Source organism: Protopterus annectens, chromosome 4.part1 (assembly GCF_019279795.1).
Source record: "Protopterus annectens isolate FY-2018-M chromosome 4.part1, PAN1.0, whole genome shotgun sequence".
Lineage (NCBI taxonomy): Eukaryota > Metazoa > Chordata > Ceratodontiformes > Protopteridae > Protopterus > Protopterus annectens.
Genome location: NC_056734.1, coordinates 475,430,497 through 475,502,585, shown reverse-complemented (window position 1 = coordinate 475,502,585; position 72,089 = coordinate 475,430,497). Strand labels below are relative to the sequence as shown.

Genomic DNA, 72,089 nt, shown 5'->3' with positions numbered 1-72,089 from the left:
TGCCAGTCATTACAAGCAGTGTCTGATGGGCTGTAACTCTACAACGATGCCTGAGGATATTCAATTGTACTTAACCTAAGAATCAAACCCCACTATATATATATATATATATATATCATGTTTTTGTACTTACATTAGAGTGTGCCAGTGATGATTTAATACTCTTTTGTATTATTTGTGTGTGGTGGACTTCTGCATATAGAACTGGTTTAGCAAATTATTTGCTGGTGAGTGTGGGAGGTGCTGCTATTGTTCTGGTTGGAATTTGCTACTGTTTGCAAGGACAGTGTGTTGTTTGATTGGCTTGTGTATTTTGGCTTGTTCTTTAAACTCAGGCTGTCTGAGGATGTCATCACTCTACTCTGCAGGGCTACAACTACATGAGATACCTGTGGATACCTAACTGGACTTGAACTAATAACCAAACCCCACTACATCTGGGAAATGCTGCCTGTTCCCCAACTGGGCTGCTCACTGCTGAGAACTATTTGCAGCAGTAGTCACATCATCTGGTTCTGCAAAAAAAAAAAAAAAAAACTATGAAGTTCTGTCACCTTTGACTTAGGAGCTTTCATTGACAATGAACTTTTCTTTGATCTCCGTATCCACTCAACATCAGCCTCCTTTTTCCCATTTTCTTCATGAGGATGCAGTGTTGTATGAACTGTTGCCATTTCTCTCTATTCAGTGCCTCTCTCCCGCATTCTTCGACACTCATGCCTGACTGTTGCAGGTCTTCTCTCACTTTGCTGGATGTCCTCATTTCCTCTTACCGTCTTCCTGTCTGTCCCAAATCTTCTTCACCAGATTGTCTTCTGCTTCTCTGCACATGTGCACAAACCACCATAATCTGTTCTGTTTGACCTTTTCTGCAATTGCAGCTACTCTCGCTTCTGCTCTTATGTCCTCATTTGTTCATCTGTTCCACGGAGTGCATCCTACCACTCATCTGAGGCACTTCATCTCCATCACCTCTAGCTTCCTCATCTGCTCTGCCTTTACTTCCCAGGTTTCTGTACCATACAGTAGTACTGGTTGCACCACTGTTTTGTGCACCTTACTTTTCAGCTTCTTTGGCATTCTTCTGTCATATATTACACTTGACGCTCTGTGCCAATTGGCTGCAGCATCTCTGATTCTAGCTTTGACCTGCTCATTCAGACATCCCTTCGCCTCAACACCCTCTCAGATAGATGAAGCTGTTATCTTGTTCCACTATTTTCCCTACTATCTTAGTTCTTAGCTTCTTCTGAACTCCACCATTTGCTGCCATTGCAGCTGTCTTATCTGTACTTCATTTCATCCTGCGTGCCTTCAGCTTTGCCTTCCTTTTTCCTATCCTTGCTGAAGTTCTTGCTCTGAGAATGCTGTAATGCCACATTGTCTGCATACAGCATCTTTATTGATCTGTTTATTCTAACTGTTTCCTAATGTAGTCCATAACCCGTATGAACAGCAGTGAGGTCAGAGATGAACCCTGGTACACTCCCACCCTCACTGGGAACCCATTTGTGAGACCGAACACTGTTCTTACTTGAGTCATTGGGCCCATGTATGTAGCTTGCTCTAATTCTACCAATGTTTCTGGGACTTTGAATCACTGCAGGACTGCCCAGATCAGCTTTCTTGGGACCTTGTCATATGATTTCTACAAGTCTAGTAATGCCCAGTTGGACTCTTTCCTGATCCGCACTGTTGTTAGGAAATCCTACTACTTAGCTAAACTAATCACACGTGGTATTTCTTCTGGATATAAGGAGGTGATTATCATAGATTTATAGGTGCATTGATAAGTAGTAGGCTAGCTGCCCCTTTGGGGCATTTTAAGCCTAGTCAATTTCCTTTTTTATGCTCAAATTAACCTATCCCATTTTGTTAGAGATTGGTCTTATCCATCTCATACTTGATAATTATATATTACCCCTAATGAGAATAACTGGTATCATACCATAGATAATTGGAACCCAAGCATGGGATAAAGCATTTAGTTGCTACCTCTGTCCATTAGTAATACTGGGGGCAGTTCTGGGGTAACTCTTCTGTTTCTCATCCATAGATCCAAACTTTGCTTGAATATGTACAGGGATGAACTTTGTTTTATGTGAATGAGGAGTCTCTTCCAGAGCTGTTGTATTCTCTGTGAGATGTAACTGTCTCTCCAAATCATTCTGTTGTTGTTGTTGCAGAAGGGGTTTAGATCCCTAGACTGAGTATTTCTGATGGCATTTGACTTGCTGATGCGCAATAAATATATCAGTATTGGGTCAAAGGATGCCTTACATGCCAGACACAGGCCAACTCTTAGCAGTCTGTAGGATACTGTGTATAATAACAGGTCTTTGAGTCATTCATGTAGGACATGTTGTATAGGCCTTGTATCATTTTAGCAATATATCTCTGTGGGTGTTTTATTTGTTGCATGTGTCTGGACAGACACATGCCAAAGGGGACATTATATTCAATGATTGGCCTAATGAGTGCTGAGTAAAGGGGGATAATAACATCCCTAAATCTAGACACAATCTCTTTGTTTATAAGTTGTGCAATATAGAAAGACTTTCTTACAACAATGGAAACATGTTGTTGACTGCCTACATAGGTTCCCAAACCCAAGACAAATGGCTTATTGGGGCATATTGTTAATGTGGCAGTTCCCTGGAAGAGATGACTTCCCAAAGGATGCAATAATGCATTTTTGACATTTAGTTTCAATCCATGATTTTGGCACCAGTTATTTATTTGGATAAAACCTTCCTGCAGGTTATTCCTTTCATTTCCTCAGTCATCAGGCCCATAGTAGGGTATAATGACCCCTTTGGTATATACTTGTCCAGTGTATGACCCAGCTTGAGAGACTGCAGTGTTTCCTCAATACGATAATCAAGTGTATGTCTTCCTTGAGCTACCCAGACTGCCTTAAATCTCTCTCTTTCTTTTCTGTTTCCTACAGACTCTTGAGAGGTGACCTCTGTCTAGCCTAGAGAACCTTAAAGGATCCAGACCCATGTCACCTCCTGCATATCTGCAAAACTAATAACACCCTAAATACCCACTCAGCAGATCTTAATTTTCACATAAACATCATGGAACCTGCTGGAAAGATGGTTATATATCTCAGAAAGTCCCTCTTTTATGAAATAGACTTCATCCAGATATAAAGTAAAGTAGCTCCCTGAACATCTTTAAAAATAACCCAGATGACTGGTTGGGCAGTTGTAAATAGATTTGGGATCTGGCCCCTCAAGCCATTGTTGAAATTAGTCTAAACTAGGTATAGTTTAGTCATGCCAATGACTAGTTACAATTTGGGATATTGCGGCTAAGCTACTAATGGTTCTCTGAATCAGCAGCCTAGTATTAACCTAAGAACCTTTGACCCTATTAGAGTTTCATAGTTTATACTGTTCAGAAAATGTATATCCATCCAACACCTTATTATACATTTAACTTTTTAAGTGAATTTGAGCTGTGTGGCACATACAGTTGATGATAACAAATTGCTTCTTGTGTATACAAGTACAGAGTTTGAATCCTTCACCTCCATTTGCCTACTGTGTGACTTTGAGCAAATTACTTATCAAAATGGTCATTATACTCTACTGTGAGCCTGATGAGTGAGGAGATAATATGGGTAAACTGCAGGAATGTTAGACCTAAATAAATAACTGGTGTTCCCAGGTTGCCTCTAAAAAGGGACACTTTGCATAATGTGTCTAACTGGTTAACAAATACATACCATAAAATAATATTTACAATTTGTCACTTTTTGGGTATGCTCAATTATCCTTCATTGTCATCTAATATTTGTGATCTGTTTCTCATACATTTTTGGCTTCCTGGTAAAGTAGGTGGACTGCAGCTAGTAAATAATGACAAACACGAGTTTTAGACTTCATTCCATTCAGTAAATGCTTGCTAATATAAAAACCTGCTATGCTAGCAACTTTCTAACTATTCAAGACCTAAATTTAAAATATGTTCCTGATTTTGGCTGTTTGTCTCTGATTCTTGAGCTAAGAGGTTGGGTAGGCATGTGGGTGCAATGGGTTGCACTGTATGGTTCTCTCAGCAGCGAGTGGAAATACATTTCTAGGTCATTACATATGTATTTGTTCATTCATCTGATCGCAAGCAAACATCTGATATGTATGCAATCATTCAATAGGCTGTAATTGATGATGTCATTACTATGCATGCAGATATGTGTGTTTGCGTGTGTGTGTAAGTACCTTGATTCCTGCATCCCAAAGTAGTTTTGGTGCAAAGGAAGGGGCTGATTGTAATAAGCAGAAACATCATCATATGAGCCATGTTCTTTGGGTATCTAGCCTTAGATTGCATGTTATGTTGACTCTCAACAGAGTTTTTATTTGTTGGCTGTGAATAAACTGGACAGCATGAAGTCTATGAGTTTAATGTTAATATTTTCACTATGGATACGTATCATTTTATTTATTTATTTTTTTTTTCAGGCATGCTGGCATGGAATTCATTGAGTTAGGGCTGTAACAGTTTATCTGCCACTTAGTGTAGGTGAGTAAGACTATAAGCTGTTAATGAGCTGTTTTCTGGAGTGAAGGTTTGACTCTCTCAGTCTCCATCTGTCTTCTGCGTGATTCAAGTTATTTCAACAGACAGTATTCCTGGGCTTCTCCTGAAAAGGGACACTTGCATCCAGTGGACTGTCACAGACTATTAGCAAATGCATTACACATTTGTTTGTTGAATTTCTGCACCTTTGACATAACTGCTATTTAGTGCTTCACTTTATGATATTTGATTACAAATCCCAGCACATCTCTTGCAGTTTAGTGGGTTGCCAGATGCATTTTATATAAATGCTAAGGTTAAGCGAAGAGAAGATGTCCTGACTGAAATAACTTTTGCAGTATTCCCAATAAATGGATTATCACTTCTGACATCCAGACAGGGTACAAAAGGTTTAGCTTCCTCAGGTCATATGACTGATGTGTAACCTCAGCTCATATGCGTTGACGTATAAACATGGATGCATGAGCACAGATCGTCAGACTATCTCACTGCCTGCCCAAATGTGGGGCTCACATCCTTTGGACTGTTTGATGTTTTGTCGTTGGTTCCTTTGCTTCAGTTCCTTCATCCAGATAAGTGCCCTACTGGGGAACCTTCCTTTTTACTGCACAGTTTTTTGTTTGAAAGTTGTAGATATGATCTAGGAGGGGAAAGTGTGAAAGTGGTAGCCAGATTCTATACAAGGCTGGGCATACTAAGTGTCTTTTTTGCCTAGGACCAGAACACGATCACAAATCCTGCTCTATTTGTCAATCATTCATTCTAAAAACCCTTAGGTATTGGCTCTTTACTTTCAACACTCTCCTCAAGACACAGTGTCTTAAGTGCCTGCCTCAGATCAAGATGGCTGAATCTGCATCCTTGGACATCACTCTTCCACCAAAGAAAAAGCTAAAGAGGCCTCGAATGGATCAGCAATCTATTTCTGACTCCTATGTACCTGCTGAGGTTGCAAAGTTACAGAACCCACGATATGTCAGACTTCTGCTCAGTTGCCAACTACTAAGACCCCATCAGAGGCTGGTATGGCTCCTGAGGCCTTACAGACAATACATCCAAGAAACCCTGTCTAATCATTTCAGAAGGACCACCTGGCATTCCAAAAAATTTTAGTTAGGGAAGCGATCCCATGTTCTCTAATAGAGGTCAGAAAGGGATCTGAACTTCTGCACTTTACCAAGGCAGATGTTATACCTAAAAAAGAAAAAAAACAGAAGACTAAACATGTGGCCTCTTCCTCAGGAGATAGGGAGAAAGAGTGGATGGACTTTTCACAGAGGCTGTTCAAAGCAATTACATCCTTGAAAAATTCCTCCTTCAGTTCTCCCCAAGCACAGGCTACTCCCTTAAAAACCACCCTGGTTTCCTCTTCTCCTGATGAGGATCAGGATGATGACTCAGACCATTTTCTAGACCATTCATCTCAGATGCACTCCTCAGGACAAGTCCCTTCTTCTAATGAAGGGGATGACCTCTCATCTCATTCACCTATTAAGGATGCTTCCTTTGTTGAGACTATACAGAATGATGAAACACTTTGATTGGCAGTCTACTCAGATCTCTGATGTCCTGAAGATGTATTACTCCCTCTTGGAGATGGGTACCCATGCCCCTTCTCCAGTCACTCCTGTCCTTGAGGTTTTCCAGGACACTTTTTAGTCCACCTATTCTGTGACTAGCTCTCAAGAGACAAGGCAGTTTTACAAGGTCTCTGATGACCTAAAATATCTATGTAAGAATCCAGTGGCAGACCCTTTTGCAGTTTCTCGCTCTTCAGATAAGCCCTCTAGGCTGTTTCCCAGTGCTAATGTCCTAACTGCTGACAAAGATAGTAAAGCTAAGGATAGATGGGGAAAGAAGGTTTATACCTCTGCTACCCTTGCTTTTAGGACAATTAATTACCAGACTCAAATGACTTAGTATTTGATCTCTGTTCTGGCCAACTTAAACAATGTTATCTTTGATCCTCCAATGGCAGACTCTAAGCAGCAAATACAGGCCCTACTTTTGCAGACCACTCAGATTGCCAGACACAGCAAGTGCAGTTATGATGCTGTAGATGCTTCCTCTAGGGCAGCTGCCACTGGACCTGATATCAATAGATAGGTGTGGCTTCACAGTCAACCTATGCCTGAGAATTTAAAATTTAAAATTCTGGATTCACCTTTGGGCAAAGACTTAACTGTTTGGCTCTCAGGCAGCCAATCTTTTCAAGACTCTCCAAAATCAAGATGAAACCATGAAAGACTGCAGGCAGATCCTAGTCTATTATTTCTCTAGATACCATAGGAACTACCTAATCAAGTCAACATCCTTCATTATAAGGGACCCTTGGGTAGTTCAGAAACAAAGGAAATCCCCCAGGAAAAGATACTGTGAAAACCCACAAAGGGAAACTCCAATTGGGAGGTCACCCTTTGGGGAAAAAGTCTGTGACTTCCTCTGCAGCACCATTACCCATACCTCCAGCCCCACTACCCCTCTTTCTGAAAGATTGTCAGTCTCTTTGGCCAGGTGGGAAAATATTACCACAGACAAATGAGTCCTCTCCATCATCAGGGACAGCTATGCCATGTTTTGGGAAATCATCCCCCCTCTTAAAGGCATAAATACACCTCCTCAAAACAAAATTTCCTTTCTGTTCCCCATTATTCAAGATCTTTTGAACCAAGGCACCACCTAGCAAGTTCCAAAAGAATTGATAGGAAAGGTGTTTTGTTCCAGGATTTTTCTAGTCCCAAGAAAAGAAAGGCAATGGAGACCCATCCTGGACCTGCCAACCCTGGACACTTACCTGAAGATACCTTCTTTCAAAATGCTCTCCCTTCAGACCTTGCTTCCTTTTGAACTACTAAAGGCTTTCTTAATGACATTAGATCTGAAGGACACCTACATACACAACACTATGCATACTTCCTGCAGCAGAGTCCTCAGGTTTTTCTCTGACTCCTCATATTTTCAGTTTACTGCTCTGCCTTTTGATTTTTTACACTACCCCAAGAATGTTCAGAAAGTGCCTAATGCCTGTAGTAGCTTTCTGTCACATTCTAGAAATTTACATGTTCCCATACTTGGATAAGCTTCTGATCCATGCTCTCTCTCCCCAACATTCTTCTCCAGCGTCTTCAATTCACCCTTCAACTTCTGAAAGATCTGGGTTTCATCATAAACTACAAAAAGTCACACATGGTCTGTACACAGGGCCTGGTTTTTCTGGGATGCAGGCTGTTCACAAACAAAATGTATGCCTTCCTTGCTAAGGAAAAGCTTCTAAGTCTGTCTATTTACTTCCAAAACCTCTCTTCCTCAACCCATTGCATGACAAGGGAGATTGTGAGGACCTTTGGATTCATGGCAGCCAATATTCCTATGCTACTCCTGGCCAGGCTTCACATGAGGAAAATCCAGCGGTATCTGAAATCTATTTGGTCCCAGCATTGCCACCCCTTGGACACTGTGATCCTCTCCTCTCTTGTCTCAAGAAAGTGTTAACTTGGTGGAAGGGACAGGTCATCTTCAACCCAGGATTACTTTTTTCATCTTTGTTTTCTCTTCCACAAATTCACAAGCATGCCTCAGATGAGGCAATGGAGGTATGGACAGGATCCCACTGAATGCAGGGGAAATGCATTTGGTACTTTTGAACTTGTTAACTTTGTTGATATTAGCGTTGTAATAATTGTATATGGAGCTTTTCTCCCCAGGCCTCCATTGAAAACAGGTTCATTTTGGCCCAATGGACTTTCCCAGTTAACAAACTGCAAATAAATAAATAAATGGCCAGCCCATGGACAAGATCCCACTAAATGCATGGAGAAATGGTAAACCCACTTCCTGAAGGAACACATCAACCTAAAAGAAATGAGGGCTCTTCTGCAAGCTCTCCAGATGTTTGCCCATGTTTGGAAATTGGGACCACTCTAAGTGTTCACAGACAAAATCACAATCATGTGGTACATAAACAAGCCAGGAGGCACCAGGTCTTACCAACTATGCAGGTTGACATAGGAGGCATAGAATTTGGCAGCACAAATGAACATTTCACTTATAGCCACATGCGTTCCTTCTCAGGACAGTATTCCATACCACCATCCATCCACTCTGTTCTATTTCACTCCCATCTCCAGTTCTCACTTTCCTTTGTGGCTATATCCTTTGCTCTGTTACAGGGGTATGGGAAAGCTTTTTTACCAATTCGAGCTACACCCCTCCTAGGTGACCAGTCTCCCTCACTCAGTAGTCTTTAGGCTACTGGCTTGAAGATTGTCTGAGGATCCATGCTTGTATGTCTGTCTTTATGCCCCAATGCACATGAGCTGAGGTAGTCTGTCAGATGTATAACCTAGGGAAGTAAAACTTTGTTACCCCAGCTGGACATCAGCGGTGATAACCCATCTGTCAGGAATACACCAACAGTGATCGGTAGGACATCTACTGTTGTGGTAAGTTCTTACACAGCTGTACTTTTGATGCTGCTCATGCTAAATCTGTTTTCAATGTGAGAGTGGTCTGCTTTGTTTTGCAAATGGCTGTCAGTATTTTTGCTGTAAAATATGAAATAAAAGTTTTTAATTAAATACAAATCTTTGTGGTCACAGTAAAAGTAATGAAGAAAGTAATGTGCACACTGACAGGATTGCACCATGCTTGTATTTGGGGAGAGAGAGAGATAAGCAATGGGGTACTCATTTGGCTGGGAACCCAGGTCCGTAACCTTGTGCTTTTACATTAAGAAATTCCAGAATAAGCTCAAAGTGTGGTTGTTTATTGGCTAGAGGGCATAGGAGTTAGTTTTCAAGCTTTTTTTCTCTACAAGTTTGCAAGGCTCTTTGTTCACTTACAGAGAACTCTGCAATGCTTTTCAAGTGTTTCAACTGTATCCAGAGCTATCAAAGCTAAGAATATTTTTTTTTGATTTACTGCACTCGTAGTTGCTTTACACAGTGATCAGTACTGTTTTTGAGCACTTTATAGCATTTTCTTAATTTTGTAGCAAAGTGGTAATTTCTCTATTTGTTGGCTAAACTAGTTGTGTGTGCTTCCAAATCACATTGCAGAAGGGTGACTTAACCAGGGACGTAATTGTTTTGTAGTTGTTTATTGTTTAATCTGCATTTGAGAGCTGCTTTTGCTGTGCTTTTACATTAAGAAATTCCAGATCATCCATCTTGTAGCAGAAGGTATTTACTTTGTCACTGAATTGAGAAGCACTCCAAGAAGCCCAAAGTGTGGTTGTTTATTGGCTAAAGGGTAGGACAGTCAGTTTCCAAGTTTTTTTTTTCTCTGATATAAACCAGACAGGTTTGTGTGGAGCTGCCTACCTACCAGATGCAGTTAGCAGTGCCCTGTAGAAGTAACAAACACCTAGAAAGTAAAATTTCCTTATAAAGTAAGGATTAGGTTTGAAACATGTCAAACAGTGTGTCATTTTGTGGAAATAAGCTTAGACCAGCTATCTTGTGCATTAGATAGCACTACTATAGCCTAACATTATAAAACATGTTGCCCTTAACTCCAAAAACTAGTTTGTGTATTGAATAGCACTACCATATCCAAGCACTGCATAACATCTTGCCCTTAGCCCCAGATCATGGGTATGCAATTTCCAAATGTCTCTGTGGCCAGATTGGTAGATTTGGGCATCCTAAACCATGTAGCAATTGTCTCCTGTTCTCAGATAACCAATTAATCATTAAAAAAATGAACACAGTATGTGAGAGATGTAAATACATCACTTCCTTGGAGGCAAAAATCTCACATACAAATGATGTTGTGAGGAATACCCACACTACATCTATCACACACACACCCACCACGCACACAAATTGTCTTATACTGAGACACTTAAAAGCAATGTTCCCAATCTCAAAAAAAAAACAAAGCCACCTAACGGCAGCACTGCTTCTCACCAATCACTTCAGTACTCACCAAAACAACACCAAACATCTTGCATAAGCCTACACCCAATAGTAGTAAAGCCCATTAGGCAAGCAAATTCTTTACCTAATAGTCTTGTCATTGGGGACTCCATTCTGAGATACACAGATACCCCTCTCACCAGGTTAGACAAGGAGAAGGTAATAGTTTCCTATCTGGAGCCAGGATCCACAATATCATTGCAACCCAGTTACCAATATGATTCTAACATAATCCATATGGGAGTAAGTGACCTGAGACATACTGTACTGGACTATGTGAAAACAGACATAAATGATCTCTAGGAATATGTGTCACAGATAGGTATGAGCCTTGCACTGAGCAGCATTCTACCTTCACCAAGGATAATGTCACAGTAAGAACATAAAATTATTGATTTTAATAATTGGCTTAGTTTCTGGTGTCGCTCCAGAGAAAGACAATATCTGTCAGCATGAGAGGACATGATCAAAAGACCATGTTGCTTTGCCAAGAATGGGCTGCAGCTGTCCCCTCCCCAGGCTTTCAGATATTGGATAAAAGTTTATCTACCCCCTTAGAGCCTTTTTTATGCAATACCAAAAAGGCAAAACTACCAACATAGTGAAATAATCTACAAACAACCTTAACTCATTCACTCCAATGGAGCTCAGGAAGTTTGCACTGTAACTTCCAATGGGGGAGCCTAAAGCTTTTGACAGAATCAAATTATGTCCTCACATTTCAAACAAACGCTCATATCTCTGGAACCATAGGGGTTATGATGAAAGAAGTATAAATGGCAAACCTTTCAGCACAAACTATTTTTATAGTGGTAGTATCCTTTAAGTTCTAGGTCTTAAAATTAAAGTAAATACTGTGGGAAGAAATAGCCAGGGAATCATTATGGCAAGGCTTGTATAGGCCCTAGGGCTGATAGCCTAGTACCAGCCTATGAACCTATGAACCTATTATAATTCACAGTAAATAGAATAACTATTATGTTTGTAATATTTTGTAAACAACTTACAATAGCTCAGCAACCACTCAAGTTCCATACATACTGTCAGCAGCATTTTATTCTTGGAGCTGAGAGCTTTCATATGAGGCTAAAGAGTTTTGACTGTGTTAAATGTGAAAATGATATCTATATAAACTAATATCATATTTTATATCTCTTTATCTGCAATAGACAGAGGTCAAATATTAATGCAATTGAGATTGCCATTGTGCAAGTTTTAAGATGAAATCTTTTGAAACCTTGTACATAGCATGGTTTTGGAATTGTTGATGCAAATATGAACAAGCAATATTTGACACCTAGAGGTGTCCGTAGGATTTAACTGCAGATGCACCTGGAGGCATCACTTGGATGTAATGAGTTAATGTGTTACTGCTCAATGGTCAGAGCCTAAAAAAAAATCCACACCTTTCAAGCCCTCCTTACTCTAAGAATGTAGACATACATCTGTGGTATGACTGAGACTTGGTTTAATGCCACAGAGAGTACTGTGGCAGTGGAAGGCTACATTGCCTTCCACACATTTAGAGCAATAACAGCACAGACTGGGGCCAAAGAGGGAGGTATCTTGATACATTAGCAACAAACATACCTCCAGGTTCATTAAACAGGATGATACCATGGAGCTCATTCACATGCAAGTCACCATAGATAAGGTCCCTCACCATATCATGGCTAGCTACAGGTCAACATCTATGCCCCTAGAGTCTCATGACTCTTACCTAAACCTACTAGAAATGCTCACCATCTACAAGACACCATATTCATGAATGGCTTTAACTACCCCTTTATAGACTGGGAAACATGCACTGCCTCAAACTCACAGGCACAACACTAACTGGACTTTATTAACACAAACGCCTTGGAACTGATAGTGCATGCTCCAACCAGAGGATCAAACATACTAGATACGTTACTCACCAACACAGCAGAGCACTGCAGACCCCAGTGTCACATCCTTACTAATGAGGTCAGATCATAAAGCTGTCTCATTTGAAGTGAAAATCAACCTGAAAAATCCATCTAAACCAGTAACAGTTAGGAACCATTCAAAAGCAAACTACATACAGGCTCCCCCTAACCCTGAGACCACAGCTACCTATGTGGAATTATTTACAGAGTCTCTATACAAACATGTGAATGGCTGCATAGAGGCTGCCACACCTACCAGAAATAAACTCAAAACAAACAGTAAAAACAAACCCCACTGGTAGAATCTTCACATAAACAGGATATATAATAAAAGAAGAAAACTCATGATCAAAATTAGGAAGAGAAACTCCCTTAAAGACAAGTGCTTTCATATACAACTAAACAAGAAACTAAGAGGACTAATTAAGCCCATCAAGGCCAACTATGAGGTCAGAATAGCCTTGCAGGCTAAGGACAATCACAAGGCCTTCTTTAGTTATGTCTGGAACCTTAGACGTAACACACAGCAGTGTGTTTGTGTGGCAGTGAAAAGTATCACCTTCACTGATCAGGGTGACATAGCAAATCTACTGGCTGATAAATTCATCTCAGACTTCACTCCCACTCCCCTCTTAGCTCCTCCTGGTGAAATCCCCTCCAACATACTTCCCCTAGCTGTCAGCAGAGGTCAGGTGCTGATAACACTCACTAAAGCCAAGAACATCACTTCCATGGGTCCCAACAGCCTCTCTGGTTGCCTCCTGAATGGTCTAAAACATGAGCTATCAGAATCACTTGAGGAGCTACTGTCTTGAAACAGACTATGTTCCAAGTGAATGGAGGACTGCAACAGTCATTTCCCTCCACAAGGGTGGACCATCAACCAACCCAGGGAGCTACAGACCCATCAGTCTAACAAGCCTAATATTCAAAGCCATAGAATGAATTATCATGGAAATAATAAACAAGGACACTGAAAGCCTATAGTTACTGGACTCATACCAACTTAGCTTTGTTAAGGAAAGATTATGCCTACTTATCCTGTTAGACTTTTTTATGAGGTCAGCAAGGCAATGGATGAGGGTAAGACAGTGTGTACTGCGTATCTTGACCTGGCTAAGGCATTCAGTACAATATCCCACTCAGGCATTGTTGACAGGCTCTCCAAGCTGGATTACAGGCTGGCTCACAGACAGGACCCAAGAAGCCAGGATCCAAGAGACCACCTCCACCAAGAGATCAGTCACCAGTGGAATACCCCAGGGCTCTGTGCTTGGCTTGCTCCTATTTTGCATCTATTTCTTAGAATTCAAGGCTAACGTTCAAGACCTCTGGCTCACCAAGTTTGCAGATGACTGTAAAATGGGAGCTATTATAGATTCCCCAAAGACACTGACATCTTGCAAATGGGTGTAGCACAGGCAAGTGACTGGTGCCAAAGCTGTGGCCTAAAACTTGATGCCAAAAATGGTTTATAATGCCCTTTGGAAACTGTCAACCCAAGTTAATTACTCCATTGATAAAACTCCCCTAAGATTTAACTCAGTAGTAAGGGATCTGGGAATATATAGATATGCAGTAATCTGGCTTTTGACCAACACATAGCTAAGGTAATAAGAAAATCATTCTATGTCATCCAACTTTTAGGTAAGGGTATGACATCCATATCCAAGGAATTATAGTACCACTCTACTTGGTCCTTATCAGAGCTATCATTGAATACAATGCTCCCTTTGGCATGTATCTAACCAGACACTTGCAACAGCTGGAATGTCCACAAAGGTTTCTCACTAGGAGAATTCAGGGCATGGATACCCTGTCCTACACTGATTGCCTAAAGGCTGTGTCTCTGTAGTCAGTCTCCTACAGGCTGCTGTGAGGGGATCCTTGCTTAGATTACAAGACTCCTTCAGACCCAGCCCTGATGGATCAGTTACACATGTGCAAAGCAAACAGCACCAGAAACACTAAATCCAGGGATCTGAACTTTGATTGTGACATAAACAGAACATGCTGGGGAGATAGATGTCTGTCCCAAAGGATCCCTTGCACTAGTGAATAGGATTCCCATCCACATAAAACCAAACTCATCCCTGACAGTATTCAAATGAAACCTTGAAAACTGGATGGTAAATTGTCATCAATAAGAAAAGTATCTTAACTAACACCCCCACACAAATCCTTAGTTACCTCCCTACTAACATGCCCTCCTCCTGTATAAATAAATATCCATGACACTTGGGACCCAGGCTAGGTTTGGATGGGTCCTACTAGTCTTTAGCCTAGTAACAACCTATTAATCTGTTACCCTGCCTATGGCCCAATTTGACCATGATTTGACTCTGCCACTAACACAAATTTACATTGATCTCCCATCTTGAATCCCTATGTTTCAATATGACTATATGGGCTGTAATCTCTTGTCAGAGCATGTGAATTATGAAGTGTGTAGTCTGTTCTTCACCATGAATTTAAAAGACTGTAAGGAAAGTGCGCACCTACAGAGTTTGTTGTTCCCATTCTGTTTCCTGTTCAGCCATAGCAGTGGGATAAAATATTTTGATAGTACCCAGTTAACATCCAAAAATGCCCTCAGTTGCTAATTGATGCCAAGAATATTCTAGTTTCTCACAGGTTCCAATTCTTCTCTTTGGGGGCTTAACAATCCCCCTACCAATGACATAACCTAAGTATTTAACCTCTATCATGCCTAACTTACTATTGGGAGGATTGACAGTTAACCTGTTTGGCTTGGAGAGTCTAATGTAGCTTGCATCTTAGCTAGACCTGAGTCCATATTCTCTGAGCATATTTTTACATCCTCTAAGTACTCAGCAACATATTTTAGTTGGGGTTTTAGGACTCTCTTCATTAATCTCTGAAAAAAAGTCAGGGTAACATATTACTCCAAAAGAAAGACAGCATGTTGGAATGCATCCTCTGATGTTGAACAGGTTTCCTTTTCTTTGTCTTCAGGCCTTAGAGGGGCCTGTCTTTATTTCTTCTTTCATCTACTATGGATGAGAATCTTGCCTTCCCCACCCATTCTGTTAGTTCATCAACCATAGGCATTGAAATCTTGTTCAGCTTTGTGACATCATAACAGAAACTGATTGTTCCATGAGGCTTTGGGGCTAACATGATTGGAATACTCCATTCACTCTTGACTCCTTTGTCATTTCCATCTTATGTTTTGTGCTTCCTATTGCACTTTTATCTTTGACTGGCATTCTTTAAACTTTTAAGTTAAATTTTTCCCCTGGAGTGGTCTCAGTCTGATATTGAATCAGATGTATTCTGCCAAGAACTTCTGAAAACATGCCTTTGTTTCTTAACAGAAAATCCTTTTGTTTCTTGTTTCTCTGCTGAGGTGGTGTGTTTATTTCTTTAAAGGATCTTTTAATCTTTACTGTAATACTGACTACAGAGATTTTTTACTTTCCATGGTTTCAGTACATTAATATTGTGTATTTTGTTCTTTCTCTTCTCAGCTGTTTAACCTTGTAGTTTGCATCCTTTAGTTTTATTACCATTTCAAATGGACCCTGACACTTAGACAAAAACTGGGGAAGTTAATGCATTATTCTTGACATAAATTCACCTGGTGGTGACTGTCACCTTAGGTATCCTTACTCTGAAAAATAATAAAACTAACTCCCTAGCTGTAGACTTAGCATTAACCTTAAATAGGGAAGAGTCTTAGGGCACCTAATCACATAGTCCAAAATTATCAAAATTTATAGAAACTCGTTGCAGGGTTTTAATGATGGCCCCAAAATATCCATAGCAATACATTGACATGGCAGTTCTATAATGAGCATTGGAATCAAAGAGTCTTTAAAGTCTCAGCAGGGAGCTGTCTTACAGCACTCTGGGCACCCAGCACAGAAATTCTCGGTTTCATTCATTATTCATGTCTAATAAAGCGTTACTAGGGTCTATGCATTAGTATTGTCTATTTCTAGATGTCTAACTAGTGCTTGACTATGTGCTAACCTCATCACTTGGTTAACAAAATGTTTAGGCAGTGATAGTTGATGTACTACTTCCTCTCTGTCCTTACTTCTTACTATATTATAAATCATTTTGTAACTCAAGGTATGGCTAGTAGGTAGGAAAATATTGTTTTACTTCTTCCTCTACCACTCTTCTTATACTTTTCTTTTCTCTGCTCAGTTTCATCTTGCCATTAGGCCTTTTTAAAGTTTATAAATCTTATTTTGATGTCAGCCAGCTACAGGGTTTCCTCAGGGTCTTTCTGACATGAGGTAGGATACTCTTCCTCCTTTCTTATCAACACTGGCATTGTGGTCTCAGCGTCTGACTCTTTTGCCAAAAAAGGCAGCTCATACCAGTATTTTTTTAATTTGGCTTTTGTTTCTACCTAAAATATTTTCCTTTATAAACCCTTGAATTATCTTTCTACTTTTAGTATTCTTGTGTTTTTGGGGCCATCTTGTGTTTTGGTTCAACAAGAATATCGTTAAGGGTGTGTTGAATGTTATTGTGTCCCTCAGGATACATTACTCTCTCCTTTGTCTTTTCTTCTTTTAGCTGCTCCCCAACTATCTCAATGTGAATGAGCACCAACTTCTCACATAGGTTGTTCTCCATCTGTCTAGATGTGATTGAGCACCACCTTCTCTCTTTTCATTGTTTCTTTATGTTATTCTGCCTCTGCAAAGGTATTTCAGAATAAATGTTATCTTCTGTTGTACATTTTTCTTATTATGATATATTTGCTGTCTTGAGTCTTCCTTTATTTGAGCTTTCTGTTTTACTCTGTCAGAAATGCATTTAGAACTCTGATCAAGTACCCTTTTCCTCTTTTACAGCACTAGTGAAGTCTTCTGTATTATACTTTCCTTCTGGATACTTACCTGATGGCTAGAATTGTCTATTTCTTGGGCTTCCTGGTTTAGCTTCGCAGAAAATTTCAAATTTTGCTCTGGTTGCAATTTTTTCCATACTTTCTGACTTTATTTCTTTGGAATAAATATTTTCAGTTAGTGATTCATTCTCTTCAATTCCTTTACTCACCTACTCCCTCTTTGAAAGACTTTAGGTTGCAGTATTTTGTATTTGACTCATTTCCTTCTACTGTCTGTGTTCTGGCAGGCTGCTTTAAATTTCTTCTTCTCTCTTTATCCTTTTTGTATTCATTTGTCCACTATTATTTTTTTTTAGCTTTCTCCTTGATTCTTTTTAACACCTTTATTGAATTATAAGTTAAGACATAGGCAAACATGCATTTATATAAAATAAAACAAACCATGTTAACATGCTCACCGTTACTAATATTATACAGCACATACCATACATGCTTTTATACAATTATCATTAATCCAACATTACATAAATTGCTCAGTTATTTCCTTCCCTTAAGCCTCACTCCTTATCCAAAACATTATTCTACATGTAGTGTTCTCAAAGTTTCCATTTTTCTACGCAGTTTGCTCCTACCCTTTCTAAAGATCTCATTCCTATTCTTTTATCTGTGTTACAATATTCACTACTTCAAATACACTTGGTTTAGACTTTCATTTCCATTTTCTAGTAATTGCTTTTTTGGCAGCCAAAAGAATTAAACTTAATAAGGCCTTACTGTGTCTAGGCAAGTAAGATCCTGTATCTCAGCTCAAAACCCCCCAAACATTTCCTTAGTTACATCCATTTGCTCTTCTCTCTTTATCCTTAACCAGACTGTTGTGCTTTTTGGTTTTCTAAACACCTTTCTACTTTGATATCTGTTAGGCTCATGTACTATTATGAATGTGTCTGAAGGTTGATTCCTGCCCACCAACATCCCTTTTTGAGGTTAGGTAGAGATATACCTGGTGGCCTATTTATTTGCTGGTTTCTCTACTCAAATCAATAAGGGGGTACTTTATCAAAAGGAATGCTTTACTTGCATTCCTTAAGGTGGGGAATATCTTCTGTTATTATTATATTATGTGTAAAACTGGGAACTACAGCAACATGGTGAAGAGTCTTCCCAAAATAGTTTTTCATTTCTTATTAAGTAATTGGGCACTATTTCTATCTCTGTGAATACAGACTACTTCAATCACTCTTTTAGTAAAGATCTTATTTTTACACTCCTACTGTGTCTTTATAAGTGTAACCATGCTACCTTAATGTTGTAGTCTCTGCAGCTCTCTGCCATCAATAAAGACAGTCCACTTTATAAATTTAGTGTAGCACAATAACAGAAGGCTAACAATACTATTCTTGCACACAGTTTATTCCATTGCATAAGGCAGAACATCTTTAGTACTATGCTTTTGACATGTTGGAGTTCTCACAGGTATAAGTGTTACTGTTACTAACTCAAAGTTTAGCTAGGTGACCCCTTTTCCCACATTTAAAATAAAGTATGTCAACAGTTGATATTTTCTGTTTTACCAGAATTTGACATGTGCTTTACCAAAAGTCTTGACTGCTCATTTTAAGTATATCTTCACTGCATAATAATGTACCAATAAAATAAAATTTTCTGCATCATTATGTCCACTTTGAAACACCTATTTTTGTAAAGAAGAAATCAAGGTCCTTTTAAATTTATTTATTTTACATTTGTTTACCAGGAAAGTCAGACTTGGAACAAAGCCAATTTTCAGCAGATGCCTGGGAGAAATGCTCCAGATGCATATCTTTGTAATGTGTGAGGAAACCAGAGCACCCAGAGGAAACCCACATGAGCACAGGGATGACATGCAGACTCCACACAGAAGACACTCCAGCTGAGAATTGAACTGGAAAACCTCTTGCTGTGAGGCAACAACACTACCACTGCACCACTGTGCCATCTTGGCTGTCCTAAATTTATTAATTTCTATAATTTCTATCATTATACTTTTAGTATTTTTATCATAAGGGTGAAACTCAATCTATGTATATGTTTTATATCACTGAGAGCTTACTGCTTATGTTAGGAGAAAATGTCCATCTTTGAAACTTTTGAGCTTCTGTATCTGAGGTGACAGCACCTATGGCTAATGCTGCCTTTTTTCACCACCTCTGGCTAAAGCTGCCTTTTTTTACTTTTTCATAGTCCTGGTATTCAGTCCTTTCCATATCCATAAAGGCTTTTAAAGACTCCCAAAGGAGCTGAGCTGAGAGGATTATAATCCATTCACTCAGTCTCATACCTATCAAAGGCTATTTGGTATGCTTGAAGGTTTTTCTAGTTAGTGGTTAAAATGTCATTACCATACTTTTGGCAATTGACTGAAAACCCTCACTTGCATGTTGGAGCTGCTCACAGGTGATCATTTTAGTGTAAATGCTAGTACAATACAGGTGCACTTAGTCAAAAGCTCACAGTACATGCTACAGGAATACTGTTGCTCCAAGTAGGGTAATTTTACTGAAAGAGATTGACTTCATGCTGACAGTGAAAGGCAGAAACTTCAGGAAGTTTGGCATTAAAAAATTGTGCCAAAGTATGCTTGCTACACTCACCAATGTGGTATATAATAACACCAAAGTCCACCAAGTTATAAAAATGTTCATAGTTTTGTTCACGGACCACCAATCACCTCCCAGATAAATAATAGTCCAGGATTTCTTATGAATTCAGGTGCTCACAGGCAGGTGTCTGTCTTCTTTATCTCCTTTGGATTTCTTTTGGAAGATGTCTATGTCTTCTTGTACACAGTTCTGTGTATCTCTCACTTTACTGCAGCACTCCACCAACAGCCAATGTTCCAGGTCACAATCCCCCCTCAACAAAAGGTCAACATTTCTGGTGTTATAAGAGTTATAGCCCTCATTTTGTAGAGTATGACTCATTTGGTTAAGCTAGCTGGCCAATACAATGAAAGGAACAGCACTGGGCATATCCTTTGTACCCATTTATGCTGCTGTTTTATGAGCTATATAGAGGAACTGTTGATTTGTGATATCAGCCACAGCCTTTTTATCTACACCATGGAGAGGTGGCATAAACATTTAGATGATTATTGGCTGATATGGACCTGTGACATTATTGATTTAAATGAATTTTTAACATATCTACATGAAAACAAATGGGTGCTACAATTTATAGTTAAATCACAAAGAAATATGTTTCAGTTTTGGATGTGCAAATAGCTAGTCAGCCTGGTGGTGTTCTGGATATAACATTATTAGCAATGGTTTACTGACCCAGTTGTGTTTGAAAATGCACTCCAGTCTCAGTGTTACAGGATTAAAAGAATCTGCTCTCAGGAAATGGATTATCAGTGCTGTTCTGTAATGGTGGTTACAGATTTAAAAATGGTCTATTGCCCTACTATATGCAGGGCCAAATAACTTGCCAATTCCAAACTGAGGTTTGAATTAGTAACTTAACATTTGTGCAAATTGGACAGATTTTAATCGAGGACTTTCATTACCACTTTTGGAAGTAATATAATAACATTTCAAAAGCTGGTCAGTATGTATTGGGGTAATTTAGAAGGTGACAAAGGCATTGCAGAATTCATTCCATCTATGTGTATATTTACCAACAGAAAGTTGCTCAGTTTTAAATTGGTTTTAAGAGCATTATTGACCTCATAACTTTGTAACAACAAAAATCTCTGGAAGGTACATTAAACAGTAGTTCATTTTCTAAACACACACTTCAAGTAAACAATTTACAGCTGCTAATGTAACCAGGATTTTTAATATTGAACAGATTAATTATGTGCAGCAGTTAATGGGTCATTTACCTAGCTACCTGTTTATGTTCTGCATTTTATGTTGGAAAGACATCTTGTATATTTTAAATCTTGGGTCTCAAAATATTTAAGTGACATCAGATGTCATAAAGAAGCAGATTCTTTGCTTAAACCTACACTGAAACATCCAGGAGCTGTTTTAGCTTCACGATAATTGATAGAATCCGGATTATTTCTTTCAACAGAATGAGATGGCAGGAATTACTTACTGGCAAGAAACAGATGGATTATTGCCTTGGGTACTTAGTTTCCCCAGGTCTTAATGAGTATTCATAATTAATGGATTGAAACTGAACAGCATGTCTATTATGTCGTTTCTATCTATTCTGCCATCTTATTGTTTTGCTGTTATAGATTGGTTTAGTTATTTTTAATATAACTGTGTTGCTATACTAATTTGGATCTGAGACATTCATTTTTCTATATCAGCTAGACATGCAATGCATTTTCTTTCCATTAGATGACTTCAGACTACACTTATATTTGCTGTGACATTTTATTTATTAATTATGATTTGGTTCATTTCAACTTAATAATAACTGTTTTCATTTTTTTATCTGAATATTTTGTAATATAGTGGAACTTTTTGTTCTATCAACAAAAAATAATCCAATTTTTCTCTTGTAGGATATTAAAACTGGTCTATGTTTTTTGTTGGTCAGTATGCAACCACTGCTTTGTAATTAAAGATTGACTTAAACATGAGTGTGGTTGATCATTTTGGATTTTTTTTTGTGGTGCTGGCATATTGTGAGTTTTACTTCTTTTCAAAATAAGTGATATACTGTGAATGTTTATTAAGTGATGTTACATTGTGTTTATCAGTGTGGTGTCATGTTCCGATAATTTGATCCCCAGCTGTATATTTACACTGTATTACTATGGTTTTCTGTCAGTATATTTTCTGCTGCAACTACTTTGAGCTTAACATTCATAAACTTTCTTACCATTGATCTACTCTTATACTTCCCCCGTATTCTCTTGCTCCATCTCTTTTTTGTGTTAGAAGTGCTAACTGTATTGCCTCAATATAATATTACATTTTAGTAGAGATTTTCTCTTTCTTTTATTTCAGAGCCTGTGGCATATGTCTCAGCCTCTTGGAGCAAGAAATCTGGACAAAGCCGTAAATAAAAGGGGAACAAAGGCCTAAAATAGGGACAATTTTTAAATATTGCTCTTACAAACTTGTAAAGTTGATAGAGTAACAGGTTTTGCATTAACATGAATTTTCTGAAGGGTATGAAGTCTAAAACTCAAATGTTTCATCATTTTCTAACTTCAGTCTTTAATGATTTGCCACTAATTTGCCAGAAAACCACAGTTTTATGAAAAAACAGACCACAAATGTGATGCAAAAATCTAGACATTCTGTGAAAATCTGTACAGTTGAGAGGTATGGCCTGTGGTCACTACATCTGACATTGATACTGCAGAAGCTCTGGCTCAAGGTCCTATTCCTACGAGTTTATTGAAAATGTTCTCATTGTATAACGTCAGCACATTTATTATGAAGAACCTTGCTATGTTTTAACTTAGTCATTTAGGTACATGCCTGCTTTGTGATTGAAAGTCTCTGTGAAATAGTTCATGTACTCTAAGGACCTCCTACTAAGTTGGCTACTGTCTCCTTTTTCTTGACCAGTAGACTATACTGCATATGCCAGTTATTTAGCCTCAGAAAATGACCAAAACATGTTTTAATTTAGCATTTCTTTGCTGATTACTTTGCACTGGCTATAAACTGATTGTTGTCAGCTATAATTTACCTGAGGTTAGGAACTTTCAGGATAATACTAAACACAATCCTAAAATATTTTGGACATCCATTAAAGACATCTTACATCCTGGCCACAAATTCAACCCAAACACCTTTCCTGATAACTCACCACTCAAAACTGCAATACAGTTCAACCTTTATTTTATAGATAGTATAATATCTCTAACCAAGGATTCCTCAACATCTAATCTCAACCCTGCACAACAGCCACACATCACCACATCCACTTTTACTTTCAATCCTGTGACCACATCCTATATAAAACTAGACTTCAACAAACTTAAACCATGCTCTTCTTCAACTGATGACCTTTTAAGTGAGTACCTAAAAATAGCAGCCAATAGTATTGCCTATTCTGTCTCAATACTTATAAATAGGTCAATCCAGGAATCTCACATTCCATCTCTTTGTAAAAAGTCACACATTATCCCTCTGCATAAAAGAGGAAATTCAACCGACTTTAATAACTTTAGACCTATAGCAGTCTTATCTCCCCTCACCAAAATATTTGAAAATATATTTTCAAAAACAATTGCTAGACTATCTCATGCAGGAAAAACTTCTACCCCCTACAGATCATGGCTTCCATCCTTCCCACAGTACTAACACTGCCCTTATAACCTGTATAGATACTGTCAATAAAGCTAGAGATAATGGCAAACTAGTCTCTTCCTTATTTCTAGACTGTGTAAAGCCTTCAACACAGTTTGTAACAGCAAACTACTACTTTAAATGTCCTAAGTACATGTTTGTCAGCCCACCCTTCTGTGGTTCATTCAGTACTTGTCCAATAGGTATCAGTCAGTAAAATGGCATTCCATGCTCTCTCTCTCTCCTTAACTCCCAGTCACTACAGGTGTACAGGTGTACCACAAGGCTCTATCCTTGGTCCCCTCCTGTAACATTTTCACCAACACCCTCTATACATCCATACAACAGGCCACCTTAATACAATACACAGATGATTCCACTCTCATTTGCACATCTGACAACATAATACACATCCAAAAAAATTAATCTGGCAGCTTTAACAACCACTGAAACATGGCTTTGTAATTCACAACTCCTGCTCAACCCAAAAAGACTAAACTACTGCTTTTCCCCCAAATCCCTCTCTCATGAAAAAACAACATTTAAAGTCCTTTCTCTTGATAATACAACTTTTGAAGCTACTTCTCATAGCAAATTATTGGGGTGATAGTGTATTATAATCTTATATTCAACCAGCATACACAAAATTGTATAAGAAAAACTCATGAAAAACTGGGATGCCTTACAGAGCCAAAAACTTTCTCACTGACACAACTAAAACTGCGCTTACCACTACTTATCTCCTCCCCACATCTTTATGGAGCTTCCATCCTCATTAACCTCCAGGCTTTACAAAAATTAAAACTTGAACAATGCTATAACAAAGTTGCTAAATTTGCAGCAAATAACCCTTTCAGGACCCACCACTATATAGCACTAAAAAGCCTGAATTGGTTAGAACTGCCCCATCAACTAACATATAATCAGCTCAACCTCTCTACCCTGGGCCAGTAATCAAGGAGCCTCAATCCTTATCACGGACACCAGTGAGAAACAGTCACTAAAAACAGGATTGGATTTACACAGTATATTAAGATACAACTCTCTGCATCAAGCACAATTTCTCCCAAGAGCACACAGGGAACATGCTCCAGATCTGGTGCTGGATTTTCTGTCTCTCCAGATCCCAAACAAGACTCACTTTGGAGCACTGTGTCTCAGTTCCAATTAGCTGAGACACTCACACCTGGGTATTTGATTCACACACACACACACACACACACACACACACACACACACACACACACACACACACACACACACACACACACACACACACACACTACTGGGAAAGGCTGGCGCAGATTTACTAGCTATGCTCCCTCTACCCAGACTATAAGGTAAACATGCTGCCACCAGTCAACTACTCTCAGGCTCTTACTAGGGTACCCAATTATACTGAGTAAAATCAATACTAATATAAATGGAAGACTGTAACCAAAGCAGCCAGGCTTTTCAGAGTGGCCAAGGCATCACTAAATAAGCACAAGTACACTCAATATGTTAAAAGTATTCTCCAAAAGACCAGCCACAATGCAAGGTATAACAATATTTAATACATAATAAAATAGAAAACTTGAGAATACTAAATATCTAAGTATAATAAACACCATAATTCCAGTCACAGGAGAAATAAAAATAACAGTTGGATAGATTCAAACAGATGCAGAAAAACAATACTTAACTAATCCCACTGTATTTCTTGACTGTCTAAAGAATAACTGTTCCCTAGCTAATTTAATTAGTACAACAAGAAAATATAGGATGCTGAGATGCTTACTTACACAAGGCAAGGTAATCAGCTCCCAACTAACTGAACTGAACTCAACTCAATTACTGAACTGGCTGTGATAACTGACATATATCTTTTATATCAGGTTCCAAAGAAAACAAAACAAAACAAACTGCTGTGAGAGTTCCATCCCCTCAGTGTTGGCTATAGAATGGCATCACATTTGATCACTTGATCTGATACAATACACACTCAGAGCTTTGTTAAGATCTGTTTCAGTATTTGAAAACTATAGAACAGTTTCAAAAAACTTCTATTATTCTCTTCCAGAATTCTTTGTTTAAACATATACATTTAATCAGTTACAATAACATTGTTGATACATTTTTAACACAAGCATCTGTAACTGATAGTCAAATGACTCAAAATTATTTACAAAACTCCAGCTAACTATGTTGGCATATGTTACACATGCACTGCCCTAATCTCCCTGGCATAGATGGCAATACCTCTCATCGTCACAAGCTTCTTACCACCTATAAAATTATCCGGCAACTATCTGCCTATCCAGCACTAAAAAAACATTCTACACAACTATATTTCCATTCATTCATTGCAATCCAGTGACCAAAAATTTACTGGGTATTGTCTGTACTCATACAAGATTACAAAGACCTGAAACTCCTTACCTGTATCCATCAGGTCAGCACCCTCTCTCCCATCTTTCAAAACCACTCTGAAAGACTTCCTAGCTAAAATCTGTCAATGTTCTTGTTCAAAACCAGGATAAACTATATCCTTATATGTGAACAAGTACCCTTTCATTCCTTATACTGGCTTACTCTCCCTTCTTCACTTACTTCCTTACTTCTGTCAAATTCTCTTGCCTGACTTTCTCCATTATACCATAAGCCAGTTTTCCCTCACTTCATATTCCTGTTTGTATTAGACTAACTTACCTTTAATTTCTCTACAAATTGTCTAAAATGTCTCTAAATATTGAATGATTGTCATATAACTTTTACCAAGTCTTCACCAATGTCTTTATATTATGTCCAATTGTTGTGATTATTTAAATTGCAGATGTTTTTATTTTATTTTTGAAGATTGTAAAATCATTATTCTTAAAATGTTTTGTAATAATTTGGAGCTTTTCTCTCCAGGTCTCCACTGAAAATGGGCTTCTACCCAGTCAGACTTTCCCGATAATCAAATGTCAATAAATAAATAAATCTCAAAGCATTCTCCACATCAGTAAACTCATTATAAAAAAAAAATCTTTATATAACCTCAAAAGGTATTCCCAGTCAAGAATTCCACCTTGTAGAAGCCACCCAAACATAACTATTTTTACAATCTACAAAATGGAAAAAACCAGGATCCAACCAAGAGACACACTGAGGCACAATAAGCTAGCGCTTTCATCCACTTTTAATTATGTGAACTTCTTCAGAAAAAATAATAATAACCATCTACCCATCCAGGGCTTAATGAAGTCATTAATATAAAATGTTTTTTAAAATATAGATAAATATAAGGTATGTAATAACATACCGATATATTGTATTTATTTATACATGTAGTATTTATATGTATGTATATACATTTTTATAGATATATTAATTATTTTATATAGTATTATTACTTTAAATTTATTTGATTGTGCAGATTATGACATCATTTCCTGTAATGAATCATTTAAAAGATGGGTAGGTGGTTATTATTATTTTTTCTGAAGAAGTTCACATCATTAAAAGTGGATGAAAGTGCTAGCTTATTGTGCCTCAGTGTGTCTCTTGGTTGGATCCTGTTTTTTTCCACTTTGAAGTTACTAGTTTGTCTTTTCCAGCTTGGTTTACTGTTATTTTTTACAATCTAGCATCAAGACTCGGGAAATTTCTTCTACTCTTTTTAAGGGGTCTAGGTCATATCATTGAGCAGCCACATTGTCGAATGTCATCTCTTCGACAATGTGGGCCATCAAACCATTCTGACTGAGATCGCATTACTGTAGGGATCAGAAATTTGCCCTTTTCCCCACTGTAGTGCTATTTCAGAGTTGGACTATATAATTAGCGGGCAGTGTATGGGGGTTTGACAGTCTGCATTGTCAATGAGATGACATTCGAGAATGTGGCAGTTTGATGATATGATATAGAATCCTTCTTAACAGACCTCTCCTGCTGCAAAATGAGACCACCATTCAAAGCACAGTTCCCTCAAACAAGGCAAGTGTAGGTACAGGTATGCGAGCCACATCACCTAGCTGCTCTTATGATAAGCTCTCAGCCTATCAGTCTCTTCTACCTTCACATCCTCTCTTTCAAAACTGTACGCCCAACAGGGATTTAAGTAATCTTTGTAAATACTTTATATAGCCCTTATTTGTTCATATCTGTGGAAGTTTGGACCAAGATTGTTTTTGTTATCTGTTTGTTAATAGCTTCTATATGATTCTGATTATATTCACTCAGGTTGTGACTGAAATTGCTCCTTTGTGATCAGTGGCATACCTTGGTAAACAAAATAAATAATAAATACACACACACACACACACACACACACACACACACACACACACACACACACACATGCATGTGAGCGTACGCGCACACACACACACATGCATGTGAGCGTACGCGCACACACACACACACACACACACACACACACACACACACGCACACACACACAAACAAAACTTTATTAATAAAGCATGTAAGTAAAGTGTCCTTGCAATATCTTCATCTAAATAGCCATGTTTTCCTTCCTTTTCTGTGAATGTATTGTAAAGTATTGCTGTAGAGTTTTAGTTCATTTTTCTCTGCTTTACCCCAATACTAAAACATGAGATGTAGGCCATGCAGTATTTTGCCATAGAAGGCTATTAATTTCCATTGGTAACAATTGTGCTGTTTTAGTTGTCAGCTAGGTAATATTCTTCATTCTTTATTAACATGAATGCAGACTTCTATCAAAGAGTGATCAGTAATATTTCTTTGTTTCTCTGTATTTTATTCAAATCCATAGTTACAAGACTTGAAATGAGGAAGAAATCCTTACTTGACCAAGATGGGTTACAAAGGCCCTAGTTATCTACAAGAATTTTCACCATTTCAGTACCACTGCCCTCCCACCCCATTTTTGTACCTTTCTGTACTGAGTCTATTTCTGATTGTTATAGGATGTAGACTGTTCAGGATATTCTGTAATCATTGCAGGAATTTGTTTTTATGAGCTGCATAGTGCATAAAGTGAAACAGCAATTAAAATGTATTTTCCTTCAGTATTCCTAGATATAATATTTAAAAGTGCCTTAAAGTTTTTTTTATAGCTATTATCACCACAGTGATACTACTCCTAGGTATTATCACTGTTTCATACTGTAAATATAGGGAGTAAATTACTGGTGGAGGAAGGCCAAACTATTGAGCTTTAATCGCCTGAGGTTCAACTCTACAATGATTGGAGTTCCTCCACTGGAAATCAGTGTTGTGCCGGAAGTGATTTCCTTTTTGGAGGGAATTCTCCCCTTCTTCAAATTGTTGTGACCGTGGAGTTGGTATATATGTTTGTGGGGTGTGTGGGACTTAAAAAGTAGTTTTTGGCAGGATTTCTTCGACAAGTAAAGTTTGGGGATTCTAATCCTCAGTGCTTTTGCTTTTGTCTACTCACAGTGGAAGTGAAAATAGGATTGACTCATTTTTATTTTATATATTTCAGCTAATTAAACATCATGTACATTTCTTGGACACAGGAGAGCCAATAGCTGTTCAGTACTTTACTTCTTTCATTTGAGCCTAAATCACTCCTCTTGGTGGCCTTACTTTTGTATAATTGAGTAATTTGTAAAATGTGTAACTTGACACTAGCATATACCCATAGAGACAGACAGCTACCTCATTTTATTTATTTGTTTGTTTAATTTATTCATTCATTCATTTATCTATTCAACCAGGTAGGTAGACTGGTCCTTGGATCCTTTTAGACATGATTTGCCAAAATGGCAGTTGCAACAACACATACGAGTTCAGAATATTACAATGTAATGCAAACATCATAGAACATAACTGATACTGGGAGATGGAGTTTTAAAAAAAATCTTACCAAATTTGTAGCATACAGCTGAAGCATTATGTTTTAAAATATGAATCCTAATTGACATATCCATGTAAAGTACAGCAGAAGCATGGCATCTGGCAATGTAAAGTCCTCATTGCCACAGGAAATCATGGTTATGGACCAAAAGCTTAAATTCATTCAGTGGCATCCTCAATTAATATTCAGGGGATAGGTGAGCACTATACCATCAGGTAAGGGTGATGATTTGTCTAAACATGGGTTAAACTCTTGGATAGGCTTATAAGAGCCTCAGGGCCAATAGCCTAGTAACCCCCTATGACAGCCCAAACTCCTAAGAGAACACTTTATGTCAACAGACATAAATGACAGTCTATAGCCAAAAATGCATTTTCGTTGGCATGCATACAGTTTTGGTCTTTCTTATTTAACTTGATAATCCAAAGGCAAACAGTATGAACGTTATTATATGTATAACATAAATAATACAAAGTATGCATCCATATTTTAGCATTATGTGACTGGCAAAGATGAGTCACTAGTTAGTAAAAAGTCTTACACTTGTACATCCAGCATTAATCTGTCGTCATACTTCTCAACCTCTTAATACAAGAAATATGGACAAAGTCTGCCATAATGGGAGGACAGAGGCCCAAAAATAGGGACAAATTTTAAATATCATGCTTATAGACTTAGAAAGTTGCTAGAATAACAGGATTTGTGTTAGCATGCATTTTCTGTAGGATATGAAGTCTAAAACTGAAATGTATGGCATTATTTAGTGACTTCAAGTCTAAGATCATCCCAGTGATTTACAAGGGAAAAAAAGCACAGATTTTATGAGGAACCCCAGCCATCAATAAACTCTACAAGAGAAGGAAGAAACTGTTGCAGAAAAAAATGAAGTTACAAGACTGGAAAACCTCCCTTATCAGTCTCAACAAAAAGCTGAGATCCCTTATCAAATCCTCTAAAGCCAGCTATAAAGGCAGAATTGCGGCTGACACCAAAAACAACCACAAAGCCTTCTATAGCTATATCAAAAACCTCAAAGGCAATACCCAGATTTGCTCTGAGTTAATGCACAATGGCACCTCCTATACTGAGCCAACAAATATAGCCAACATACTGGCTGACAGATTCAATGCAAACTTTACCCCTCTCTCCTTCCCCAAGGGCCTTATCACAATACCAGAAGAAAGCCTGGTACTCACCATTTCTGTGCACAGGTAAAATCTCCACTGTCCAAAGCCAAGAATACAGCATCCATGGGATCTGATAATATCCCTGGCTGTGTCTTACATGAGCTACAAAATGAACTGGCACCACATCTGTGTGCCCTGTTCAATCACAGCCTTACCTCAGGCTATGCCCCTAACGAATGGTGCACTGCTACAGTCATCCCGCTCCATAAAGGGGTAGCAACTACAGACCCTGTGAACTATTGCCCCATTAGCCTGATGAGTCTGGTATGCAAAGCTATGGAGCGCATCATCATGGACCTGCTTAACAAAGATATAGCAATCTCCATACTCTTGACCACACACAATTGTAGCAACACAGTAGCAAAAAGCAGCAAAGAAAACCACAAAGTAATCCACAAAATCCAGAAACACTTTATTCCTCTGACGTCTCGGCCTAAGCCTTCAAGGAGTAAAGAACTTACAAAATGCACAGTACATATATAGCAATCACAAATCAATTAAACAATAAAAACAATTAAGTTAACACCCTCCAATTAAATTCTTCATTTAACCCATGAGGGTGCAGAGTACCAAATTTTAAAATGTAAATAGCTTCCTTAGAAAGCAAGTAATGTTTTATATTACAAGTATCAAAGCAAGACAAACTTATTTTTTCCAGAACAGTACCTTGTAGCCCCTCATTTTTACTATCATGGAATTTTTTAAAATGCATAGCCACAGAATTTTCCTCTTTCTTATTAACAATGTCCCTAGCATGTTCCATTAATCTCAACTTAAATGCCCTTTTAGTTTCCCCAATATAAAATTTATTACATGGGCATCTAAGTGCATAAATAACACCTTCAGAATTACAAGTAAAATAATTACATGTATTAAAGCCCACATTATTTATATAAGGAAAACTATTAACTACAAAATTACATGCTCTACATTTGCCACACTTAAAAGTACCCCTAAGGGAGATAGTATCAGCAAGACTAACAGAGGACAAAAGAAATTTACTATTCACCAAAACATTTTGGATATTCCTGCCTCTCTTGTAAGAAAATCTCAATCTACCTTCTAACCATATTGCTACATTATTAAGTGAAACAAAATATTCCCAATAATGTTTAACCAGCCTAACCAGTTCAGCACTAAAATTACTATATGTAGTCACAAAATATAAAAACTCATGCTGTTTATTGATTTCCAAACTAGATGTTAAGGTATATTTTCTATGTATTTTATTATTAATTATCCTAACACCTATATTAAACAATCTATCATAACTTCTCTGAACCAATTCATCACTATATCCTCTGCATTTAAACATTCCCATAGTTGCATCTAATTCCCGATGAAGAATAGATTCAACATTGCATAATCTAGACACCCGCAACATTTCATCATATGGTAAAGCTTCTAATGTATGAGGGGGATGACAACTCATCCCATGCACATAATGAGTACCTTCATCAAATTTTCTATTAACAGATGTTTCCAATCTATTACCATCCTTAATGTTTAACACAACATCCAAAAAAGAAACATTCACACCCATTTTAAAACCATCAAATTCTAACATAAATCTATTATTATGTAATTCTGAAATAAAAGTATCAACAAAAACCTCACCATCTTGGACAAGAAAAATTAGGTCATCAATAAACCTATAATACCTAACAACATATTTACAAAAAAAGGAATTTCTATACAAATATTCAGACTGAAAAAGGCCCATGGCCAGATTCGCATACATGGGGGCAAAAGCTGCCCCCATGGCCATACCTTTTTTTTGTCTGTAAAAACTATTATTAAACTCAAAAAAATTATGTGTTAAACAAAAATAAATAAGTTCTTTAATATATTCTGTGGCTGGATAATCACCCAAAAAGAATCTTAAGGCCTCCATGCCAAATTCATGGCTTATGTTTGTATATAAGCTCTTAACATCAAGGGTTAACCAGTACATACTCTCATTCCACTCAACATCCTTAATTTTGTTCATAAAATCAAAAACATCACAAATATACGAAGGTAAAGCTTTACCTGTAGGCAGCATAAAGCTATGTAGAAAAAGCCCTATATTGTGCAAAAAATAATTACATCCCAAAACAATAGGTCTTCCAGGGGGTGATCTCACTCAGTTTGGCTTTGTCCAGGGGAAATTCTGCCTGCTGAACCCGGTTGACTTATTTGAGGCAGTCACAAAGGCTGTGGATGAGGGTAAGACAGTGCATACAGCCTACCTCGACCTGGCCAAGGCTTTTAATACCATTCCCCACTCAGGTATTATTGATAAACTCACCAAAATAGGCATAAATCCTTACATCACTAGATGGGTTGCAAATTGGCTCCCAGACAGGGCCCACAGAGTGAAAGTTGCAAATTCCAAGTCAGACTGTCAATCAGTCATGAGTGGAGTCCCACAGGGCTCAGTCCTGGGCCCTTTCCTGTTTGGCATCTACTTCTCAGAAGTCCTGGCCAACACAGAAGGACTCTGGCTGACCAAGTTCACTGATCACTGCAAGCTAGGAGTCATTATCAACTCCCCAACTGATGCAGACATCCTACAAAAGGGCCACTCTGAGATCAATGACTGGTGTCAGAACCATGGCCTGAAGCTTAATGGCAAAAAATGCATTATCATCCCCTTTGGAAAAAACTCAGTTCCCATGAATTATCACATTGATAGGAGCCCACTGAACACTGAAGGGGACATAAGAGATCTGGGCACCCAGATCGACAGCCACCTCACCTTCGACCACCACATTGCCACTGTGGTCAGAAAGTCTTTCAACATGGCACATCTTATAACCAAAGGTTTTAGATCCAGGAAGAAAGAGGTCATCATCCCTTTCTACTCATCCCTCATTAGACCAATCATCGAATATAACACCCCATTTGGCATGTATCTGACCAGACACCTACAACAGCTGGAGAGGCCATAAAAGTACCTTGCAAAAAGGATCTTAGGCCTTAAACACATGTCCTACATGGACAGACTCAAGAAACTTCAGCTGTTCTCAGTTTCTTATCGTCTACTTAGTGGTGATCTCCACTTGACTTACAAAGCCATGTCCGATCCAGCCCTACTTGAAATGCTACACCTAAAGATATCCCAGTCCCCCCGCGCCACACAGTCCAGAGATCACAACCTCATTACCACAATTAACAGAACATGCTGGAGGGACAGGTTCATCTCCCAAAGACTGTCCATACTCTGGAATAACCTTCCCATTCATGTCAAGCAGAGGACCTCGCTGGCCCTCTTCAAGAGAAATTTTGAGGAGTGGATGAGTAACAGAAAGTTCACTCCAGGGATCATTCCAGTTGCCCTACTGGATGTGGGCACTGTGAACTAACATCTGGTGGCATGGTGCCTGAGCAATTTTTTTTTTTGGGCTAAGCTTGTAAAGGCTCCAGGGCCATTAGCCTAGTACACACCTATGAACCTATGAACTTACGAACAGACCAAAAATATAGAACAAAAATCTGGACAGTTGAGAGATATGCCCATCCTCCATCATTGTTACTACAGCATTAAAATTCTATTTACATAAAAGGTTTACATCTGTACCTCCAACACTAATCTGTTCTCCACCATTATTATAGCATTTAAATACTTTTTGCATGAAAGGTTTACACCTGTACCTCCAACACTAATCCATTCTCCAGCATTATTATTATTATAGCATTTAAATCCTACTTAGATGAAAGGCTTATCAACCTAAGGAGATATCTGCAGGAGTTTGGCCACCCAACCCCATTTTTCTTTCATGGCAAATGCCAATCCACTTGAAATCTTGCTACTGTAATATCCACAAAAAGAAGGACTTGGAACCACTGTGCACTTTTTCATGGTAATTGATAGCATCTACCTATTTACCTACACAAGTAGTTGAACAGCTGCCTTTATCACTCAGGCAGGGAGTGCACTGTAAATGACCAAGCAGATAACCTATTCACTTGGGAAACCATTTATAACTCACCATAACTAGCATACACAGCAGCATCCTACATATGATGCAACCTCTGTGCTTCCTAAGTGATGCCCCTGTTTGGTCTGCTTTGTGCTTAAATTAAGTGATTTTGTTATTGCATAGTTTTCTAATGAAACTGTGCTATAGTGCTGTTTGAACTGACACTGAATTATGTTGCACATACAGACAGTGTCTTCTCTTGGATTCTCTTCTTGTGATACAGTTTACTGATGCTCTTTGGCTTTTACAGTCACTACACATCAAATACATTCAAAGGTAAGTATTAGGCAGTCTCATAGGTAAGTACTATGCAATCAGTCTGCTGACCATTACAAGACTAGCTAAAAGCCCTATTCAAAAGTTCCCTCTTGTCTCAAGGAAGGCAAGAGAAGATAGACTGGGTGAGAATTTGATGTTAATCATCCACTTATCTAGGTTTATCTTGACGGTAATGAAAGCTTGTTCCAGATGTGAGGGATATGCAAGAATATGAATCTATCACTTCAATGTGTCTTATTTATTGGTTGATAAAGGTTTCATTCCTTTAACTGGGGATTTGAGGTACTATTCATTCTGTAAAGTCAAAGTATGTCAACGAGGGTTGATTCTTTCATGGGTCCAAAGGCAAGCCATAGATCTCCAGACAGGAGTCTGTTGGAGACATGAGTGCAGGGAGAGGGCTGCCATATTGATGCCACTAATCTTTTTAGTTGTGAATGTCTGAGGTCTCTCAAGCTGCATGATATGTTTAGACATATACATGCTGAAAGGTTCGGTATATTGAAGAATGAGTCTGATGCCATATGAATAAGGGGGAGTTAAGGCTTCCATGTATCTAGTGGAGATACCTTTGGAAATTAGAAGATCCAGATAGAAGGCTTTCTGAACTGCTGCAGAGACATGATGACCACATGATAAGAAATTATCAACAAGAGTGTCTAAATACCTTACAACAGTGTCTGGAGGGATGTGTTACCTTTATGGTTGTCAAATGTTATCAATTTTAAATGTGAAAATATTCTGTTTACCATAATTAGGTATGCTACAGTATTTCACATTTAATTTGAGATCATTGTCCTTTCACCAGTTGTTAATGCGGTCTAAACCCTATTATTTCCATGTGTGAGTCAGTGGAAGATTGAATACCAGCATCTATTTTATAATAACCATAGACTAAGAGTGCTGGCCTGAAGGTCTGAGAAAAGATACCAATTAGGAGAGGGCCTAACACCCAGTCTTGTGGTATGCCACTCGTAACTTTTTTTTGCTTTCAGAAGTGATGCCTTCACCTCTAATCACATGGGTTTATCAGACAAAATAAGGATTTATATCCACCTTTACAAGTCTGTCAATAATTCCTGTATGGTGGATAGTGCCAAAGGCCCTGGCTAGGTCCAGATATGCAGTATTCCTGCATAGTGGATAGTACCCAAGGCCTCGGCTAGGTCCATATATGTAGTATGTGCTGCATAACCACTATATACTGCTTTGATTACTTTTTCAAAGAAATCAATAAGACTAATGAGGCAGCACCATCCTTTGACAAAGCCAAATCCGTGAGGGTCCAGGTTTCAGAGATTTTCAATGATTAGATTAATGATATCTGATATTAATATACTCCATAACTTTACATATGAGGCTAATGAGACTAACGCCTCTATAGCTACCATGCCCATGGTTAGGCCACCCTTGAGTAATGGCATTACAATGCCTGCTTTCCAGTCATCAGGAATACAACCAGTGGAGTGGCTTAGATTAAAGAAGTTAAGTAGGGGATCAGATAGACTATATTTGCACTGGTAGTCAGGCAGCCTGGCATATTTTTAGGGATGAGGTGTTCTTAGCTTTTGAAATGGCTCAGAGAACTTGTTCCATAGTAGTAAAGTAGGATTCACTTTGAATCATCGAATGTTCAGAACATCGACGTTCTGATCATCGAGACCAGAACCGTAAAAAAAAAAAAAAACAAAACAAAAAAAACCACAAACACTACGTTAATATTACAACTCTGAGATCGCACTACAGTGGGGTAAGGGAAATTTCTCATTTACCGCTATATGCGGTAGCGATAAACGGGAGATTTCCCATACCCTACCTGCAATGCCAACACTCAGATGGCGCACACACACACACACACACACACACACACACACACACACACACACACACACACACACACACACACACACACACACACACAACATGCAGGGAGCTTTGCTGCCCTGTATGCACACCCAACATTCCACAATTTCACTTACCTGGCACTTCCACTTTAAACCTTTGATGTTCTGAACATCGATGTTCTGGTCTCAATGATCAGAACTTCGATGTTTTGAACATTTGATGATTTAAAGGGAACCCGTTAAGTAGGGTAGTCTGTAATTGTAGAATCTCTGGATGGATATAACTGTGCGTGAGGTAAACTTGCACTTTATTTGCCATCTGAGATATTCACTATTTCCTTTGAGTCAGAGCATGCAGTATTATTGTAGACTAATTCAGAATATTGTTGGGTGTTAGTTCTTAACCTCTTGACATCGTTAAAAGAAATTGTATTTATGTTTTGGTTTTAGTGGCTATTTTAAGTTCCTACCCAACTTTGACCTTACCTAATGGTTGCCTTAATCTCTTTAGTACTCAAGTTTGTGCTTAAAGTAGGTAGAATGAGGCCTCTTAAAAATATTAAGTAGTTTATTTATTTTCCTATATAATTTATTTATATTGATATTATACCATAGAGGTTTGTTTTTAAATTTCTCATTATATTTTGAGTGGATAAAGAGTGCCTTACCAATGCAACAATTTAAGTGGGGGGAGAAGTCAGAGACATAGCCAGCAGCTTTAACAATGGAATCCACTGAACAATGATTATAATGCCATTTACTTAGGTCATCAAGCACCTGATGGAGATTTGCTTTTGAGAAGTTCTTAAGCACAGATGTATTTGCAATGGGAGTTCCACCAAGTTTAAATGAAAAAGTTTCTGATTTATAGTCTGATTTAACAAGGCAGGATGATACAAATGGAGAAGACCACAAGCCTCAGTGTCTGCTTTCACTAAAATGAATATTCTTGAGCAAATGGCACTTCACAACCTGAAACAACTTATGAACCTGACTCATCTGTGTAGAAAACTGTCCTGTGACCCATCCAACCAATGTTTCCAGAACTGTCTGAATCTGATGTTGTACTTGTTTTCTGAACAAGTGGAGACTGATGGTTGTACTCAAACATAAGTACTTTCAGTTTCACCATCGCTCCTGTAACAAAGACGACTACTTTGAACAGTGCCATTTTTTTCCTTTTTGCTTAACTCTTGGCCTATTGCTCCTACTCTTCTGCTAACATCGTCAGATTTTTGTTGATGTTTGCAATTACTGCTGTGATTCTCTGAAATTTCTCATTCAGGAAAGTTAGATGCTGAAATAGCAGCTTCAGTAGTGCCTGCAAAGAGGATATGTCGTTCCTCCCTGAAGAGCGAAGTGTGCTATAGATCTAAGGGACTGGTGTGTCAGTACATTCAGGGACTTATGTTGTAGTATAAGGATATCTTCAAGCCCAAGCCTTGCCATATTCTCTTGCATTACATTAGCTGTACCTACATTTGTTTTTTGATGATGTTTTTGTATTGGGTGAATACAGACAAATTTGGGTCTATATTAGATGATCAAAATTTTCAGAGAGATAAAGAAAGTAGACAGGAGTATAAGGAGATGAGGTGTATGGCAAAGAGAGAGGTGGTGAAGGCTAAGGATAAGGCGTATGAAGAGTTGTATAAAAGGTTGGGCACTAAGGAGGGAGAAAAGGACCTGTACCGATTGGCTAGACAGAGGGACCGAGCTAGGAAAGATGTGCAGCAGGTAAGGGTGATAAAGGATAATGAGGGAAACATACTCACAAGCAAGGAGAGTGTGTTGAGGAGATGGAAAGAGTACTTTGATGGGCTGATAAATGAAGAGAATGAGAGGGAGAGAAGGTTGGATGATGTAGGGATAGTGAATCATGAAGTACAATGGAATAGCAAGGAGGAAGTAAGGATAGCTATAAAGAGAATGAAGAATGGAAAGGCTGTTGGCCCAGATGACATACCCATGGAAGCATGGAGGTGTTTAGGTGAAACGGCAGTGGAGTTTTTAACCAGATTGTTTAATGAAATCTTGGAAAGTGAGAGGATGCCTGAGGAATTGAGAAAAAGTGTTTTGGTACTGATTTTTAAGAATAAGGGTGATGTGCAGAGCTGTAGTAACTACAGAGGGATTAAATTGATCAGTCACAGCATGACGTTATGGGAAAGAGTAGTGGAAGCTAAGTTAAGAAGGGATGTGATGATTAGTGAACAGCAGTATGGTTTCATGCCGGGAAAGAGCACTACAGATGCAATGTTTGCACTGAGAGTGTTGATGGAGAAGTACAGAGAATGTCAGAAGGAGTTGCATTGTGTTTTTGTAGACTTGGAGAAAGCATATGACAGGGTGCCTAGAGAGGAGTTGTGGTATTGTATGAGGAAGTCAGGAGTGTCAGAGAAGTATGTAAGAGTGATACAGGATATGTACGAGGCAAGGGCGCCTGCAGGCAGGTGCAAGGGGGTGCACTTGCACCCCCCTGGAACTGGCTAGCCGAGAAATTAATTTAAATAAAAAAAGTTTTTTTTTAAAGGGTGTTCCTCTTTAAGAACGCCCTTTGCATCCCGTCCAGTTGCACAGACGCAACAGGTGTTTGCGACCTGTTTTCGTCTTCTGTGTCTGTTTGCGACTGATGGTTTATGTCATTTTCTTTTGCGCCTACTGGAGATTTGAATTCGAGGACGTTTGGACTGTGCACATGAATGTAGAAATGAAAGGTAAGTGTGTCACTCATGCCGATGCCACATGTTAGTATGAATAAGGGTTTCCAAGGGATTAAATATGGATATAAAATGGCTGTTAGCTAATCTCTTTGTGGTGTCAAATGTCACAGACTTTTTTGGTTGGAATTTGTAGCTTCTGTCAGGAGCCAGGTGCATATGTTATCGAAACCTTCCTTAAACAAACTTTGTGGGATTGTGGGTTAGTGCACTCTATTATATTTACGTGAGAAAGGTCTGATAGAGGAAATTGCCACTAAGCTACAATAGAATGCGGCAAAGGAGAGACACTTGTGGCACTTCAGATAAATAGAGCAGATGCATTAATTCTAGTTCACATATTTAATTAGAATCATCTGTCTCGAGATAAGTTGACATCTGCTGTAGAGCAGGGTGGGTGAAACTTACGTAATTCTGTTGCTTTATTATCAAGGCATGCTCAACAGAAACAAAAGCATTTTGCAGGCCAGCAAAAATAGCTATTGTAAGGAGACATTTGTCCTTATTAGTAAAAAATTGTATTGAGTGCAGTAGAAAGTGCGATGGCAAATCTCATGCTGGGGATCTTTTGGTTAAGGATGTTACTGTTTGTGGATTTGTTTACTACGTTTATCCTCATAAGTACTTTTTGCATAGGACCTATTGTTAGACATAATACAGACCACAAATAGTGATGCAGCCAATATGAAAATATTAAGGCAATTAATTATTAAGAAAATATAAAGCCGGCCAGACAGCATGAAAGGAGATTCACCGAATCACTTCTACATATCAAGGGTTTATATCCTTAAATTATAACTGTAGAATTATTTTAAGAAGAACAAATGTAGTTTACAATTTAAGAGACACTAAAGCATCACTTGTTTCTAGACTGCCATATGTAAGAACTTCTGACAGATCAAGAAATCCTTTGTATCTTCATTACGTTAAGGCTGGGTAAGTCTGAGTCTGTTACATGTCTTTTTAACTTCCAGTCTGAGTAACTGCTCCAGTGGTACGCAGTGGTAAAGTTCATGCTGAAAGACTTGTTTATAAGAAGACTGACAGTGATGTCTGGGACCCTAAAATTATTTTTAAAACTGTTGCAGAACTAATGGTTGATTATTTTGAAACCTCAATATGTAGAACCTGTAAATCAGATTATAGATGACATAGCTGGAGTTATTCGGTATTCATTAGCCAACAAGCCGAACATTTACACCTAGCCACTTATGCATTTTCATCAGAATCCTTGTAGGAATTCACTGTCATCTTTCAGTTTAGATCTGTTAACATTAAATTATCAGTTAAATTGTTACACAGACTCTGCCGCACTCTCTCATTGACTTTGTGCATGACCGACATGGCTCTACTTGTTGTGAAGCTACTAGCCCACCATTTAAATTTATCGTTAATATAATCGATAAGTGAAATCAAGTATATAGTGGGACAACAAAAAGAAAAGTATAAAAAGAATAATGGAACCGTTTTAAGATTCGATGCTATCCATTGAGGTTGCATAAATAACTTGGTGGTAAAACGGATATAAGACTGTAAACATAATGTGAATAATTTAAAGTTCTTTGTACTTTTACAACATCCAGAATAATGGATGTAACATTAAAACTTAGGTATTGAAGTAAGAAAGTTATTTTATTTTAAAATATAGGACTTATAAACCTTATGGTTTAAATGTAAAAGTAAATTGGAGTTGTTTTATATAATTTGAGTACTATTACTTTAAGAATATGAAAAAAATTGATTTAATTAATTATGTTAACTATTTATATGGGTTGTAGTGATTGCTAGTTTTATTCCCAAGAAGACTAGTGAACCAAGGCACCAGGGATTTTTATTGTAAAGAACAAAAGAAGTGTCTTCAATAAAAGCAGGACAAGTGTGTTTTGTTCTTTCTGTTTTTGTCCTGGGCTCCTGTGCTAAATATAGCTTATTTCTTTCTCACTCTAAGGTCTCTAATAGAATACTCCTCTCAGTTTTAATGACCTAGGTACCTGCATAATACAAATGTAAATGTGCGCTGTGCCTGAGGCCTGTGCACTTCTAGATTCAGCCCAGCATCTGGTTAGTCTTGGCAGCTGCTGCCCTCTCGTTCTTAATCTGCCAGTGTCTGCAGGATTCTCATTTTATTCCCAAGGCATCTGCAGTTGTTAACCTTTACCTTCCACTCTTTTGGCTTCCTGCTTGAGGTTTTTTTCCTCCTCTTGCTTACTCTTCCCTCTCTCTTTGCTTCTTCTTCTTCACCTCCCCCTTTGCCTACCTTTGTTATTCAGTATTTCATTGTTTAATGTCTGTAGTGTATATTGTTGTCAATTGCCACTTGCTGAGCATGTAAATTCTATTGCTTTTGTCAAAGCATATTTCTCCACTCATTAGATCATGTGAGCAGATGGTCAATGTATTTGCACAGTACTTTGATATTAATTCAGTCAGTCTTGGATCATTCTATCAAAGCTACACCAAATGGGCTTCAGTTTATAACGTACACCCCAGGTTTGGCAACATCTGATGTAGTTATATTAGTTGTGGAGTAGGAGATGGGGCTTTGTCTTCCATTTAAACATTTTTTGCTAGAAGCCCATGGACCTTGATGAACTAGTTCTTTATTAAATGACCCACATCCATGTGCTCTTACGTGTTAAACAGAAATAACTAAATAAATATGTTTAAGTCTGTCTGAAGTTCTGCAGCTTCCCACAGCACAATAACCAATGTAGTACTAGAATCCAGGTTGAACAGAGCTTTGGTTCTTTCTGTCCTATTCACCCACCCCTTGAACTTCCACCATTTAATCATAGTTTAACTGAATAATTTGAACAACCAAAGTTTGCTGGCTGAAGCCCCTTCTAGTGCTTAGGTTACAAGGCTGATTGATTGATTTAATAATTATTTGTATTTCCTCCTGATTTATTATGCCAGTAAAGATAGAAGGACCCCATTGATTTAGGTGTCAGTATACTTCATGACATATTGTCTCCAGTCCTCTGACACCACCTAACTAGGCCTTAGAGATAGGAGAGCATCCTGTAGACAGTGCCTGCATTACTTACAGAGCTGCACACTTCTAACCTGTCTCCTGCTGTTTTACAGCCCCAGTTCTGCAGCTCTTAAACCTTTCAGATCAATCTTACTGTTGTCATTTCACCAGCAGAACCCCAAATGAACTTGTTTAAGGGTAAGGGTATGACTTTCAGTCTGATGAATGGGTTACAGTAGTGTCTCTGTTTCTTCTCTTCACCCCAACATAATGACTATCAAGTCCTTTACTATACTTGTATTATGAGGTAAACCTACTCACATGTAGATAAGCATACCAAAAGTACTTCAGTCTCTGGATAGGTGTCATTTGTTTGTTAATAATTCTTAGCATGCCTTTCTCATCCCTTATTCTGTATTGGTATGATTGGCATTCAGCTGTTTGTTATTAAAACTCTCCTTTCAGCAGACAGCCCACATGCATTGTATTCTACAACGGGTGTTTATAAAGGATAAGTCTGAAGAGTATGTCTATAAATTTACATGTTTAATGTTGTTCAACAATTATCCATTTATTTTGGGAACTTTCTCCCTCTTTTGTATTTCTGCGACCATGGAGTGGGTATATACAAGTTTGGGGATATCAGACACTTACTTACACTTTCAGTTTTTGTCCTTTTTTTGTTTTAGGCATTTGTTTTTGATGTTATAGTTTCTCAGGTTTTAGCTGTTCAAGGTATAATAGTGAAACCACTTTAATGCCCACGGCCACTGGAGATAGAGTTGAGCTACTTTTTAAAAAATCGCACCACAAGGTGAAGACTCTGATGGGTGTCAGCATTTTCTGACTGCAACTGCAAGATCATTTCAAATCTCTAACCAAATACATCTGATAATATTAAAACTTGTTTCCAGGCCTTTAGACCAGTATCTTTGCACTTAACCCTTAACAGTTAATTATTCCACTTCATGAATGCTATAGACAGCAACACAATACTCTGGATCCTGTCTGGCCTTTTAAAGGAGCACACAGGGTGAGGCAAGAAGAATTGTGGAATGAAACGGAACATTTGCCTGTTCAAGGTATTCCAATATCTTTTGTTTTCTTGATTATTGATTGAAAAGGGACATTTGTCGGTTCAAGGTATCATGGAGTGCTTTTTTGTCTTGATTGTTTTCATTTCTGAAAGACTACTGGGGCAAAATCATTACTTTTGTGAAGGACATAGTATATTACACTGACAGCAGACACACTGAAGTCTGTACATTTTAGTATCGAAAACTAAATGGGCAGCCCATTTATATTGTTTATGTGCTGACAAAGACTCCAAAAAGTCCTAAACAGGATGATCTATCATAGGTTCATAGGTAGGTACTAGGCTATTGGCCCTAGGGCCTATATAACCCTAGCCAAAAAGGTACCCTGGCTTTCGCCACCCAAGAAAATTATTTTCCTGTGCCCCTGTTGAGCAGAGTCACAGAAGTGATGCCCGGGGTGAATATCCTATCTCCCATCCAATCATCAAGATTTTTCTTGAAGAGTGCTAATGAGGAGCTTTTTTGATATAGATAGGTAGTTTGTTCCAAAGTATGGGAAGTCTCTGGGACAGGAATCTATCCCTCCAGCATGTTTATTGTTGTGACAAGGTTTAGTTCCCTAGAGTGTTTAGCTCTGAGGGATTGGGATTTCTTTAAGTGGAGCATGTCCAACAGCTCTGGGTTTGACATAGCTTTGTATGTAAGCAGAGATTGCCTCTGAGTAGGTGATATGCGACAGAGTAAGGCTGGAGTATTTTGAGACGGTCTGCGTAGGGCATCTGTTTGAGGCTGGTAATCCTCTTTGTGAGGTATTTCTGCGGCCTTTCCAGATGTTGTAGATGTTTTGTGAGGTACATACCAAAAGGGGCACTGTATTCTATAATTGGTCTAATGAGTGACAAGTAGAGGGGAACAATGACCTCTTTTTTCCCTGGATGAAAAACCTTTTGTGATGAGGTGTGCCACGTAGAAGTATTTCCTGTCTACTGTAGTGATGTGATTATCAAAGGAGATACTACTGTCCACCTGTGTCCTAAGGTCTGTTATCACACTTTCGGTGTTAAGTAGACTACCGCCTATGTGGTAGTTCATGGGTACATATTTTTTTACCAAAAGGGATGACAATGCACTTTTTGGCATTGAGCTTGAGGCCATGGCTTTGACACCAGACATCTGTCTCAGTGAGGCCCTTTTGTAGGATGTCCACATCGTTAGGAGTTTCGATTATGGCTCCTAGTTTGCAGTCATCTGTGAACTTTGTTAGCCAAAGACCTTCTGTGTTAGCCTGTACTTCAGAGAAGTAGATACCAAACAGGAGAGGCCCAGGACTGAACCCTGTGGTAATCCACTTGTCACTGGTCTGAAATCGGACTTGAAGTCTGCTACTTTCACAGTGTGGGTTCTGTCAGTGAGCCAGTTGGCAGCCCATCTTGTGACACAGGGATTTATACCTAGTTTAGTGAGTTTATCTATAATTCCTGAGTGGGGGATGGTGTTGAAAGCCTTGGTGAGATCTAGATAGGCTGTGTGGACCACCTTACCCTCATCTACAGCTTTGGTAACTGCTTCAAAAAAGTCTATCAGGTTTAGGAGACATGACCTACCTTTTACAAACCCAAACTCAGTGGTGTCCAGAGTCTGGAGATTACCAATGTCATTGCTTATAAGTTCCGTGATGATAGATTCCATAGCCTTGCAGACCAGGCTCATCAGGCTAATGGGGCGGTAGTTCCTGGGTTCCATGGTGGCTACCCCTTTGTGGAGTGAGATGACCGTCACTGTGTGCCATTCAGTGGGCACAAAGCCTGAGGTAAGGCTATGATTGAACATGGTACTTAGGTGGGGTGCCAGTTCGTTCTGTAGTTCATGTAGAACGCAGCCTGGGATGTTGTCAGTTCCCATGGATGCTGTGTTCTTGGCTTTGGAGAGTGTGGTTTTTACCTGTGCAGCCATGATTACAGGAACTTTGCATTCTTCTGGTAATTAGGGGGTGAGAGGGGGGTAAAGTTAGCACTGAACCTATCTTCCAAGATATTGTCAATATCAGTTGGTTCTGTACATATAGTGCCATTCTGCTGTAACTCAGAGCAGATCTGAGTCTTGCCATTGAGATTCTTGACATAGCTATAGAATGCTTTGTGGCTGTCTTTAGAATCAGTGGCGATTTTGTTTTCGTAATGAGCTTTGGAGGATTTGATGAGGGATCTCAGCTTTTTCCTGAGGCTGACCAGGCAGTTTACTCTTTTTTGCAACAGTTTCTTTCTTCTGTTGTAGAGTTTGTTTATGGCAGGGCACCACCATATTGGCTTCCTTTTTTGGAGGATAGCATCTTGGTTCTGTTAGGAATTGCATGATCCATGCACTCGTGCCAGTGCTTACAAAGTGCATTTGTGTAGGATTCAGCAGTCGTACCTCTATTGTCTGTCTGCATGGGTGCCGTGAAGTTTGCCACTTCTGTCTTAAGAAGAGAGAAGTTGGCTTTGGAGAAATCTTTTATGGTGGTTTACCTAATAGGGGTGGGGTGGGATGTGGATGTCTAGGGTGATTAGCTTGTGGTCGGATCTGACCAATGATGAACTGACCTCTGGTGTGGAACACCGGTTGCCCATGTTGGTAATGACCAGGTCTAGGATATTGCTGCCCCTAGTGAGGGTGTGGATAATTTGATCCAAGGCATTGGAATTTATGAATTCCAGAAAACGTTGAGCAAAATAAGTTGGTACATGAGTAGTTTTCCCAGTTAATGGTGGGGTAGTTGAAATCGCCCATTATTAGGGTGTTATGTTGTGCCCTAATATTTTCCAGTGTATCAAGAAATGAGGAGTGGGAATGCTGGGGCATGGTGGGGGATCTGTAGCAAGCTACAATTTGGATTGCGGTCTTGCCCAAAGTTAGCTGTACTTGGATAATCTCGGATGCATTATGCTGAGCAACTTGCCTGGAGGTGTGGATATCCTTAATGAATATGGACACACCTCCACCTTTAGTGTTTCGGTCCAGGTTAGGTGGACAAAGGTTGTGGTATGAATTATAGCCTGGTAATGCAGGGGTGCTCTCTGGAGCCTTGTATATGTTTTAACAATTGAAACTAGAACAGAGTTGTGTCCTAGTTGCCTGTTGCACATTTGTGTTGCATGTTCTGAGAGAACGATACTGTCCGTTTTACTTTTTTTTATGGGGCTGTTATCACCCATTAGGGACATAGTGGCATCTGCATCCATGTTAACTATTGTCTGCCTGGAAGTGGCCTTACCGAAGGTATAACTGCTGTCTGAATTAATTTTGGCCTGTCAGACGTCACCCATTATTTCTGTAGTAGTATGTAGTACTTCTGCTCTGCTCATGTGTCCACCCCTTGTTAGAGAGCTGTACCACAACAACTATTAACAATTAGTTCCAGCTGGAGTGTTATGATGTACACCTGAACTTTTTGCGGTCTGCTGAAATACAAGCCTGCACCAGATTGAGTTGTGCTACTGTTTTCTATCTGTGCATATTTCAAATGTTTACATGTAGTTATTAGTATTTTTATTTAAAGTATGTATGCACCCTAAGTTTAAAAGTTTTCAGACACTGTGGGATTGGGAGTGTCTGTAACTTCAATTGTGCTACGTATAAATAATTTGGTTTGAAATTTGGAACACTTTTTATTGGACTTTGTCCTGATGTGACAAATTTTAGATTTTATTTTCTTAGAATACCACGCTGTACTCAAGTTTAGAGATGGGTTAGTATTTGTAATAGTAAACTTTCAAAATATGAAATGTGGTGATGTTAGATCTGTTTATTTTATTAAACATAGGGTTTTGTTTATTTAGTAGTTGTTGCCTGACCCTGTTGAAGGTGAAGCTCCAGTAGGTGCATTGTAAAACCCATCTTGGCCAAATAAAGGTATTGATTGCTTCACCTCTGTGTTCCAGATTCTGCCCATATGCAGATGGTTAAATATGAAATGGCAAATAGAATATTTTGCAGTACTTATCAGGAGAATTATGTTGTGCTGTTTGCATTGTTGTCACATCTTCAAGGAGTGCTGATTTTTGCTGGTGATCTACCTTAATTGATAAGGACGTCCCAAACAAATATTTTTTTGGAGAGTAGCTAGCATTACAAATCACAGGACGTCAGACCAAAGAGGGGGAGTTGTTGTTGTTATTAACTGTTTTTAATTACTTCTTACTTTGAGGCAGAAATCTGTTTTCTTAGTAGTTTAATAGATATTTTAATAAAGTGTTGTATTGGTCGCATTCAGGATGGATTAACATTGTCTTCTGCAAGTAGTTTTGATTTAAGCATATTGCAAAGTAACTCCCAAAGAGATAGTGTTCTTGTCACTACAGGATGTTTACTAAGGTGAGAGTATGCAAAGAACTACATATATAATGTTATCATGGAGAACAGAACATTTACTACAGGTTTAAAAAGACATGGCTTACTAATTTACAAATATGCAGAGAGACATGCGCAGTATGTTTAACTGTTATGTTCTGGTGTGTATGCATTTTTATTATATGCTGGAGTCTTTATTGCTGCTTATCGAGAAAAGCTTTTTTCCAGACTCTAAAGGTTAGAAAGAGGTGTTTTATACCCTTCAATGATTGTGACAAGTTATGAGCAGTTTACAAATCATAAAGCATTATCTTCTTCCCCTGTCATACTGTATTTTTATTTAATTGTTTTATCAGTTAACATTAAGTAATGTGCATTCAGTTACAGAATAGTATAGTAAATTCACAGAGAGCCATTGTTTGGTTTCTGTTACATGATGTACTTTTCTTTTTTTTTTAATCCACATAAAGGTCAGATTTGTTTTTTTATTTTACATTTATTTATCGAGGAGGTCTGACTGGACAAAGCTGTCCATTTTCAGCAGAGGCCCAGGGAGAAAAGCTCCAGAACAATTGCTAACATACTATACATAAGATATTATGTGAGCATTGTGGTTTACACAGTTATAAAATATAGCAGATATATGATTGCATAAGATATTTACATAAGCATAATGGTTTAGACATACAATTCAAAGTATAGTAGGTAGTAACATATGATTGTTCATACAGTATGTTTAGTAGAGATAATGTTGAAGATGTACTAAAGATAAGACAAGAAAGGAAAAACTAAAAAAGCACTAGCCAGATTGTTAAAGCAGGAGAATATAAACAAGTTCATGTGAGGTTCATTGACATTTTAAGGGAAACTGTGAAGACTGTGCATAAAACATATATTCCTATCCATAATTCATACCTCAGTCTCAACCTGTTAGAGCAAAAAATCTGGACAAAGCCTAAAATGATGGGGGAACAACTAGGGACAGATTTTAAATATTGTTCTTACAAACTTAGAAAGTTGATAGAACAATAGGTTTTGCATTACCATGAAATTTCTAAAGGATGTGGACTCTTCAACTCAAATGTTTATCATTATTTAATGACTTCAGTCCTCAGCTATTTGCCAGAAAAGTACAGATTTTAGGAAGAACACAAAAAATTTGAGGCAAAAATCTGGACATTCTGCGAAAATCTGTTCAGTTGAGAGGTACAATGGTGCTTACTGCAGTATTAAGTTTTCTTTGCATAAACATGTACACAAGCAAAAATCAACTAGTTTTATGTATTTATTTTTTGTTGTTGTCCAGGTTAGCATGATGCATGTGTTAATCATTGGTGTAGCTGAAACACATCAGAAAATGTTTTTTTTTTTTTATCCCATACCTGACACTTTTTTGTTTGTTTTTGTTCAGTAACATCATTGATAGAAGATCTGCAAGATATTGACTACAAAGGTAGTAGTAGCCCATTGGATTCTTTAGGTTGTCTTATAACTTCAAAGTCAATGCATCAGACAAGAAGCGATCATTCAGATATAGTAGCAATATGATATAGTTCATTACTGACGGCAATTCGTTTTCAGAATTCTTCACGTTGTAGGTTTTGCATCATTTTAAGATGCAGATAAAATAAGTTGAACTGAGCAGTATTAATGGTGGAAAAGCAAGACGTCAGTGAAGAAACTAATGAGTCAAGATAGGGAATATAAATACTTGTTCTGTAATAACTGTCAAAATCCATGCCTACTATGTTCGCTCGGTGTGTCGACTGCAAATCCTTGGCAACACTAACTCAATAGTAAATTTAACTGCTATTGATCTTGCCTTACTGAGAATGTCATTCCTAAAGTGTTCTTCAGCATGGTTACAGTGCTCCTTGAATATTTCAATGAGTCTGTTGATGTGTTGTTGAGCCTCTACTATATCAAGTTGAACAGACTGAAACATCTGGGCAACAGGCTCAAGAACTGATGAGTAATTTGCAAAAATGAAGAGAAAAATAAAAAACGTGCACGAAGAGCAAGCGCTGAGTAACATATGTGCATTTTGTCTGGTTTCACCAGCAGTGCTCTTCTGAAGAAAGTCAAATATTTTCTCAAAGTTCTGACTAAACACATGAATGGATTTATATTTCTCGGTCCATCATGTCTCACACAGAAGAGGTATATTTGGTACCAATGCTCATCGTTTTGGACTGTCATGGACAAATAATCTTGATAACACCAACAGCACTACATATTTCAGGAACATCATTCAGATCATTGACTACAAGGTTTAGTCTGTGAGATGCGCAGTGGATAAAGGCTGTTTTTGGATACTTTTCACAAATCTTTGCCTGACCACCATTCTGGATGCTTGCCATTATGGAGCAGCCATCATAGCCTGTCTGAGTAAATTTTCCAGGTCTAGATCACACTTTATGCATTCACTGACAATGACATTTGATACAGACTGTGCATCTCTCACAACAACGGGAACAAAAACCGCAAACTCTTCTCGAATACAATCATCATCAACAAACCAAATGCCCAATGACAACTGCTCAATGTCTAAGATATCTGCAGTTTCATCTGCCAATACACTAAATCCAACTGCCCTGTTTGCTGCACAAACAATCTTCTTTTAAAGTACGTGTTCGTATTCTGCCAACAGCTCATTTTGCACCCTATGGGATGTGTACCAAGCATTTCCTGCAGCTGTTTCACTGTGCTGTTCCAGTATTGTCCCACCAGCTTCAATACGAAAATCTAACAAGTAACACAAATTTCCACCAGAGCTTTCTTTTCCACAGAGAGGAATGTCATGGGTTGCACAGTAAATACTGATAGATACAATTGGTTCCAATTTATTTTGGTTCTTTGCAATTTGTTTTGCTACTGCTGCATCTAGCTGCGGAATAACAGCTGTTTCTGGCTTCTGTCATGTTCGTGTATAAGAAAAATTGGAAACATCTTCAGTAGAACCTTTGTGCCATGATGATTGCATGTGATTTCTTGCAAGACTCATTGAAGGCATTATGTTTTGTGCACACACTAGTGATGAAGCTGACTTGCAACCCATAGTGAAGTGATTGAGGAAATAATACACAAGTTAAGCAGAGTGGCCGGGCCTTTCAAGAGAGGAGAAAATGCAAGCCACGGTGAGTACTGAGACAACCAACTATATCTGAATATAGTTGTTAATAAATAATGACATGCATTTCAGTTTCAGACTTCATATTATTCAGAAAATTCAATTCTAACATAAATCCTTTTATTCTAGTAACTGTCTAATGTGTCCCTAGTTTTGGGCCTTTATCCTCAACATTATAACAGTCTTTGTCCAGATTTCTTGTGTTAACAGATTGAGAGGTATGATGTGTATGTGTGTCTGTATGTATGTATGTATAAGGAGGAGAAAGCATACCCCTCAGCTGTCCAGGTTGTTGGAGAATGTCCAGATTTTGCCCCATATTCCTCCTAAAAAGCATTGAAGTTGCTAAATAATGACAGACATTTGAGTTTTAGATGTCATATCCTTTAGAAAAATGCATACCAACATAAATCCTGTTATTCTAGCAATGTTCTAAGTTCATGAGAGCAATATTTATAATCTGCTCCTATTTACTTTAGGCTTTGTCCAGATTTCTTGCACTTAGAGGTTGAGGTGTGTGTTAAAGAGAGTGAAATGTCCTAGAGTTAGCAGGTGGAATTTATTTTCAAGTGCATTTTCAAGGAATTGTGAGCTTCAGGGGAAGAGAGTTTTACTGCTGTTCATGCTAAGCCTACTTAAAATGTGCAACTGTTTTGTTTAACAAATAGTATCACTATTGTGGTATGGAATTTTTAAAGCAGCACAGCAGGTAGCATACTTGCATCTTGATACAGAGGGCTGTAGGTTCTACTCCCACAACATGTAGATTTGTATTTTAAGGGGGTGTATGTCCTCCTTTGGATGAGATGCCTAATAACTATTAACTTGTTTTTCAGCTTGCCACCCATTCCCTATTGCAATATACCAGCTTACCATTTTTTTAATATAACGTAAGCAATTTATTTTTCAAGGGCAGCAGGCAGTGAATTTGTAGATGAAACACTGAAATATAAAGTTGCTTTCTAGCAGCAACCTCTTCACTGGTTTCAGATCTCTTTAATGTGGAATTATTCAGATGAGTTACTTCTGCAAAGATTCTGCATATTGATTGATATTGGTGGATTGTATGACAGAAGTTTGAGTAGAGTGGCCCTTTATGGTTGAAATGTTCTGAATTGGGCAGGTTGTCATTATTGGTTCATATGATTTGTTTCATTGCTTAAAGGAAAAATGTTCAGAACTATAAATTTAAAACACACTCTAACAAGTGGTGCTGTATTATACAAGGGATATAATTCAATTATTATATAGTATAATTAATACAGTCAGGAATTTGAATCAAATAACTTTTGCATGGTTATAGAAATGTGTGCAAAGAGTCTATGATTTGAAAACAGCCCAAAGGTAAACTTACCCTGCCACTGGCCAGATGCATTTTCTTTGAATGCGGGTTTCAATGTTGTTTTGGTGAGTGTGGGTTTGAAAGGTAGAGAAGTTTTAATGCTAAGTCTCTTTTCATTGTAAGACTATTGCTTTGTTTAGGTTTAGTAAATGTCTATCAGTGTTTGTGCTATAAAATTTGAAATAAAAGTTGTAAATGAAACCCAAATATCTATATTCATTGTAGAAGTAAAGCATAAAACAGTATGCACACTGAGAGATTTGAACAGTGTCTATGACAAAGGAGGAAAAATAGCCAAGTATTGGACACTGGAATGGCTGCGTGGGCAGGGGTGGGGGGGTGGGGCTGAGTGGGTGGAGCAGCAGAGGGGGTGGGGCGGTGTGGGTGGGGCTTGGGTTTGCACCCCCCTGCAAAAAATCCTGCGGGCTCCCTTGGTACGAGGGTAGTGTGACAGTGGTGAGGTCTGCGGTGGGAGTGACAGATGCATTTAAGGTGGAGGTGGGGTTACATCAAGGATCAGCTCTGAGCCCTTTCTTATTTGCAATGGTGATGGACAGGTTGACAGACGAGATCAGACAGGAGTCCCCATGGACTATGATGTTTGCAGATGACATTGTGATCTGTAGTGAGAGTAGGGAACAGGTAGAGGAGACCCTGGAGAGATGGAGATATACTCTAGAGAGAAGAGGAATGAAGGTCAGCAGGACTAAGACAGAATATATGTGTGTGAATGAGAGGGAGGATAGAGGAATGGTGAGGATGCAAGGAGTAGAGGTGGCGAAGGTGGATGAGTTTAAATACTTGGGGTCAATAGTTCAGAGTAACGGTGAGTGTGGAAGAGAGGTGAAGAAAAGAGTACAGGCAGGATGGAGTGGGTGGAGAAGAGTGTCAGGAGTGATTTGTGACAGACGAGTACCTGTAAGAGTGAAAGGGAAGGTCTACAAGAGGGTAGTGAGACCAGCTATGTTATATGGGTTGGAGACAGTGGCACTGACAAAAAGGCAGGAGTTTGAGCTGGATGTGGCAGAGTTAAAGATGTTAAGATTTGGACTGGGTGTGGCGAGGGTGGACAGGATTAGGAATAAGTATATTAGAGGGTCAGCCCAGGTTGGAAGGTTTGGAGACAAAGCCAGAGAGGCAAGATTACGTTGGTTTGGACATGTGCTGAGAAGGGATGCGGAGTATATTGGGAAAAAGATGCTAAGGATGAAGCTACCAGGTAGCAGGAAAAGAGGAAGGCCTAAGATAAGGTTTATGGATGTGGTGAGAGAGGACATGCAGGTGGTTGGTGTGACAGAGCAAGATGCAGAGGACAGGAAGAAATGGAAACAGGTGATCTGCTGTGGCGACCTCTAATGGGAACAGCCAAAAGAAGATGATTAGATGATCAAACTTTCAAAAGTTCAACTGTCATATGGTCAACACCATATGATCGAATTTTTGAAAGTTTGAACATTTTAACGGAGATCTCCATACAGTGCAGAATCAAAAAATTTCCCTTTAATGCACTGTAGTGCGATCTCAGAGCTGGTATCTTTAAAGAGTGGGGCATGTGGGGTGCAGGAGCCCCCACTTAAAATGTTCAGGTAGGTTATTTGTGTAGTTTTTTTTTTTTTTTTTTTAGATTTTTTAACTTTTAAAAGTTTGATCATATGGTATCGACCATATGACACTCGAACGTTTGAAAGTTCGATTATCTAATATAGACCCACAAATTCTTGGGAACTTCTGATGTTTAGCCACCATAGCCTCCTAGCTCGTATTTCTTTCATGCATAGTCTCTTACTGTTCCTTTTACTAACATCATGACCTTAGTTCCTTTGGAAATATTTCACCAGTTATTTTACGTAGCTCATTTTGAAATATTTCACCAGTTATTTTACGTAGCTCATTTGGAAATATTTCACCAGTTATTTTACTTTCTTTTCTCTCATTTCTTTCTTGTCCTTATCAACCTGATTTAGTCTCCAAGCCATTTGTTTTGCTCTGTTATTTTGAGATGATAGACTAGTTGACAGTAGATTTTTGAGAGCTTTATCTGATTAACAGTGTGACCACCAGGGACTGAGATGGTGGATGTTGTGCTTTTGTTGCAGGAAAGGTATCTGTAATCAAAGGTACCATACAGCAGAAGGATGCTGGTTACCTATTAGTTCCCAGATAGTTGTTATGATGAATGTTGGGGCTCCAGGAGCTCCAGGTAAGTGTAGCTTACAGGACAGGGGCTGTTTTGAAAACCACTCTTTCATTACTTTTTTGGATCTTCTATGAATTAACTGACTTCTGTATCACCTGAAACAACATTGATAGTCCTGTAGGACTGAAGGCCACCTCACAGAAGCATCAAAGCATACAGCACCTAAATCATCTTTTTTTGTAGAGGGACTGCCCCCTTGCATTTCTCATGTGGGAGATTTACTAACGTGCCCTCTTACTTAAATATAGCAACTGAATGGTTGTACAAAGTGAGCAAAGAAGACTCCTCAGAACGATAGAACATACTAGTTACACTAACTGCAATGCACTTTGTACGTGTTATAACAGGAAACATGGTCAGGGAAGTGGAACATCAAAGAAAATGGATCATGAAGGTAGCATTCATTTAGACGATCTCTGAGCATGTGCAAGATTTCTCAATACTTACTGTACATTGTCCAGAAGCATGTTTTGGTGTACGTGAATTCTGAAATATGTACAGCTGACAAGAACTTCTGCTGTTGTCAAGACAACATTATGTGCATGCAGTACTAAGCATTAGGGAAACAGACATGGATTACTGTTTCACTGGGCTAGCTTATTGCTGGTTCTTTTGCTGCTTGTTAAGTATATCTCTAACTTAATAGCTTCTCTGATAAACTGACAGGAATGTGGATGGAGTCATACACTGACTGACATATGGGCATGAATTCATTCATCTACACATGTGCATCTACCACTTTTTTAGATTTAGTTCATCGTCATCCACTCCATTTTTCCCACTTTTACATGGGATTGGGGTGCCACTTCAATATAAGGTGTTGAATAGGAATAATTACCATCAAACTAAATAAATCACAATTTTGAAAACAATAGATTTCACAGAATGACCACAAAAACAACTCGTATAGGTGAAATCTTGTCAATAATTTAATATTAGAAAAAAAAATATTACTTTCTTCCAATGTTTGCATGCCACACTTCAAAGTAAATGTGTAACTAACTCATAACAAATTTAATGTATTAGCACTTTTTTAATTAAATATTTTAAATCCACTCAAGTTTGCTGTTATAATCTGTATGAACCTACACTATTCTTAATTCTGTTGCAAGACCACTGTAAGTGTTTGTGTGGTAACATACATAATCTATTTTAATTTTTATCAGTGATTTTAGCAGAAGCAGACATGTTATACCAGTCTGACATACAGATACGATGACTTAGAAAAAGTTCACTGTTGGAGAATCTCCTGGTTCTTAACTGGTTAATATAATCCGGGCAATGAGCCCTATATTTCTTCTACGTCTGTCCAGGGGTCATAAGACTGAACCATTTCTCTCAAGTTTGAAGTTCAGCTTGACACTTTAATGTAAATGTGCTTTCCAAACAGCTTAATGGTACGTGCCACTGGGAAAAAAAACAAAAACTATAAAGAGACCATAGTTGGGAAAAGTCATCAGAAGAATAAACACATGGGAAAATACAACTCCAGTAGTACAAGACAGTCTTGTAAAATCAATATTCTTGGAAGTGTTTTAGTTGATGCTGCTTTTGAAGTAAGTAATGTTTTAATCTTTATCTGTGCAACCAATATGCTTTTATTCAACATTTGTTATACTACTAGGAAAGTAGAGAAATGAAAGGCTGTTTCTTTCAAATGGCCACAGAACTTATAAAGGTTATAACTAAAAATGATTTATATGAATTTATTAAACATATGACATTGGCTTTTAAAAAGTTTTTGTTTTCCTATATGGAGATGATAGAAACTGCTTTAAGAGAAAGACTTAGTAAAAAGCATTAAGACATTTAATGTCACAAGTCCACGTAAGACAGAGAAAGACTTGGTAAAAAGCATTAAGACATTTAATGTCACAAGTCCGCATATGACTTTTGCTGTTGCTTTCTTTGATAATATGAAAAGTCAGTTGTTTATGAAGTTTTTGAAAATGTTGTACAGTCTTTGCTGTATTTAGTGTAATTTTGATTAACTGACAGTTCTGACAACCAAACTAATTTCAGCTATAGTAAACCCAATATAATTTCAGTGAGTTATACTGTTTTTACTAGAAAGATCAACAATACAGTCATATTTCCAGAATATTTGTGGTAAAAAGAGAATGACTGTGGTTGGATTCAAACTTCTTTATTCACTTGCTGTGGCTACAGGACTGCAGCCTTTCTTCTTTCGGGTTACTTTATTGGACATGTTTAATGTGCATACACAAGAAGTTGTGAAAAGTACCAGACGTAGCACATTTAGCAATGTTTCTCTTACGTCTGGCAAATTCACAAACACTAACAGCAAATTCATGAGAACCTAGGATGAATTATATAATTTATCCATTGTGATTTTGTCAGAATCTTTTTTCACCTTTCAGTTCTGTTAAGGAGAAAAAATGTAATTCTGGATCTCAGCAAAGCCTGCATCTGTAATAAATCAAATCTCAGTACTAAAAATGGGGAATGGGATAGTTAGTGCATTTCTACTGTGGATTATTTACAACAACTAGACATGTAGATGTGGCTACCGAGACCACATTCTCTGCTGGTAGTTTGGTTTTGTCATGCATTTGATAATGCTGCTTATGAGAAAACACATTAACAGTACATATACATGATTTTTCCTTTGGCTGGCTAAGTCTTGTAGTGTAGGAGAGGTATTCCTGATGAATTTATTGTCTTTAAGCTGGTTATGTATTGCTGTGATCTGTGAATAGTGTTCTGTTGTGTCCCACTTTGCACTACAGCCTTAGTCTTCCTGCTTTGTACTCCATTGCTTTGTCTTGATGTTAAATAGTGCATTTTCTATCTCATGAAACTATCTTCACTGACCTTTTCATTTCAGGCATTAACTGAAATTGTGCTTAGCTCAGTTAGATAACCATCACTTTTGTGTCCATCTAAAATCCAGCCACTTTACTTGAGATGTTTGTTATTAAGTTTACAGATGAGCCTAACATGCAAAAAGATGCCCAGCACTAAGCTAGCGCAGTGAAATACAATAAATAAATACATATATAACTAAATATTTTCCTTTCTTTGACAACAATGAAAGTAGTTGATGATATGAGGAACGCAAACTGTTGATAATATGAGTAATCCTTTGTCAGGAGCTCTGTATGTGTTACATTTGATGCTTTCTATTCTTGAGACAGAAAAGGGAGTGAGGGAGGAGTGACAAGCATATGATTTAGAAATTTATGAAAGATATCTTTATTAATAACCTAGAGTCTCACACGACACGATATGCAAACTAGGAATAAAATTACTCATCTCACACTTTGTACTTCACCTGACTGTTGCAAATTTAATCCATCTATTAATGATTTCACTTTTTTGTTTGAAGTATTTTTGTTGAAATTTCTGCCCTCTTGTTATTGTTACTTGACGTAGCTCTCAACTGTCCAGATTTTTGCAGCGTGCCCACATTTTTGCCTCATATATTTATTATTATGTTTCTCATAAAACTGTAGACTTCTGGTAAATCACTGGCAAATCATTGAGGCCCGAGGTCAGAAAAAATATATCAGACAATTGAGATTCAGATTTCATATCCTTCAGAAAATTCATGCTAATGCAACACCTGTTATTCTATCTGTTTTCTAAATTTGTAAGAGCAATATTTAAAAAATGTTCCTATTTTCCGGCCTTTACCGTTCCATTATTTGTGGCTTTCTCCAGATTTCTTGCTTTAAGAGGTTGTGAGGTATGTAATACTTGACTGAATGTTGTTCATAAAGTATAGAGAGTGACTTTCTTTGGTTCTGTGTGAAAGTGAGTTGTAAATATGGCCAGACCTCACAGGAAAATTCCACTAGTATTTGTAAACAAGTGCCTTGATATTTTAAGACCACCTATATCTACCACCCCCTGAGAAGTTGGATCTGTAGCTTAATATTATAATTTTAATAAAACACCTCAAGAGTGCTCGCCCTATCCTATATTACAGTGCATGCTCAGTACTGAGCTATATATTCTAGTGTCACTATGAGGCCAAAACACATAGCCTTGTCTCAGAAGTGTGCCAGTAATCCTGTAATTAATGAACATTGGACTATGACACATCAGTCCCTGGAAGTGGTAGAGACCTAAAAAGAAAGAAATCTTCTTTCTGTCTGGGAGAATGTACCACATTTCTCTTTACCTTAAATTACACTAACTGTATTATGTATTTATTATAGTAAGTATGTATGTACATATTCGTTTATCTGGGGGCAGCATATCTGGACTGAACCTAACAAGTCTGCTCTGCCATGACATAAAAAGAACAAAACATTCAGATACTTGTGAGCTACAAACATAGAACAAAGGAATACAAACTGTAGGTAGCATAGTCGGTGGCAAATACATTAATAGATGATTAGTCCTGCATTGTTTGCACATTATCAGGGATGAGATTATATTGTTATCCCAGTTTAGCACTCACTAGAATGCAGTACCACAGACTGATGTGTCTGAACACATCCTGCCAGACCCCATTTTGCTTTTCCTGTTGCATCAGCTTATGAAAGTTCAGGAAATGTGGTTAACATCACTGCTTTTGTTCTACAATTCAGTAAACAGAATGTGATGGGTTTTTCAGTTCACAGAGTTGCATGACAGTGCAGACAATGAAACTATATGAAGGTCGCTGTCATATATTTATATTGGTGACAGTACATGACATGTGATCCTTGCTTGCAAATGAAAGCAAGAAAAGGAAAAGCTCATGTCTAAAGTCTGCTCCCTGAATCAAACTTTCTTGCCATCCAAGCCCCCCCCCCACCCCATGTAAATGTGTAGATGTCACTGCTACAGAAAAAAGATGACCTAGCAGTAATGATACTTTGAGATGATATGGAAGATCCCACTGCTGCTGGTGAGAATCAAAGGGACTATTGCAACCAGTGGGTTTCCTAATTGGAAATAATTCCACACAATGAGACACCATTCTGTTAAAACAACGAGGAAGAAGCACTGAAGCGTAGAGATATTCATCATAGTCTCTTATGTGTGCTTTTTTGTGCCTAGTATGAGAGATGTTTCCATTGCAGCCTGTCAGTTTTCCCATAACTGCATGAATTGTGGGATAAAAGGAAGATGGACATACATAGGGAAAGGAGCAGGCGACCAGCTGATGTAAGCAACAGGCGCAATGTGGTCAGACCTCAGTACAAAACAAAAATACACTGATTAGTGGATCACTCTCAGCTGTCGTCTTCAGTGTCATTAGTAGCACATTTTTTGTCTCACAGATGTGGTATGAACATACAACAAAGTATTATTCTCAGACTGGGCTTAGCAGAAGAATATAGTGACAGTGACTATGATGTATAGTTTAGTCCTTAAGCATATGTAGCTGTTAGTGTAGCAGTGATACTGCTGCAGACATGTTAGCCTGCCATTAAATTTAGTCCAAGATCCTTCACCAGTGTGAGTAGTGTAATTTCTGGGTTTCCGATCAAACATAAGAGAATCCCCAAATCTAATGACTCTTACCTTCCATTGCACTTTTGACTATTGCACTGCTCCTGATGAAGTGACTAGTCAATCATGCCACTGCAAGACTTTAACAAACACTAGTCATTCCTTACAATACCTGCAAAACAGGAAGCTCAGTCTGCATATGAGTGTGTCACAGTTTGAATGTAAAAGCACCCGCCAAGACTTGTGTGGTATATCTCCTCCATGACACCATACTTTCTAAGATATTCAGATCTATATTCCTGCTGTTTCTATTCATATACCATTCAAGATGTGCCTACCCCAAACAGAGACCACCACCAACACATTTCCTGTGCCATGCCATGCCTCTGAGTTATCCTGCACTTTTTCTGATTTATTGAAACATATCCTTCCACACCATGTAAGTGTCAATATGTTGGCAAGTTGTTGAATTTCTGGGAAATACTGTTTGAGAACAGCTATTTCTTGGATCCAAGTGCCATAGGCTGTGGTTTATGGTAAGAGTAAATCGGTAATGATTTAGGAAAGTAGTTCTGAAACAAAGTGTATTTTTAAGGGAGAAAAATGATCAGAACTTAGCACCACTCAGCACTTTGAAGGCATTATGTCATCTGTTAGTTGAGAAATCTTGATGCATTACTAATTAAAAGTTATGATTGGTTCAATCATTCATACATTGAAGACCAGCATAAAGCAGGAGTTTTATTACATGTTTCTTACAAGGAAACGGGAAAATCCTTACTGGACTGCAGATTAGGCAATGAAGCACTTTGAGTGGTATGAATTTTGTATTCAGGTGAGCTCTGTCATGATGAACCCTTCCATTTTCATTTTCTTAAATCAAAATCTAGGTCCGTACCAGGAAAATATCTCCTATTAGAATGCTGACAGTAGCAGAGTTTTCCTTGTATCTATGAAAAGAAGTTACTTTTTTCATGAAGCCTTTGTACCTTCTGTGTCCACTCAGAGTGGTTTAAGGCAAGTGATTAAGTATCAAAGTATCCATGATCACTTATTTCATAAAAAATGGACTAAATTTCCAGTTAGAGGCTGAATGTATATAATAAAAGTGAGAAAGGCCTCCATTGCTGCACTTTAACAGTGGGTTTGTTGTGAGTCATGATAGGAATACAGTATGTCTGCTTAACAAACATTGTACTGAAGCCTGTTCAGTGGAGCCTAATAGACTGAGTGGGCTTCCAATGAAATTGATCTATATTCTATATGAATGGAGGGGCATAGCCCTCTCAGACCAACCACACAGTGCAAGTGCCTCTTTCATCCCCTCATCAAATATAACTACCCCTGATGTCTGCAAATCTTGGGCATAAATTATAATTGCATTCATCAGAATACATTTGTGTCTGTTATTTTCATCTGAATGAGCTTTTTTAAACTTTTTTGTCATCTGCCTTAGGACATTATTACACCAGCCTGGCTCCCAGTGTCCCATGTCCATACTGGGCATACTAGCTTAACTCTGACCCCCCCAGCCATCTCTGTTTTCTGCCTGGGGGGTGTTATACTCCTTATTCCCTGCCCTGCCTCTCATGCTAGTCAGTCTGTGTTTGAGAGCACCTCCCCTCATTGAAACATGACTTCTCTGATGGAGGCTCATTGACAAATGCCCTCCCACCCAGGATGGGCATACCCATCCCTCCCTGCCACACTGTCAGGCACCAGAGCTGCTAATCAAACCTTGGTTGACTGGCCACAGTGAGAGCTTTATCCCTTTACATTACTGAGCAGCTCTCATCTAAATGCACTTTGATGTATTTATCATCACTCAGATAAATGAAGATAATATTATTTCAGTTACAATGAAATTCATAACTGGGCATGAATAATGTTATGTGTTATGCATGCGTTTCTTTTTATATGCTGTCTTTAAAAGGTTTGTACAACATACAGACATTAGATATGCTGACTATCATACATTGTATTTTGTACATATTTCTGCTAGCTCCTCTTATAATGCCTTAGACAAGGATGGTTATCTCATTTTGGAACCCTGTTCTGTATCAGTTTGGGGAAACAGTACACAGTGGTCAGAAATACTCTGTAGTGGGCATATTTCTTGCCACCAATAAAACTTATATGTTTCTTACAGCAGAACAACTTTGTCTCATAATTTGTGCCATCACAGGTTTGAGGCCTTCTGAATAAATTTACAGGGACTGTGAGCTAGATAATTATATAAAAAGTAAAACAGATCATATACAGTAAATATCAAAGTAACAAAAAACACTGCCATGGAGTACAGCTGAATTTTCGTACAAAAAAAGTTTCTTCTTGAATTGATGCAGTGGATTAGGTGATCTTTTTTTCTAATCCAGAAGTACTATCTGTGCTGTACTTTGGGATTCATGAGTGATAACTTAATCTTAGCAAAGGCACAGCTAAGCTCTTGTACCATCCAAGTGAATGGAGTTTATAATTACTATTTTTTTTCTGTAATATGAATCCTGTACTTCTGCTTCAGTAGCGCTGAGGCAAACATTGCAGGTTTGCATTTTGCATGAATTTATCAAGCTGAACACCAAGTTCACTATTGATGCATTTTCTATTCCGTGTTTATCTTGATGTCATAAACTTTTGTCTGTGTTCAGTTTACAGCATGCATACTACACCGCTACTCTTGTTCTTGCTTAAATCATATGTAGTACATGGAGCGCCATGATTACGTTCAAAAAATGACAATTCATTGTTCAGCTCCACTCTGCATTAGAGCAGACTTGATGTTAGCACCCCCTATGGGTTGGTAACATAAAGTCTACATTAATGCAGACAGCAATAACCAGTAAACAGCAGCAGCATGGCATGAAACAGCTTCCTTTCAACTCATATTTCTGCCTGCTGTCTGCTAAAACACACACTGAACTTTGAATTAAACTGCTTCCCTTAGGGCTGTCACAAAACATCACATTTTTGTTTCCTTTTCTTTCATTTTACTTTTGATTAATTTGTAGTACATGGAACAGATAAATCTCCATCCACTACAAGGAATTATGATTGGATTTTTGATCACAACAAATATTATGTGTTCTCAACATGGATGGCAGGTTTACCTTCTTGCCATATATGGCTTGAACACATAATAAATATGTTACAATTGGAGGCTCGATCATAATCCTGTATAATGTTAATGGAATACCAAAAGATCAATGTAGACTTATCACTATGTGTATATTATACACACACATTTCTTTAACTGTTACTTGCTTATTGTTGAAACGTGTACCTACTTTTTTCATTGTTACATTACTCATACATTCTTATCTGTGTACTCATTCCTTTGTCTGCAAAAATATTATTTATATTATCTAGTTTATGTTAGTGAATCTTGCATATCTTCTTGTTTTTGGCTGGACTACTATCATAAAGCTATGTGCACATTTGGAACTACCAGCCAACATAATAAATGAGTACTCATGCAAGTAGATAATGTTAGACTGCAAGTAATATTACATTTCAAAGCTATGTGATTTATTAATTCACCTAATTTACATTAGCAATACGTTACTGTATCTTGCATCTGCTTTTCTCTCTGCATCTATGTAATGTGAGCGTTTGCCTTTTTTTCTGTCTATACAACGAACTATTAAAATACATATGCTTTTCTTGCTTTATGCTGGGGGTGGCTCAGCTAGAAAATGTATATATGTGTGAAATATATTGCTGCATTTTGTTTAATTATATTCTTTTTTCCTAACATAGGTAATATTTGCAACATAAAAGAGTCTTTCTGTTGAAGATGAGTCAAACTGCAAATGGAACAGCAACTAGCATGATGGAGTCATCTAGTCATCAAAATGTTAGCAATGCCCATGGAGGAAGTGAATATTCTTACATTTTGATAGTCATGTTATTCTATGGCATTTTCTTGTTGGGAATAATGTTTGGTTACATGAGGTCCAAAAGGAAGGATAAGAATGCAAATCTGCTTTTACTCTATGAAGATGAAAAGATGGAATGGCGTGTAAAGAGGAAATCACTTCCATCCATTTCTGGCCTGAAATCTATGCAGAAGCCCCTAGTGTTTAGTGCTCTGCAAGGTAGCAGGATTCAAGCCCTATCTTGTGCGATGTGCTCCATGGAAGGTAACAGCAATGGTTCTGAATCTTCTTTCCCTGATATTCACCTCACTATTCATGAAGAAGAGAGTGACAGTGAGCACGGAGATGGATCTGTAATACTTCTTCATGAGATCTCTGAAAGCAGTGAAGAATCCTCTGAAAAACTCAATCAATTAATTTCCTAGCAAATGACAAGATTTTTCCAACTCAACATGATGTCAAACCTTGAAGCTGACTCACTGCAGCGTGGTCTAGCTTTCCAATGAGCAGTAAGCCTTCCCATCCACTTAGGCTTCACCATCCTTAACAGAATGCCAAGTGAAGAAGAAGAAGGGGAGAAGAAGAGTTAATGTGAAACAGTCAATGCAGAAATTAAAAAAAAAAAGACATGTTTGTACTTTGAAAGATGAGACTGACATTTCAGATGGCAGTTTTATATATATATTTATATATATATATTTAAATGTACATAACAAACACACAGTGGATCTTACAACTGACATATTGCAATGGGCAACTAATTGAAACAAAAGACATATTCTGAAGATGTAATTTAATCTTACAAGACAAGTGATTTATTGCCACGAACAAATAATTGACACTAAAACATATTTTGATGATGTAATTTAATGGCATTAATATATTGTTCATTATTTTTGTGTTTGATCAGATTTCTCAAACATCATTTGTAATATACTCTTTGTACAGTGCACATTCTGTTCTGCTTATCTTGGATGACTAGTAAATCAGAAGACTGGGTTGACATGATGGTAAAGGTGTTTACCTCACAGACATAAGGTACAGGCTTTGCTTCTTGGGAAGTATGGCTAGATTTAAAAGGGCTCACCTGGGGTCATTGGCCTAGTAATCACCTATAATCACTGCATTATTGAATGTGCTGCTACTAGTGGTCTGGGGTTAAGATAAGGAAGGAGCTAAGCTGGGGAATGAAACAGGAGCAGATTTTCTTGCACTATTTTTATCACCCAAAAATGGGGTACTAATTGCTTCATTTTATCCCCCGAGTGATTGTAGGTGACAAACTGCAATCATAGTCACTCCACAGGCATGATTGCATGACTGTCCCATCTGGTGATGTATGCTGCAGTTTTGCTCACTTGCTTCTGGATATACCTTCTCATTTGTTGGCAAATTGTGAGCTAGAGTGAGATGTGGAAGCTTTGCAGGAAACATGGTAAACTGTTGAGCTCTTGCAAATCATGCATTTGTATTCCAGATTGTCTTTTCTTCTGCAACTATTTAAAATGTTCATCAGTAATGTTGGAGTAGCAACAATCTGTGGAGAAATGGATTCATTGTTGATGAAGGGGGTGGTCTGTTGTTGAAGAAAGGAAACATAAGGTACTTTCCTTTTGAAAATAGTATATGTTGACTTACTTCTCTAAATATTAAATCTGAACAGGGACATCAGTAAATGTGGTATATAATACTTTTAAGTCTTTTTCACTGAACATATTTTTATACCAAGAAACAAAATATTTGGTCTGGTAGTTTAGCTTAGACATCAGACTAAAGTCACTGTTACAAGTGTTTTTATAACTTCAGCAGCATAACTCCTAAAATGATTTCTTATTGTTTAATTAGACAATGATAAGGCAGTTCCCATTTACATGCAGACATGCCCTGGCCCGGGTAACTGCATTTACACTCTAAACTCAATAGTATTATAAAAACAACAATTTGCTTAATTTATAAATGTCTTAATGCTTGCATATGTAAAAATTCAAAGTTGTTGAGCAATTCAGCCATAAAAGCTACTGAAGTTGCAGATGCTATATCAGAGTTATGGCATGTGCTTGTGTGTGTGTGTGTGTGTGTGTGTGTGTGTGTGTGTGTGTGTGTGTGTATGTGTGTGTGTGTTTGTGTGCACACGCATGCACATATATCAATACTTATCACTATCTTTCTCTATCTGTCTTTATTTCTCCAATTGCCAACTTTTTCCAACAGTTCAGGGACATAGAGAGCCTATCCCAGAACTCAGTGGGAAAATGGCAGAGAAACTAATCCAGGGCAGTACGCCTGTCTACTATGCAACATGCACATGCAGTCTCTCACAAAAGGCATGCACACCTACAGACAATCTAGGGGATTTCCAGTTCAGCTATTGCATGTCTTTGGGATGTGAAATGAAATAGGAACACAGGAAAAACCCTGACATACACAATAAGGACATGCAAACTCCCCACAAAAAACACCTTAGTGGATGGCTGAACTGGTGGATAAAGTGTTGTGATACAACAGAATAAATCAATGGCATGACTACGTTACCAATATATCCTAACAGTAACCATAAATAATAATATTGTGACAGTAATACATAAGAGGTGAAAAGTAGTATTTTATTACCACTATACTGGCATCATCAGTAAACTACCACACATGAAAATATGGTAAAATAAGAGAGAACACACTTATATCTGCACACAATGAAATCATTGCAAGTTTTCACACAGAAAACAATAATAAACAAGTCTATCTAAAGATTCATTCCCTACATTAAAACAATTATCTGCAACTTGCTATAACAACATTTACACATTAATATAGTAATAAATGTAGTAAAAATGCATCTAAACTGTAGAGAACTTCACACAAATGCCTCAGAATAGTCGTGAAATGGACAGAATTAACTATCCTCAAAAAAAAAAAAAGAAAAGAAAAAGAAATTAAATCCTAATACAGATAGTAAAGAAATGACCATGCATCTCACATTCTACAGGAACAAAGCTTAAACATAAATCTGTTAAACAGTACACATTGAATATATATTTAGACACCAGAACAATCAAAGGAAATATTGAGAACCTAACTATCCTTTTCCCAGATAAACCAATTGGGTCTACTTTAGGACCTCGAAAGTTTAATAGCTCGAATGCATATGGATCGAACCATATGCATCAAGCTATTAAACAATCGAATTCCAAAAAAAAAAAAAATACATCAAAAAAAAAATTTAAACTAGTGTAGGCAGGGGAGCAAGCCACCCTGCACCCCCCACACCCTCTGATACTTAAATATACCAACTCCGAGATCGCACTACACTGAAATAAATGGAAATCTCCACCTACGGAGATTTCCATTTCCATTTTTGATGTTTTGCGCTTTCGGTGTACTCGTGTCGAGAATATCATATTCGATATTCTCGGACTTCGAACAAATAAAGTAGACCCAATCCAATTACTGCCAAATCCTCACATATTGCAGACAAGATACTTCACAGTAAAGAATTAAAGATACTAGAGCAGCTTCCAGACCAAAACTGCATCCATTAGTGTCCATCTCAATGACTGACCCTGACATAAATATTCACATGGCTCCCCAAACAGCAAAACATGCAGATCCTTAATCTGAATAGCGAACTCTTCTCATTAAAAATTCTGCCACCCCTCTTAATCATTAAATCCAGATCCTGTGCAGTTAGAAAAAAATGAGGTTTGTTCATAAAATGCTGCAATGCCAAGGTTAGTACTGTTATGACAGAAAAAGTTCACACCTTCAAATCCATTGAAATAACTGAAAAACATAAATATAATAGCAATACTATGTGGATAAATGGAATATGTGGAATTCTGAAATTTGCTATGCAACATGTCTAATATAGCTTATAGTGAGTGCATCATTCATCATGAATCTCCATCCTTACCTAGCACCAGGTTGCCTTATATTCCATATTGTACACACAGATATCACATAAAGTACTATGTGTAACAATGTTTTATACAACAGCTAAAGCACAAGTTCAAAAGAGTACTTGCCATAGTTTTTAGCTCACTTATATACTTAAACAGCACTGCATACCAAATATCTGTCAGTAAATATACCATTGAGTTAATTTACTTGACAAATGATAACATTTAATATCTGGTCCTGAAAAATCTGAAAAATATCCATAGTAAGATGCAGGGGTCCTTCTATAAAAGAAAGTACAGGCACATGTTTACATACATACATGCATGCATAAATACATACATAGTGTAAACTATGAAATGAATGGATTAACAACATATAATTAGAAACACCTTTTCAAGCAATAACCACAAATCATATAAATGGAAAATTACAAGTGAAGAGATGGCAAATTACAGCAATCAATGGCATTCCTGCTATTTTAATAATAAAATGATATTTCTGATTTTAGCATTTAAATCTATGTGGATTTCTCTATGAAAATTATTAGAAAAAACACAGGCCTGTACTCCTTGCATAGTCAGTGGTGTACACTGTTAATTCATAATAGGATTTTACAACTACTGTTTGATTTTATTTCACTCTGTTTTTGTATATTGTTAAGCAAAATAATGCTATACTGTGACTACCATGAACGTTTTACATGGAATGTAGCCATACCTGTTACTTGTTCACACACACACACACACACACACACACACACACACACACACACACACACACACACACACACACACACACTTACACACACAGTTGCTCATGCACTCATATACACGCACACACACACTTGCTCATGCACACATGCACACACATGCAGATATATATGCACACACACACACACACACACACACACACACACACACACACACACACACACACACACACACACACGTGCTCGTGCACACACACATGCAAACACAGTAACTCATGCACACACACATACACACACACACACACACACACACACACACACACACACACACACACACACACACACACACACCACATACACACACGCACACACACACACACACACACACACACACACACACACACACACACACACACACACACACACACACACACACACACACTCTGATGCACCACTTAAAATATTCAATATTTGTCCTGACTGCTGTTCAGTTTCTCTAGTGCAGTTTCATGCAGTGGATATATACTACTAATTCATAGCTAGCTAGTTAATACAGTATAATACAAATTAATTTAAGTGACTGCATTTGGTGTGAGTGATTGTGAAAATTCTAAGGATCTCAACTGCAGAACTATTCTAGGGCATTCTTCCCCTAAGGGAGGCTGCAAATGTCAGACTGTGAACGTGAACTGTTAAATGCTGTCAAAACATATGTTTGGCAGTCTGCCTGGACTCACTTGAAAAGCTATAAAACTCCCCATTCCTGAATGTTAAAGGATGTGCAGAATTTTCCATTATGCATCTTTCATTGTGAATTTGTATAAAAGATGTACATATTTTATAAAGAGCTGTAAATAATTGTAATCCAGCTAGGATCACATGGTATTTAAGTGCGTACTTGGCAAATCAGAATTGCTTTTTTAATTTGAATAAATGTTTTTTGTGCAAATTTTTGAAGTGAGTAGTGATGTCTGACATTAAATATACAGGTTTCACTGTTAAATGCAGATGGCATCATGCAAGAACAAAAGAAGCCAACTACATCTATTGTGCTCTTACTAATTGACTTTGTGCTATCATGGTACCTTTGTAGAGGAAGTGTACTATCCAAAGATGTTTCAAAATCCGTATTTATTTGTTTGTATTTGTTAACCAGGAGAGAGCATTGATTCACATGGAACTTATTCACACTCAGCCAAGAAGCACTGTTTGGTTAAGTGACCTGCCCAGAAACTCACACTAGACAGACACAACCAGAGGGAATCAAACCGTGGATTCCAGTTTTGTTTGTGTCTTTCGGCTTTTCCCGGTTAGGGGTCGCCACAGCAGAACTCCGGTCTGCTAATGATTGGTAGTTGATTTTTACATGCCGAGTTACCAGCCCTGATGCACAACCTTCAACGAAGGTACGCCCATTCACGCATATCTCCACGCAGAAGACGCTCTAGCTGAGAATCGAACTGGACAGCATCTCACTGTGAACCGTGGATTCCAGTAGCTCATTAACAGCTCATAGCCTTTATCCTTGCTGGAGCTGCTGAGACTAATATTTTCACTAACTAAACAAAATCTCAGGCAAGGAGAGTGTATATCAACAACTGGGAGTAACAAGTTAAAATGCGTCTTGAACTTTTATCATGGAAATAAAGAGAGAAAAAAGAATAGAATATAGTGAGGGTGTAGAGACACTGGTGATGGCAGCATGCTCGGGACTGGGGCAGTCAGAAAAGTTACATTTTGTTATACATGTTCTAGTGCACTGTGTGTTAATGCTGTTATGCAGGTGACTTTTACAATTACCTGGATGGCATCATGTGCATGTACAAAGTATGAGTGGCAGAAAAGAAAGAACAGCCCTGAATTATGATACCATGTAGTACACAAACCCTAGCAAACCGAAAAAAAAAAAAAACACTGCTCCAAATGTAATTTATACTCTGTGAGTGAATCCTTTCAAATCTACCTGCATCATACATAAGCTGTTGATTTAAGTACTAGCCACTCAAGTTGTGCCTTTATGGGAAAAAAATACTGCACATATGGGGCAGTTTGGAAAAACTAGGCATTTAGTAAAAGCACCATAAAAATGCTAATACCCTCTTATGTGTAAAAAAATACCAGCACCCAAAAGTTTAACCACTGACACTTTTAACCCCAAATCCTTAACAGTATCCATGCAGTGCTATGACAGACACTTCCCAGATTTCATATAACGGTGATATAGAGCAGTTATATCCAATGTACAGTAACAAGCTGATAGGTAGTTTCCCATCAGTGTGTGCCCTACTTACATGGTAAAATGAGCACAGAAATCACTTGCATAGCAAAAGGTTTACATGATACTGCTAACACTGTGTTGTATCAGACATTTATTACTTGTCACAGTTAATATAAGTACACCTCAGTCTCTTTCCTTTAACCCCTCATTGGCCTTGGTGAATCAGAGAAGGTATTCACTCACTCAGCCTTAATAGCACAATTAAGATGAGACAAAGAATCTGCAACTGGATATCCACAATAAATAAATAAATACATACATACATACATACATAGCAAGAGTAAGGGGAACCAAGGAATCTGCAAAATGATTAATAAAAAAATAAGTAAGTTTGCTACTAAGTTGCAGTGTAAGTTTTCATGTGAAGCTCAGTTAATGAGGGACTGCATGAAAAGTGGGATTGAGCTTGTGAGCTCCTAGGACTGCTTAAACAATAAATAACTAATTTCATCTTGGGCTGGTTATAGGCTTCATGCATAGAGACACAGGGACAGCAACTAGAGACAGTTTTGGAACTTACAAATGGAATTAAACTTGTCATTATTAGATGCATTGAAGACCCTAACTGTGTCAACACAGGCCTGTTTTGTAAAAGATACTAACCAGTACTGAAGAAATATATTTCTGCTTACAAAGAAAACAAAGAATGGTGAATTGTGCCACTGCTCGGCAGTAATTCAAGGTATCACGGCCTTCAGTTGTAGGAAAAATAAAGAAGCCACAGTGGATCATCTGTTTCCATTTCTTCCTGTCCTTTGCATATTGCTCTGTCACACCAACCACCTGCATGTCCTCTCTTACCACATCCATAAACCTTATCTTAGGCCTTCCTCTTTTCCTCTTACCTGGCAGCTCCATCCTTAGCATCCTTTTCCCAATATAACCATCATCCCTCCTCAGCACATGTCCAAATCAATGCAATCTCGCCTCTCTGACTTTGTCTCCAAACCATCCAACCTGAGCTGACCCTCTAATATACTGATTCCTAATCCTGTCCATCCTTCTTACACCCAGTGCAAATCTTAACATCTTTAACTCTGCCACTTCCAGCTCTGACTCCTGGCCTTTTGTCAGTGCCACCGTCTCTAACCAATACAACATAGCTGGTCTCACTACCCTCTTGTAGACCTTCCCTTTCACTCTTACTGGTACCCGTCTGTCACAAATCACTCCTGACACTCTTCTCCACCCATTCCCCCTGCCTGTACTCTCTTCTTCACCTCTCTTTCACACTCACCATTATTCTGAACTGTTGATCCCAAGTACTTAAACTCATCCACCTTCGCCAACTCTACTCCTTGCATCCTCACTAAGCCGCTATCCTCTCTCTCATTCACACACAGATATTCTGTCTTAGTCCTGCTGATTTTCATTCCTCTCCTCTCTAGAGCATATCTATATAGATAGTTAGATAGACAGATAGATAGATAGATAGATAGATAAATATAGCTAGATATAGATATAGCTATAGCTATAAATATATATACATATATAATATATATATATATATATATATATATATATATATATATATATATATCTATGGAGAGAGAGAGAGAGAGAGAGATGTATGCAATACTGGAGATCATCAATTCACTGACATCTTGTCTTTGAAATGTGGAAAGAGAGCAGACC

At 38.1% G+C, this 72,089-nt stretch overlaps 1 protein-coding gene across 1 annotated transcript; it reads left to right on the top strand.

The window, feature by feature from the left end:
• The first annotated feature begins 55,760 nt into the window (after positions 1–55,760).
• Positions 55,761–66,773, top strand: KCNE4 (potassium voltage-gated channel subfamily E regulatory subunit 4). The gene is made up of 2 exons (XM_044070287.1): positions 55,761–55,845; positions 63,455–66,773. The coding sequence occupies exon 2, from the start codon at positions 63,492–63,494 to the stop codon at positions 63,996–63,998; it is 507 nt and encodes a 168-aa protein (XP_043926222.1). The 5' UTR covers positions 55,761–55,845; positions 63,455–63,491; the 3' UTR covers positions 63,999–66,773.
• The last annotated feature ends 5,316 nt before the right edge of the window (positions 66,774–72,089 follow it).

Excerpts from the sequence above, each read along its gene's own strand:
- KCNE4 (XM_044070287.1), top strand. The coding sequence starts at position 63,492 with ATGAGTCAAACTGCAAATGGAACAGCAACTAGCATGATGGAGTCATCT.